The sequence below is a fragment of the Sphaeramia orbicularis genome, chromosome 5 (assembly GCF_902148855.1).
Source record: "Sphaeramia orbicularis chromosome 5, fSphaOr1.1, whole genome shotgun sequence".
Lineage (NCBI taxonomy): Eukaryota > Metazoa > Chordata > Actinopteri > Kurtiformes > Apogonidae > Sphaeramia > Sphaeramia orbicularis.
In genome coordinates this window covers 9,201,669-9,272,719 of record NC_043961.1, presented here as the reverse complement: position 1 = coordinate 9,272,719, position 71,051 = coordinate 9,201,669, and the positions used below count along the sequence as shown (strand labels likewise).

General features: G+C 37.4%; 6 protein-coding genes across 7 annotated transcripts; all 6 read left to right on the top strand.

The window, feature by feature from the left end:
* The first annotated feature begins 2,800 nt into the window (after positions 1 to 2,800).
* LOC115419155 (red-sensitive opsin-like) lies at positions 2,801 to 7,397 on the top strand. The gene is made up of 6 exons (XM_030133802.1): positions 2,801 to 2,972; positions 3,437 to 3,733; positions 4,595 to 4,763; positions 4,849 to 5,014; positions 6,936 to 7,175; positions 7,278 to 7,397. The coding sequence occupies exons 1-6, from the start codon at positions 2,870 to 2,872 to the stop codon at positions 7,374 to 7,376; spliced, it is 1,074 nt and encodes a 357-aa protein (XP_029989662.1). The 5' UTR covers positions 2,801 to 2,869; the 3' UTR covers positions 7,377 to 7,397.
* A 2,066-nt stretch (positions 7,398 to 9,463) lies between these two features.
* Positions 9,464 to 12,744, top strand: LOC115419175 (blue-sensitive opsin-like). The gene is made up of 2 exons (XM_030133827.1): positions 9,464 to 9,713; positions 12,514 to 12,744. The coding sequence occupies exons 1-2, from the start codon at positions 9,534 to 9,536 to the stop codon at positions 12,616 to 12,618; spliced, it is 285 nt and encodes a 94-aa protein (XP_029989687.1). The 5' UTR covers positions 9,464 to 9,533; the 3' UTR covers positions 12,619 to 12,744.
* An 8,737-nt stretch (positions 12,745 to 21,481) lies between these two features.
* Positions 21,482 to 24,823, top strand: LOC115419154 (red-sensitive opsin). The gene is made up of 6 exons (XM_030133801.1): positions 21,482 to 21,646; positions 21,892 to 22,188; positions 23,026 to 23,194; positions 23,280 to 23,445; positions 24,257 to 24,496; positions 24,600 to 24,823. The coding sequence occupies exons 1-6, from the start codon at positions 21,544 to 21,546 to the stop codon at positions 24,696 to 24,698; spliced, it is 1,074 nt and encodes a 357-aa protein (XP_029989661.1). The 5' UTR covers positions 21,482 to 21,543; the 3' UTR covers positions 24,699 to 24,823.
* Positions 24,824 to 27,164: 2,341 nt separating this feature from the next.
* On the top strand, positions 27,165 to 38,192 carry gnl3l (G protein nucleolar 3 like). Its single transcript, XM_030133773.1, has 15 exons — positions 27,165 to 27,247; positions 27,333 to 27,376; positions 28,996 to 29,106; positions 29,193 to 29,309; positions 30,141 to 30,224; positions 30,522 to 30,657; positions 31,070 to 31,173; positions 31,811 to 31,955; positions 32,940 to 33,027; positions 33,102 to 33,279; positions 34,838 to 34,980; positions 35,069 to 35,205; positions 36,399 to 36,565; positions 37,705 to 37,879; positions 38,101 to 38,192. Exons 1-15 carry the CDS (start codon positions 27,235 to 27,237, stop codon positions 38,166 to 38,168), a joined length of 1,710 nt encoding a protein of 569 aa, XP_029989633.1. The 5' UTR covers positions 27,165 to 27,234; the 3' UTR covers positions 38,169 to 38,192.
* Positions 38,193 to 39,883: 1,691 nt separating this feature from the next.
* tfe3b (transcription factor binding to IGHM enhancer 3b) lies at positions 39,884 to 53,037 on the top strand. Of its 2 annotated transcripts, none has more exons than XM_030133782.1 (9): positions 39,884 to 40,052; positions 42,916 to 43,141; positions 44,196 to 44,420; positions 45,211 to 45,306; positions 46,037 to 46,148; positions 46,268 to 46,324; positions 48,001 to 48,076; positions 48,921 to 49,068; positions 50,736 to 53,037. In XM_030133782.1, the coding sequence occupies exons 2-9, from the start codon at positions 42,950 to 42,952 to the stop codon at positions 51,222 to 51,224; spliced, it is 1,395 nt and encodes a 464-aa protein (XP_029989642.1). In that variant the 5' UTR covers positions 39,884 to 40,052; positions 42,916 to 42,949; the 3' UTR covers positions 51,225 to 53,037. The 2 variants fall into 2 exon arrangements, with proteins under 2 accessions (XP_029989642.1, XP_029989643.1); XM_030133783.1 differs by having other exon boundaries at positions 39,884 to 40,057.
* Positions 53,038 to 61,798: 8,761 nt separating this feature from the next.
* On the top strand, positions 61,799 to 69,120 carry cxxc1b (CXXC finger protein 1b). The gene is made up of 14 exons (XM_030133772.1): positions 61,799 to 61,925; positions 63,033 to 63,148; positions 63,240 to 63,340; positions 63,444 to 63,580; positions 64,313 to 64,468; positions 64,557 to 64,703; positions 64,819 to 64,926; positions 65,067 to 65,245; positions 65,771 to 65,978; positions 66,592 to 66,702; positions 66,794 to 66,843; positions 67,567 to 67,663; positions 67,764 to 67,916; positions 68,741 to 69,120. The coding sequence occupies exons 1-14, from the start codon at positions 61,923 to 61,925 to the stop codon at positions 68,885 to 68,887; spliced, it is 1,713 nt and encodes a 570-aa protein (XP_029989632.1). The 5' UTR covers positions 61,799 to 61,922; the 3' UTR covers positions 68,888 to 69,120.
* Positions 69,121 to 71,051: the final 1,931 nt, after the last annotated feature.

The window sequence follows — 71,051 nt, the reverse complement described above, 5'->3', positions numbered from 1 at the left end:
CTCTTAAGACATTTCAGGTTGTATTTACATTTAGAAAGAGAAAAATTTGAGTTGTGAGTATTTATCGGTTATTATGAGATTGAATTAGTCTGAATGTGGAACTTGTACTAAAATGATTGTTAATATCTTAGTGTAATTTTTCCATTTCACAAATTCATCCCAGGGGCCGGACTGGACCCTTTGGTGGGCTGGATTTGGCCCCCGTGCCATATGTTTGACGCCTGTGCTTTACAGGGTTAAACACCACTGACACAGTTACTCAAAGATCACATTTTATCTGTTCCGCAGGAAAATGGGAAAGAAGAAAAAAAACTCGATGCACATTCCTCAACAATACAAACAATTAAAATTCCTTGTTTCTCTCTTATCAAACAGATAAAAAAAGTTGCATCACGTGATGTTCCTGACAGTATGAACCTGATCAGATTATTAAGACACACAATAATAAATGAGGATAGAATAATTAACCGGTGTGAACTGAATAGTGTACACTTACCATAGGTGGACACGTCTCATTTCACACCAGTCTAATTACTGATGCTCCTTAATGATCACATGTTCCTTAAACCATGAGTGTGTGAACCAGGATTTAAACCCTGGTCTTTGTCTTGAAGGTTTCCGTTGCCTGTCAGGGGCAAATCTGAGTTCTGCTAGTAGTGAACTTTGCCAGACATGAATAGTTCAGAACTAGCGGAGCTCCAGACCAACCCTCAAAACATCAGCAATGTCACATGAAAAAACAGCATCAACAAATCAACTTTTTATGTTTGTAATGATATAGAAAATTCAATCATTTTGTTAGATTTATCCAAAGAACTGAAGCTGATTAAACAGAAAAACTACCATTAAAATAAAACTCTGATATTTACACAGACAAATTTGACAAAAGTGTAAAATGAAAGAAAATGTTACACATTTCTTTGGGTCCGTTCTCTTCTTGATGTGAAGTCCTGCTCCCATTTGAAGTTCTCCTCAAATGTACACGTTCCCGATGCAACAAGTGGACATGCCAGAAGAAAAAAAAGACAGAGCCAGGATTAAAATAAACCACTTCACCCACTCGATTAACCTTTTCTTTCTCCTCAAGTGAACTGTTTTTCCGGAGAGATTAAGGTTTTACGGAGCAGTCATACCAGAACTAATTACTGACAGTTAATCAGTTTGGTGGAAGGAGCTGACCTGTCGCAATAATCGTCTTTGGTCCAGAGCGTCCAGAACATGAGAAATGAATTTCACTGGGTCATTCTGGGCTTCAGCACAGGATCATTTTAACACAGTGGTTGTTTTTTTCTTTTTTTGTTTTTTTATCATAACAGTGCTATACAGTACTATTATCAACAAATGACCAAACAGAATCCAAGACTAACCCCAGACTGCATCAAATTAGTGAAAATATGAAGGAAAGGAGGAAAAACAAATGATTCTGTGTGAAGAATTATGTCACCATTTACATGTGAGGTTTGTCAATTTATCAGCCAAGAAAGTCATAGGTCATATACCAATTCACCCCTAGGCCCACCCCCACACCCCTACCCCTTGGCCTTCCCTCTTACCCCTACCCCTTGGCCTACCCCCTTACCCCTCCCTTTTGCCCTCCCACTTACCCCTGCACTTTGGCCCTCCCTCTTACCCCTCCCTTTTGCCCTCCCACTTACCCCTGCACTTTGGCCCTCCCTCTTACCCCTCCCTTTTGCCCTCCCACTTACCCCTGCACCTTGGCCCTCCCTCTTACCCCTCCCTTTTGCCCTCCCACTTACCCCTGCACCTTGGCCCTCCCTCTTACCCCTCCCCCTTGGCCCTCCCCCTTATCCCTCCCCTTTGGCCCTCCCCCTTAATCCAACCCTTTGGCCCTCCCTCTTACCCCTACCCCTTGGTAGAATTAATATAATTTACCTCCTTGGCTTTTGAATATGTCAGTGTTTCTTTCTGTTATTTCATAAATTAATTGGACTTTCTGTGAATTAAAGTTCGTCAGACCTACCCATGATTCTCATCTTTCTCAAAGCCCTTTCTTATAAATCCGGATGACCTGCCCTTTTCAACCAGGACATGTGTTGTAGGATCTAGGCTGGGATAAAAATCCCATTTTCTGAGGTCAACTTTCAATCCGGTGGGATTAAAGACGTATGTCAGGCCAACTGAAACAGTAACATAAGGCCAACTGACACCCTTGTTATAATTGTTACGTCAACGTTCAATTAAGCTGCTTTAAGATGTGCCGGACCTCCTAAGCCCATGTTGATGCCCTTGTACACCTGCCAAAACAACAGTATCATACAAAAATTTAAATGGCGTCACTCTACAGAATTCTCTAGTGTTTATTTTTTAGATAGTATTCTGTAAGAGATGAGTGATAGACAGCAAAAATGTTTATATATAAGATTTTTCTTCAATATCAAAAGAAATGTGCCGTAAAGTGAGTATATTAAAAAAATATATACGTTTCATTTTCAGTGTTGCTTTATAACTTTTTTAATGTTCTGTGCTCAAAGAAATATGAAGTATGAAATATCCAACAGTGAACGACTCATGGAGAGGAATATGAAGGGGAATGAGCCAAATTTTGCATTCCTGGGTCTCGTTTCTACTCCACTTTTAACTAAGCATATGGAAATCCGCTCTCAAACAAGATTATTGTGGCATTTGAGTGTCTTAACCTTATTAGATTGTGCTTTAATCACAGTTGGTGACATATTCACTTCTGCACTCTTCAGTAGCATGACTTCACTATAATTGTGGCCTAATCCTATCAGAGGACTTTGAGGCATGGGTATAAAAGCTAAAAGTTAGAAGTGCAACATGAGACATCCAAGGCAGTTTGGAGTGGACGGAACCTCTGGCTGCTGAAGGGCCTCCTTTAAACATCACAATGGCAGAGGAGTGGGGAAGACAGGTGTACGCAGCCAGACGACACCATGACGATACAACAAGAGGATCTGCATTCACTTACACCAACAGTAACCACACCAAAGGTACAGTATTCTAATTTCATGCAATTTCAAACCAGAAATACATGTTATCTATGTATTTTTTAAAGATAAAATATGTATATGTGAAGTTATTATGTTGGAAGGTTTTAACTGACAGTGCAAAATAATGTAAAAGTCTGTCCTTGAACTGCTTAATACTACAGGGGTGTCGAATCCTGGTCCTCCAGATCTACTATCTTGTATGTTTTCTATGTTTCCCTCTTCCAACACACCTGACAGTCATTATCAGTCTTCTGCAGCGCTTGATGATAGGCTTATCTTATGAATCAGCTGTGTTGGAAGAGGGAAACTTCTAAAACATGCAGGATAGTAGCTCTGGAGAACCAGGATTGGACACCCTTGGCTTAAATGAATCATATTTAACTGTAATTAACTCATATATCCACACAGTTCTTAACTATAGCTATACTAAGTAGAATTTAACCATCTCTTCTTTTTTCCTACAGATCCCTTTGAGGGTCCTAATTACCACATTGCTCCCAGATGGGTTTACAACCTTACAACAGCCTGGATGGTTGTTGTGGTCGTTCTGTCCGTCTTCACCAATGGTCTCGTCTTGGTGGCCACAGCAAAGTTCAAGAAGCTGCGTCACCCTCTGAACTGGATCTTGGTCAATCTTGCCATTGCTGATCTTGGAGAGACAGTTTTTGCCAGCACCATCAGTGTATGCAACCAGTTCTTTGGCTACTTCATCCTTGGACATCCTATGTGTGTCTTTGAGGGATACACGGTCTCAGTCTGTGGTAATTAGTCTAACTTATGTTGTTTTAATATGTTCAAGTGTTGCAATCAGGTTTTTTTTTTTTTTTTTTTTTAATTTTGCATAACAACGAATCAAACATTAGGACAAAGAAACAAATTGTGCAGGTGAGCTCAGAAAACCCAGTGGGACTAATAAAATTAATCTGACCTCATTACAGCATTTGCTTAAAGAAAGACAATAGGAATAAAACAATAACATACAAAGTACAATGAAAATATAAACAAAGAATAAAACAAAAAGAGCATGTGTAAATGTGTGTAAGCGTGGAGGAATATTTAAATTTGTAAAATCAGATCTGTCCTAAGCCGAAACTTAAACTGACTAAAATGAAGTAGACTGAGATGCAAGTTGGATATAACTGTTACATAGCTGAGCCCCCCCCCCCCTCCCCCTGGACCTCATACAGAACTGACCACATCCATGCAACCAATGGGTATGTCTTGTATGAAAGTTCTGTTTGTTTGTTTTCTTTTTTAAATTATTTATTTATTTCAAACATGCAAAGAAACAAAATAAAACAAAACTGGGCAAATTAAGACAAAAACAAAATAACATTTAAATGAACACAATCTATCTTCAAGGACATGCAAGTCTGAATTTTGCATATGGTTGAAAAGGAGTAGGAAGAAGTATAAACTCATTTAATCCAACCCCTATGTACAGCTCTATTTAATTGGATGAAGGCTTTGCAAGGCAAAGAATGTGTAGCAGGTTGAATGAAGATGTAAAGAATTATACAGATAAGGTGTTTATTTAAAGTACAAATTGAGAGGATTGGTTGTGGTTTTATTCACATTATTACAACGTAGTTACTTTTACAATCGTCCCTTTTTTCATCCAGGTATCGCTGCTCTTTGGTCACTGAGTATCATCTCCTGGGAGAGGTGGGTTGTTGTGTGCAAGCCTTTTGGAAATGTCAAGTTCGATGCCAAATGGGCCTTAGGTGGGATCGTGTTCTCCTGGGTGTGGTCAGCGATCTGGTGTGCCCCCCCTATCTTCGGATGGAGCAGGTATCCCACTGTTTTAACTGACATTTGGTAAAAAGGACCTGAGCGTTGAATTAGTCAGTGCACACTAAGCATGTGTTTTGTTCAGGTACTGGCCTCATGGGCTGAAGACATCCTGTGGACCTGATGTATTCAGCGGCAATGAAGACCCTGGAGTCCAGTCTTACATGATCGTTCTCATGGTCACATGTTGCTTCCTTCCTTTGGCCATCATCATCTTGTCCTATATCGCAGTGTGGTGGGCCATTCATTCTGTAAGTCATCTCTACTGCAGGTTTATTACATATGACAGGTTGTTTAGAGTCTGTCTGAATGTGTTTATTACCTCCGCCAAGGAACAATGGATGTTATGTTTTCATTGGGGTTTGTCTGTTTGTCTGTTTGTTTGTTTGTTTGCTTGTTTGTTTGTTGTCTGTTTGTTTGTTTGTCTGTTAGCAAGATAACTCAAAATGTTACGGGCAGATTTGGATGAAATTTTCAGGAAATGTTGATACTGGCACAAGAGACACATTACTAAATTTTGGTGGTGATTAGGGGGGGGTGATCTGCCTTGTTGGAGGTCTGCTCTCTCCAAGTGCTTTTCAAGTTAAACATCTTTTTATTGATTTTATGCAGGCTACAAAACATCAATATGACAGTTGGACAGATTCTCCTAAAATGAAACAAAATGACCGCACCTTCCCCTTTCTGGTACACTTCCTTGGGACTCGTATTTTTGGGGGGCATTTTGTACCTGGGGCGGGGTTACGTCCTGCGTCACTGATGTGTTTGGTGCAGGGTCTTGTGTCGGTGCGGTGTCATGATCCAGTTATCCTCTAACTCTAAGCCATGCCCCCAGGTGAAGCATGTATGGCGAAATACCCTGAAAAATTTATTCATTTATTTATGTATTTTGAACATACAAAGAAACTAAATAAAACAAAGCAAAATAAGACAAAGATAAAATAACATATATATAAATAGAATTTATTTTCAAGTACGTACAAGTCTGAATTTTGCATTTGGTCAAAAAGGAGTAGGAAGAAGTATAAACTGATTTAATCCAACCCCTCAAGTGCTTTTACACCTTTATCACTAACTTAATAAAAGAATCAAACAATATTTTTTTTCTAATTTTATCATTCAACCACAAGTAATACATAATGCAGTAATTGAAAAATACACAACAATATGATCATGGCAGTACAGTCATACAAATAGACTCAACATTTCAACAGTTTTCTTCAATAATTACAGCATATTTATCACTTCAACATTATCCATAAACAAACAGCCCTCATTGTCATTATTAAATACTGGACCTCATAAGAATCAATTCTTTCTATCTTTTTTTTTTTTTTTTTGGTAATTCAAGTTTTTATTGGAGTTTTCACTTGCTCCATGACAATAGTACAATGTTGCTTAATGTTAACAAACAGGGCTTTTATACAGAAATGAAAAGTATCAAAAATGCTACAAAGCGTGGAAGTTCTTAAAAAGAAAAAATAAATAGATAAAATAGATAAATAAATAAACACTAGAGGGAAGTATATCTAGTGTATCTTTTTATAAACGGAATTCTGTTTGATATTTGTTTTATCTCCACACAGTTTTCCTCCACAGATGGTGATACAGAAACTTTTTAACCTAGTGCGTACTTGATGAATCTGTAAATTTAACTTTTCCCTTAAATCATAGCCTCCCTCTCTTTCACAAAACATTTCCTGAATATTGCCAGGCAGTAAGTTATTCTTTGCTTTATGTTATTTAAATAGTTTTGAACTCCAGAAGGTCAATGAGTTTTAAGGTTTTAGACTGTAAAAATAGTGGGTTCGTGTGTTCACAAACAGGAGTCCCACACTTCCCAAAGACAAGAATAAAAAGAACATTGAGACAAACCATACATAGATAGTGTTTAAACAAAAAAGATGCAAATAAATAAAATCAACTACCCTATAAAGTGACCTCCGTATATAATATTATGTTAATTTATCCAATCAGCAGCTCAGTCTGGTGTCAGTGTGATTTGTGTGTCATTAATTAGGACAAAAGATGGGTTCCAAATCTTATTAAACTTTCCCAATTGTCAATGGATCAAAGGCCTAATTTTGCCAAGTTTTAAAAACTGTAAGCCATCCTTTAGTATCCTTTGTGTATGTGTCTGAATCTTATGCTTTCTCTGTATGTTTGTCACAGGTTGCCCTGCAGCAGAAAGAATCAGAGTCGACCCAGAAGGCTGAGAGGGACGTGACCAGAATGGTGGTTGTGATGATCCTGGCGTTCTGTCTCTGCTGGGGACCATACACCATCTTCGCCTGCTTTTCTGCCGCTAACCCTGGATATGCCTTCCATCCACTGGCTGCTGCCCTGCCTGCATACTTTGCCAAGAGTGCCACCATCTACAACCCCATCATCTACGTCTTCATGAACAGACAGGTGAGCATCGTGTGTGTGAGCATTGTTTTCAAATACCAAGACTGATACAAACTCCAATACTTTATACATAACTAATCTTTTTTTTAATTCTTTCCCTGTCAGTTCCGCTCATGCATCATGCAACTCTTTGGCAAAGAAGTAGCAGATGAGTCTGAAGTATCTACGTCAAAGACAGAAGTCTCCTCTGTGGCTCCTGCATAAACCTCTGTTTGATCACATTTGTTTTGCAGAAAAGTTACATCCACTTTGATTTGTAAATTATTGTCATGTATTGTATTCAACAATTTACATTTTTTCTAGTAAATATAGTGTGTGGCAAATGACAAAAGCAAAAAAAAATAAATAAATAAATGTACATAAAGAAAATAAATCATCTTGTCTTTTTTGATGTGGAAATAGAAACCTCAAGTATATCCTACTGACAACACTGACACATTTAATTGAATTACTGCAACTATTTTCCAGATTCTCCAGACTGTCAACAAGAGATACCACATTATGAGAGTTCACACCAGTTAGAATAATCAAAACCTGATTATAGATTATGTTTTTTTAGGAGCAGTGAAAATGTTAGGGAAATTTTTGCTCTGGTGCTGGTGAATAATGAAATAGAGACTTCTGTCGGCCAACAAGATTTTATTTCTTTGCAAAGAAAGGTCAGTTCTGCACATGAGCGGCGATTGTGAAGAAAAGACAAAGAGCTTCTCACAAGATCCACCTTTTATAGAGTGAATCCCATTTGGAAGTGATTCTTCCAGTCTCTTCAAAGGGCCTTTTGATTAAATAAAGAGCCCCAGGTATTAACAAAGAGTCACCTTCTGTTACCTTTCAAGAAAATTAACACACACAGTAGGAGGGTTTGGGTAAAGGTACAGGAAAGTTAGGATGCAGTGGGGGGGTATTTGGGAAAGGATATCTATCTATCTATCTATCTATCTATCTATCTATCTATCTATCTATCTATCTATCTATCTATCTATCTATCTATCTATCTATCTATCTATCTATCTATCTATCTATCTATCTATCTATCTATCTATCTATCTATCTATCTATCTATCTATCTATCTATCTATCTATCTATCTATCTATCTATCTGTCTGTCTGTCTGTCTGTCTGTCTGTCTGTCTGTCTGTCTGTCTGTCTACCAGTAGCGGCTGCTCATCTTTCAGACAGGGGAAGCTCATTGTCGGCTTACATAAAAAAATTGTCAAGTTATTTAAACATAAATTCGGCCCTCCGTTCCTTTTTAAGAAAATGGTCAGTGACTATTATTATTATTATTATTATTATTATTATTATTATTATTATTATTATTATTATTATTATGGTACCAAGTCAGCGTCTTTTACAGGGACTGGACCAGTGTCCTCTCAATGTCCAGCAGAGCTAGGCTGCTTAGATTGCCTTGGCCCATTGTGTTGTGGGTGTAAGACTTCAGCCTTTTTAAACTAGAGATGCTCCTTTCACTCTGACCTAGCCGACAGTATGATTGATTTAACTATCTACAAAACGATATTAAACTCGAACAAGAAATGATTAAATTATGGAACTGAAACAGGAAAACGCTGAAACTATGTTAAATTGAAACAAGGAAGTACAATGAGTGTGTTTTATTTACGGTGCAAGAAATGAACGAGTAATTTCGTACTGGTTTCTCTTTGATTTCACAGCAGAATGTGCGACGGTATTAAACTGAACTGTGTCAGTGAAGGAGCAGATCTGAAAACAGCTGTCAATCAAACGGGATTCAGCCTTTCGACTGATCCTCCAATCAGCACGTGGGATTCTGGCGTCCAGCCCGGCCAAGCTCCGCCCACAGCTCCATTCACCCCCAGAGACTCCCAGCGTCCGGGGGCGGGACAACATCATGGTATTTACCCAATTACCATCTAGTTTTGACGCAATGAAAAAAACAGTCCCATTCAGTCCCATTGAAGCCCAGAGACGCCCGCAGTCTACGGACAAATGCACTGAGCAGAGATAGAATGAGAAAACAGCACAACGGGAATGGATGAGAAGTGAACAACATCTCGTCCGTTGGTTTGTGATAAAGCTGATTCTGAACGAACTCGTCTTTGAGATGAACGTGTTCTAACACATTTGTAGTCAATAAATTGTCAACACAACCGAACATATTTAACCATTTAATTTTCGTAATTTTAGGGGAAGCCAGGCTTCCCTTGCAGTCTATGAGAAATCGCCACTGCTACCTACCTACCTACCTAAACAATGAAATGAGTTTTAATCAGTGAATTCCTCATGTAAATTGCTCTGTTCCATCCTCTCCATCTCCAGGCTGCCAAAGCTCAGGCTGAGTCCGCCTCCACCCAGAAGGCGGAGCGGGAGGTGACCAGGATGGTGGTGGTCATGGTGCTGGGCTTCCTGGTCTGCTGGATGCCCTACGCTTCCTTTGCTCTGTGGGTGGTGAACAACCGTGGGCAGCCGTTTGACCTGAGACTGGCCACCATCCCCTCCTGTCTGTCCAAAGCCTCCACCGTTTATAACCCCGTTATCTACATCCTCCTGAATAAACAGGTGAGTTCAGGGACTACAGAACAGCCCCTCATATTTCAGCTCCTTTCCTCTGGACGGTGGTTCTTAGTCCCAAGTGCAGGACACAGCGTTATAAAACAGCTTTGTTCCTGTTGCCATCACTGAGCTCAATAAGAAATAGTGACATTACACTTTGTTTTACCTATTTAATTATTTATCCTATTTCTTTGCTCTATTTATTATTATTGTGACTTCTAATCTTTAAATTTTATGTTCTTATCCTGGTTTTTATCCCCGAGACTGTGTTTATCTTTTTGAGGTTTTTATTGTGTTTTATTGCATCTAGTTTTTATTTATTTGATCTTATTTATTTATTATCCTTTTACTTATCCATGCTGCTATACTGATGAATGAAGGAACACTGAGCACTTTCTGTCTTGTCTTGACACTCGATCAAGTACCTGCCTAACAGGTTCAATGTGTGTTTTATTGTAATGCCAAATGCAATCACAGTGTCTGCAAAACAAATCTACCCAAAGGTATAAATAAAGTAACCTTAACCTTGAACCTTGAGCCAGGAGAGAAACACAAGTCAGGCAAGGATTTACTGAATAAATAAGACAAAAGACAGTTTTAGCATCATTCATGTCAACTGACCTTGTTCATGAAATGTATTTATTAGAAAAGGAAAGTGGACTGTGTGTGTGTGTCTATGGCATCACACTAACTCTGTACAGAGCAGACTGCTGCAGTTTGTCATTTTTATGTATTTATGATCAATGAACAGACTAGTGAAAACAGTGAGTGAAAACAGTAAGTTGATAGGACCAATATTTTGGGAGATATTAGTCCTTTTGGAATACAATAGCCTTACGATCACGTTGCTATGCCCAGAATCATAGAATCATCATTGAAGTGGGTTACCTAGCAACAGATTAACAATAAGGCTCCACTGCCATGGTGTCAAATGTCCTGTGCAGAAACAGACGTGTCAACTGAGAGGTTATTCAACTGAAAATGAGAATGGAATTGACCAAGAAAGGAAAGAAAGTCAAGAACTGAAGTGGATCAGAGGATCTAGAACCCTGGTTCCTCAAAGGGTCAACGCACTAATTTTAAAATGAAGTGATAAAAGTCAAATTGTATGCAAATATTTGTACATTTCCACCTAATATTCCTGGGTTGTGAAATAATATCTCATAAACAAATATAAAGTTTAGTCCTAGTTTGATTATTAAAGGTTATAAACATGTTTCAATACATTACATTTTACACATATTACATATTTATATCATTTATGCAAATCTTGTGAATTTATGAAATTCATTATTATGGATTAGACTATTTACTTGATAAAGATTAAATTCTAATGAAATTGAACTTCATGTTACACGAGACTTTAATAGATCCATCATTTTGACTGATATTCAACAGTTTTACATCCATATTTCCTGTTGAACTAATTTGTTTATATGAAGTATTTAGGCTGTATTAAACAAATTTGAAATGCACATTTTTATTGATTATTTGCAATCTATTCAATAATATTATGCCACTTAGTTACCATCATTTCCTGAACTAATAAATGAATAAATATTTATTACAGTGTTTTTTGTTTTTTTTTTTTTGCTTTTGTATTTTTTTCCATTGAATCTTTATCAAATGAAGTAGAGTAAACCAACAATGTATACAATAAGAAAATAACATAATAAGTTTGCCAGAGGGAGTGGACTACGATATAATTTATTCACTATTTTATTTATTTATTTATTTATTTCAAACATGCAAAGAAACAAAACAAGACGAAGCAAATTAAGACCAAAAAAAAAAAAATAATAATAATAATGATGATAATAACATTTAAATGACCAGAATCTATCTTCAAATATGTGCAAGTCTGAATTTTGCATGGTGGAAAAGGAGTAGGAAGAAGCATAAACTTAATGTCCAAATCAGAGCAAATACTGATGGTTTTTAGAGCCTTTTTGTTTCCAGATTTATTGCACAGCTTTAAATAAAGTTCAACATCTTTCAAAAAGTAAATAATATTTGGCTTTGTCTTACAGAACTTACGTTTGTGAATGAAAAATTTAGCAAGTAAGAGAAATAAATTAATTCTTAAAACAATGTTGTTGTTTTTTGTTTTTTTTTCTATTTGGGGTATCTGTAAAAACAAAATAATACATTTTGCCATGATATGACAAAGTCTGTGAAAACATGGTGGATATTAAACCTGCTGAAGTCCTTCCACAGGTTCTTGGTGCAGCTCAGTCTGTGGATGGTCCCACAAAATGAACAGTTTATGTTAAAATCTGTTTTGATTTTCAACATGTAGTGGTTAGCAGGGTAATATCTGTGAAGAATTCTGAAGGATACTGCTTTAACCTTGTTGGTAATAAAGGCATTTATGGGGAATCATCCAAATTTTGATCCAATAAATATCAACAAAACTTTTCCAATATGATATTACACACAGGATAGAGACAATATCTTTCTGAAATAATGCTCTTATATTTTTGCTGACGTTTCTATGAGTGCTCAATGAAAAACAAATCTTTCCTTCTGGTGGGGTATTCCAGTGTATGTTGATAGAAACAAACGAGTAGGTCAGAGATAAGAGTTTGATAATGACTGTAGCGCCCTCTGTTGGTTTCCTTTTAAATATGCAAAACAAACCAGAATGAACCTTTATTTACAAAAACAACCTTTTTTGTGTCTTATTGTGAGTATGATTTCATGTGACCTTTTTGCTGTGACCTTTTATTCATTCATGGTGTTACTAATGAAACCGATGATATTCCGTCTGAATTAACCTTTACATTTACTTTCCTTTTCCTCATAGTTCTGTTCATGTCTGAAGAAAATGTTGGGGATGAGCAGCAGCGATGACGATGAGTCTTCAGCAGCTTCATTGGCCACAGAAGTCTCCAAAGTGGGACCGGCTTAAACTGTTTATGGTTCATAAACTCACATATTGTAAATAGCACTGAATGGAAAGAGCGTATAACAAATAGCACTGTAATGTTCTCAGGAAAATATATGATATGTAATGAAAAAAATGTGAAAAAATAAAGAAATACACCAATAATGACAATTTAATTCTGTTTCATGATCTTTTCTGTCATGATCCTTCTACTTCATTCAGTAAGAGGTCAGTGGAGAAACAGAGGAATCCTTATTCAGTGACAATTTTGATGCAAATGCCTGTTTTAGAATTCAAATGTCTTCTGTTAACGGAGGAACATTATATATTAATATACAAAATTTTATGATACGTAAGATATTGCCACAGTGAAACATGACATAAGCTCTGCTGACAGAACCACTCATACAAAGCTGTTAATGATCATTCAATAAACATGTAAAGAAAAAAACCTGTGAGTATCATGTGTTTCATCACCATTGTCTAAAAAGAAATACATGTTGTTTTTTTGTATGTACAATGTAGTTACTTTAATATCCACAAAATATACTAACATATCAAATGTTATAGGGATTAAATTAATAATGATGGTGCTTCCACGGTAACTATGGAGCCTCTGAATGTCCAAATGGGTCATATCTGATGACCATGAAAAGCTGAAGAACTGTATTTTACATCTTTAAGGGTCTTTATGGGTTAAAGGTGGACGTTTGGGTCTTTATGGGTTAAAGGTAGATGTTTGGGTCTTTATGGGTTAAAGGTGGACGTTTGGGTCTTTATGGGTCTTTATGGGTTAAAGGTGGACGTTTGGGTCTTTCTGGGTCTTTAAGGGTTAAAGGTGGACGTTTGGATCTTCATGGGTTAAAGGTGGATGTTTGGGTCTTTAAGGGTTACAGAAGCTTTGCCATACCTCTCACTAGTCCTTAAGTGGACTTCTGGACATCTGTCCAGTGCTGGTCATTCTCCAAAACTGCTCCAGTCTTAAAGCTGTTTAGTGGGTGAAGGAGTCACTGAAGAAACCATGTGTCTCAACGAATGGTAGATACATTAGATCTGCCCTGACAGGTGAACATAAGAGCTTCAGAAATAGAACTATAAAATAAAAGTCACAGTTGAACATTTTTTTGTGCACCTCTTCTTAAACACATTAAATGAAAGATGCTTATTAGTCAATCTATTACCATTGTCCTGGTCACATGATGATCTGTTAATAATGAATAATTAGAGCAGGAATGTCAGACTCATGTTAGTTCAGGGGACACATTCAACCCACTGTGATCTGGAGTAAAATAATAAACACAATAATCCAAATAATAATAAATAATAATCCAAAGTTTTGTCTTTGTTTTAATGTGAAAGCTAAACCTGAACAGTCATGTACATCCTGAAATATTTATTTAAAATATATGTGCAATTTCAATTACGTCACAGATTATTATTAACACAATTTCTCCAAATGTAGAAAAAATCTACTAATGGGCATTATATTGTTAAAATTGCACCTATTTTTTGTAAGAAATTTCAGGTGTTCAGGTTATTCACATTTTATTGTGACAGGATTAGTAAATGTAAATATTTTCATAATGTATTCGTAGGATCAGGTAAAAGTCAGAATAATGTTCTCTATTATGAGTTTAATGATGATGAGGTGATGGGGGGCTTTACCTACGGGGCAATATAATGTCTGTTCCACCCCCCCACCCCACCCATGACAATTATTTTGCAACTGGGCTGGCGGGGGGCAGACGTTATATTGCTCCGTAGGTAAAACTGAAACTGAAATACCAAGAAACAACTGCATTAGACCAAGGAGAAAACTTGTCATTACTTGTAGGTTATTATGCAATGTTTCCTTAATATCACACTGATCTGTATGTGTCCTCTGAACACCTTTGGCTGTCAGTATTTTCAGAGTCATTTGTTGTCTATCTGAAAATCCCCCCATGGTCCAGATTAGACCATTTGGCAGCCGGTTTTGGCCCATGGACCTTATGTTTAACCCATAAAGACCCAGTGCTATTTTTGTGGCAGTTCCCAAGCACATTTTTCTTAAGATTTAACCTTTCATAAGTGATTTATCTCCATTTATGATAATATTATCCTCTGTATTTTGTGTTTTTTCAGCGAATATCATACATTTTGCTATATTTAATTCACTTATCATGTAGATGTTCATGAAACTCAGATTAAAGTTGAGGATTATTATATCAGAAACAGAGAAAACTGAAGAAAAAGTGACTTTTTCAGCAAAGATGTCAATAACTGAACATAAAAACAAGCATTTCCACCCACTGTCATTCATCAAACTCCATGGGTTTTACTGGCGAATTAATGTTGTAGAAGATGACAGTGTTTCTTTGTTAACTACGGACCCTTTGAACGTCCGAATGGGTCATATCTGATGACCATGAAAAGATGACAAACTGCATTTTACACCAATTATTTGCATGTATTGATAGGATTAGTGGATCAACAGTGGTTAAATATTTTAGATCAGTAGATGCTTTTGGTCGATGGTGTGTCTTTGGGTCTTTATGGGTTAACACCCATGGTCTGGAGGCTAGAGAACTTAGCTTGTGACCGAAGGGTTGCCGGCTCGATTCCCCGAACCAGCAGAGAAATTGTTGGCTCATGTACCCTTGAACAAGCCCCCCAGGGCCCTGACATGTCAGCCCAGTGCTTCTACTCTGCAGTGAGTGGCATTCCTGTGGGTTTCAGCCAGTGAAGGGTTAAAGGCAGAGGGTGGGGTTTAGTGTGTAAAATATACTGACTAATAAAGGGCCAAAAGTCTGTCCATTTTTTAGGCAATATTAACCCTATAACGCTGAACGTATCATATTTGATCCATTAGTTTTGAAGCCCTCTACATGATCAGTGTGATAGTTTTTTGTCTTGAAAAGCCTGATGCATATAATTAGATACATGTAATACACAGATAATCCACCAGGGGGAGGGGTTCATTCACCAGAGGCCTTTCCAGTGACACTACAAGACTGTCATTAACCAGGAAGGAGGAAGAACTGGGACCATTTAGAAAAGGAATTAACAATTTGTTAGACATTTTTGTGTTATATTATGTTTTTGTTTATTCAAAAATAATAATATTTGAGCATTGAGACCCGATGGATCAAATATGATACAAAACTTGAAACTCATACATGGAAATTGATATTTGAAAAAAGACCAATAAAGGCTCCGGTTTCAAAGACGTGGAATTTTCTGTCAGTAATTTAATGGTTCAGTCTTTACAGCAGGGGTGTCAAACTCATTTTAGTTCAGGGGCCACATTCAGCTAAATTTGATCTGAAGTGGGCCCGACCAGTAAAATAATAACATAATAATATGTAAATAATATTAACTCCAAACTTTTCTTAATGTTTTACAGTGAAAAAAGTAAAATTACATGATGAAAATGTTTACATCTACAAACTGTCCTTTTAAACAATGTGAATAACATGAACATAGTGAAAAAAAAATTTAACATTATTTAACTTTAGTTTATCATTTCCACATGTAGATTACAACTCACAGATCACAGTGGATTTACAGATACACAAAATAATTAGTAAAAGGTGGAATATTATTAAAATTGCACTTCTCTTAAGACATTTCAGGTTGTATTTACATTTACAAAGAGAAAAATTTGAGTTGTGAGTATTTATCGGTTATTATGAGATTGAATTGGTCTGAATGTGGAACTTGTACTAAAATGATTGTTAATATCTTAGTGTAATTTTTCCATTTCACAAATTCATCCCAGGGGCCGGACTGGACCCTTTGGTGGGCTGGATTTGGCCCCCGTGCCACATGTTTGATACCTGTGCTTTACAGGGTTAAACACCACTGACACAGTTACTCAAACATCACATTTTATCTGTTTCGCAGGAAAATGGGAAAGAAGAAAAAAACTCGATGCACATTCCTCAACAATACAAACAATTAAAATTCCTTGTTTCTCTCTTATCAGACAGATAAAAAAAAGTTGCATCACGTGATGTTCCTGACAGTGTGAACCTGATCAGATTATTAAGACACACAATAATAAATGAGGATAGAATAATTAACCGGTGTGAACTGACTAGTGTACACTTACCATAGGTGGACACGTCTCATTTCACACCAGTCTAATTACTGATGCTCATTAATGGTCACATGTCCCTTAAACCATGAGTGTGTGAACCAGGATTTAAACCCTGGTCTTTGTCTTGAAGGTTTCCGTTGCCTGTCGGGGGCAAATCTGAGTTCTGCTAGTAGTGAACTTTTGCCAAACATGAATAGTTCAGAACTAGCGGAATTCCAGACCAACCCTCGAAACATCACCAATGTCACATGAAAAAACAGCATCAGCAAATCAACTTTTTATGTTTGTAATGATATAGAAAATTCAATCATTTTGTTAGATTTATCCAAAGAACTGAAGCTGATTAAACAGAAAAACTACCATTAAAATAAAACTCTAATATTTACACAGACAAATTTGACAAAAGTGTAAAATGAAAGAAAATGTTACACATTTCTTTGGGTCCGTCCTCTTCTCGATGTGAAGTCCTGCTCCCATTTGAAGTTCTCCTCAAATGTACACGTTCCCGATGCAACAAGTGGACATGCCAGAAGAAAAAAAAGACAGAACCAGGATTAAAATAAACCACTACACCCACTCGATTAACCTTTTCTTTCTCCTCAAGTGAACTGTTTTTCCGGAGAGATTAAGGTTTTATGGAGCAGTCGTGCCAGGACTAATTACTGACAGTTAATCAGTTTGGTGGAAGGAGCTGACCTGTCGCAATAATCGTCTTTGGTCCAGAGCGTCCAGAACATGAGAAATGAATTTCACTGGGTCATTCTGGGCTTCAGCACAGGATCATCATTTTAACACAGTGGTTGTTTTTTTCTTTTTTTGTTTTTTATTATAACAGTGCTATACAGTACTATTATCAACAAATGACCAAACAGAATCCAAGACTAACCCCAGACTGCATCAAATTAGTGAAAATATGAAGGAAAGGAGGAAAAACAAATGATTCTGTGTGAAGAATTATGTCACCATTTACATGTGAGGTTTGTCAATTTATCAGCCAAGAAAGTCATAGGTCCAATACCAATTCACCCCTTGGCCCTCCCCCTTATCCCTCCCCTTTGGCCCTCCCCCTTAATCCTACCCTTTGGCCCTCCCTCTTACCCCTCCCCCTTGGCCCTCCCCCTTACCCTTACCCTACCCCTTGCCGCCCCCCACCCCCACCCCTCCCGTTTGGCCCTCCCCCGTACCCCTATCCCTTGGCCCTCCCTCTTACCCCTACCCCCTGGCCCACCCCCTTACCCGTACCCCTTGGCCCTCCCCCTTTCCGCTATCTCCTTGGCCCTCCCTCTTACCCCTCCCCCTTGGCCCTCCCTCTTACCCCTCCCCCTTGCTCCTCCCCCTTACCCCTACCCCTTGGCCCTCTCTCTTACCCCTCCCCCTTGAAGCTTCCTCTTACCCCTACCCCTTGGCCCTACCCCTTGGCCCTCCCTCTTACCCAAATCCTTTGGCCCTCTCCATTACCCCTCCCCCTTGGCCCTCCCCCTTACCCGTACCCCTTGGCCCTCCCCCTTTCCGCTATCCCCTTGGCCCTCGCTCTTACCCCTCCCCCTTGGCCCTCCCCCTTACCCCTACCCCTTGGCCCTCCCTCTTACCCCTCCCCCTTCCTCCTCCCCCTTACCCCTACCCCCTGGCCCTCTCTCTTACCCCTCCCCCTTGAAGCTTCCTCTTACCCCTACCCCTTGGCCCTACCCCTTGGCCCTTCCTCTTACCCAAATCCTTTGGCCCTCTCCCTTACCCCAACCCCTTGGCCCTCCCCCTTACCCCTATCCCTTGGCCCTTCCCCTTCCCCCTATCCCTTGGCCCCCTTCCCTTTACCCGTAACCCTTGGCCCTCTGTCTTACTCTTCTCTCACCTTTTACTGTAACTGTTTTTTTTTTTTTTTCCCAAAATGAAGTCTTAATGAGAAAATGGAGAAAATGGACTAAAAGGAACTCACCTCTCTCTTTTTGGTCATAGGAACTGACATTTTTGGACAAAAAGAGACGAACCATCTCCAAGGGGTCATGGGAGAGCTAATGCTAAATGTTAGCTTAATGAGCTGATAAAACAGAAAACTTTAGCAAGTATTTCGTAACAAATTAATGTTATGGTCTTGTAATCGATTACCTGTAAATGCAGTGGAAGTGTGTGTTTTATTAAATAATCAGACATTCCAAAAGTCTGTAAATGTCCAGAGGAAAGTCCAAACTTTATGTCATACATGTCAGACATCAACACCTTCTATTTGACATTTTCTATCATATATATGTTAGCCTGTGTAAGTTCTGGAGTGTATGAAGTTATTGTTCACTTTCAAGAACATCCTAGTAAAGCTGTTTGTTTCAAAGACAGCAGTAAATGAGCTTTAATGATTTCAGCAGCTCCAGTCCAGCCTCCTCCATGTCCATCCAGTCATTCCCATAATTATATGATACAAACTGGTATGTGTGGTGTGGTCTGTAAAATAATGTTAAACATACTTGGTAATGTGCATCTTCTTTGAGGATTGAATGCATACTTCCTTGGCTTTTTTACCTCCGCCAGGAGGTATTGTGATCGCTTTGCTTTGTGTGCATGCGTGCGCGCGTGTTTGTTTGTTAGCAAGGTAACTCAAAAAGTTAAGGACGGATTTTCATGAAATTTTCAGGAAATGTTGATACTGGCACAAGGAAGAAGTTATTAAATTTTGGTGGTGATCAGGGATTGGGGGGCGGGGAGGTCCACGGGGGGGCCCCACTGATCGGCCTTGGCGGAGGTCTGCGCTGTCTTTTCTAGAAAAGCACTCGGAGAGCGCAGACCTCCGCCAAGGCCGATCAGTGGGGCCCCCCCGTGGGGCCCCCCCGTGGACCCCCCCACCCCCGATCACCACCAAAATTTAATAATTTCTTCCTTGTGCCAGTATCAACATTTCTTGAAAATTTCATGAAAATCCGTCCATAACTTTTTGAGTTATCTTGCTAACAAACAAAGAAACACAGGGGGGCAGATCTGTCTTGGTGGAGGTCTGTGCTCTCTGAGTGCTTTTCTTGTTTTATTTATCTTCTTTAAATTTATTTTCATTGTGCATCTCTAAAAGTATAATGCAAAAAAAAAGAAAGAAATTCACATTTTATGATACAAGATGTCCTGCGATGAACTGGTGACTTGTCCAGGGTGTACCCCGCCTTCACCCCTATGTAGCTGGGATAGGCTCCAAGCGACCCCTGTGACCCCACTGAGGATAAAGTGGGTTCAGATAATGAATGAATGAATGATACAAGATTTTGTGACACACAAATACCCCCCCCCCCCCCCCCCCCCCCAGTTTTCCAGGCTTCAGTTTGTTTGACTTCCTGATGAAGGCTTTCACGATCTACACATGATCATGCTGTGAAAATAAAGACTTTATTGGTGATCAATTTGTTATTTTCATTCTGCAACTCCAAAAGTACAATACAAAAAAAAGAAAAAAATGGACATTTTATGATGTAACTAAGTAAGTAAGTAATTTTTTGTCCATTTAACAGAACATGATATATACATACATACAGTTTGGATTTCTATGTTAAACATGGGTGAAAAGGCGTAGGCAGAAGCAACAGCTTATTTATGCCCACCCTACTGTATTTACAAGCAGGAAAGTTGCAGAAACAAAACAAGACAACAAGATGGTGCAGTTTTAAACAATAATATAGATAAACAAATAATATAATTAAGCAAAATCTTAGATTCATACTGATAATTGGCATAGTTTATCCTAATATTTTATATTGATTTTCTTTCATATTGATGCAAGATTTTGTGACACACAAAGTATACACCCCCCCCCCCCCGAACCAATGGCAACCCCCATACCAACCCAACCTGGATCTCAAAATATGAAAACCACTGATAAAAAATATATATATGTAAATAGATTAAAATTAATATAATTTACCTCCTTGGCTTTTGAATATGTCAGTGTTTCTTTCTGTCATTTCATAAATTAATTGGACTTTCTGTGAATTAAAGTGCGTCAAACCTATCCATGATTTTCATCTTTCTCAAAGCCCTTTCTTATGAATCCGGATGACCTGCCCTTTTCAACTAGGACATGTGTTGTAGGATCTAGGCTGGGATAAAAATCCCATGTTCTGAGGTCAACTTTCAATCCAGTGGGATTAAAGACATTTGTCGGGCCAACTGAAACAGTAACATAAGGCCAACTGAAACACTTGTTATAATTGTTACGTCAACATTCAATTAAGCTGCTTTAAGATGTGCCTGACCTCCTAAGCCCATGTTGATGCCCTTGTATACCTGCCAAAACAACGGTATCATACACAAATTAAAATGGCGTCACTCTGCAGAATTCTCTAGTGTTTATTTTTTAGATAATATTCTGTAAAAGATGAGTGATAGGCAGCAAAAATGTTTATATATAAGATTTTTCTTCAATATCAAAAGAAAAGTGCTGTAAAGTGAGTATATAAAAAAACAAAATAAGTTTCATTTTCAGTGTTGCTTTATAACTTTTTTAATGTTCTGTGCTCATAGAAATGTGAAGTAAGAAATATCCAACAATGAACGACTCATGGAGAGGAATATGAAGGAGAATGAGCCAAATTTTGCATTCCTGGGTCTCGTTTCTACTCCACTTTTAACTAAGCATATGGAAATCCGCTCTCAAACAAGATTATTGTGGCATTTGAGTGTCTTAACCTTATTAGATTGTGCTTTAATCACAGTTGGTGACATATTCACTTCTGCACTCTTCAGTAGCATGACTTCACTATAATTGTGGCCTAATCCTATCAGAGGACTTTGAGGCACGAGTATAAAAGCTAAAAGTTAGAAGTGCAACACGAGACATCCAAGGCAGTTTGGAGTGGACGGAACCTCTGGCTGCTGAAGGGCCTCCTTTAAACATCACAATGGCAGAGGAGTGGGGAAGACAGGTGTACGCAGCCAGACGACACCATGATGATACAACAAGAGGATCTGCATTCACTTACACCAACAGTAACCACACCAAAGGTACAGTATTCTAATTTCATGCAATTTCAAACCAGAAATACATGTTATCCACGTATTTTTTTAAAGATAAAAAGATGGAAGAGGGAAACATCTAAAACATGCAGGATAGTAGCTCTGGAGAACCAGGATTGGACACCTTTGGCTTAAATTAATCATATTTAACTGTAATTAACTCATATATCCACACAGTTCTTAACTATAGCTATACTAAGTAGAATTTAACCATCTCTTCTTTTTTCCTACAGATCCCTTTGAGGGTCCTAATTACCACATTGCTCCCAGATGGGTTTACAATGTTGCAACAGCCTGGATGTTTGTTGTGGTCGTTCTGTCCGTCTTCACCAACGGTCTCGTCTTGGTGGCCACAGCGAAGTTCAAGAAGCTGCGTCACCCTCTGAACTGGATCTTGGTCAATCTTGCCATTGCTGATCTTGGAGAGACAGTTTTTGCCAGCACCATCAGTGTATGCAACCAGTTCTTTGGCTACTTCATCCTTGGACATCCTATGTGCGTCTTTGAGGGATATACGGTCTCAGTCTGTGGTAATTAGTCTAATTTATATTCTTTTAATATGTTTAAGTGTTGTGATCAGTTTTTGTCTTTTAAATTTTGCACTACAACAAATCAAACATTAAAAAAAACAAAGAAACAAATTGTGCAGGTGAGCTCAGAAAACCCAGTGGAGCTAATAAAATTAATCTGACCTCATTACAGCATTTGCTTAAAGAAAGACAATAGGAATAAAACAATAATATACAAAGTACAATGAAAATATAAACAAAGAATAAAACAAAAAGAGCATGTGTAAATGTGTGTAAGCGTGGAGGAATATTTAAATTTGTAAAATCAGATCTGTCCTAAGCCGAAACTTAAACTGACTAAAATGAAGTAGACTGAGATGCAATTTGAATATAACTGTTATATAGCCCCCCCGACCTCAGACAGAGCTGACCACGTTCATGCAACCAATGGGCATGTCTTGTATGGAAGTTCTGTTTGTTTGTTTGTTTGTTTAATTATTTATTTATTTCAAACATGCCAAGAAACAAAATAAAGCAAAACTAAGCAAAATAAGACAAAAACAAAATAACATTTAAATGAACAGAATCTATCTTCAAGGACATGCAAGTCTGAATTTTGCATATGGTTGAAAAGGAGTAGGAAGAAGTATAAACTCATTTAATCCAACCCCTATGTACAGCTCTATTTAATTGGATGAAGGCTTTGCAAGGCAAAGAATGTGTAGCAGGTTGAATGAAGATGTAAAGAATTATACAGATAAGGTGTTTATTTAAAGTACAAATTGAGAGGATTGGTTGTGGTTTTATTCACATTATTACACCGTAGTTACTTTTACAATCGTCCCTTTTTTCATCCAGGTATCACTGCTCTTTGGTCACTGAGTATCATCTCCTGGGAGAGGTGGGTTGTTGTGTGCAAGCCTTTTGGAAATGTCAAGTTCGATGCCAAATGGGCCTTAGGTGGGATCGTGTTCTCCTGGGTGTGGTCAGCGATCTGGTGTGCCCCCCCTATCTTCGGATGGAGCAGGTATCCCACTGTTTTTACTGACATTTGGTAAAAAGGACCTGAGCGTTGAATTAGTCAGTGCACACTAAGCATGTGTTTTGTTCAGGTACTGGCCTCATGGGCTGAAGACATCCTGTGGACCTGATGTATTCAGCGGCAGCGAAGACCCTGGAGTCCAGTCTTACATGATCGTTCTCATGGTCACATGTTGCTTCCTTCCTTTGGCCATCATCATCTTGTCCTATATCGCAGTGTGGTGGGCCATTCATTCTGTAAGTCATCTCTACTGCAGGTTTATTACATATGACAGGTTGTTTAGAGTCTGTCTGAATGTGTTTATTACCTCCGCCAAGGAACAATGGATGTTATGTTTTCATTGGGGTTTGTTTGTCCGTTTGTTTGTTTGTTTGTTTGTCCATTTGTTTGTCTGTCTGTCTGTCTGTTTGTTTGTTTGTTTGTTTGTTTGTCTGTTAGCAAGATAACTCAAAAAGTTATGGGCAGATTTGGATGATTTTCAGGAAATATTGATACTGGCACAAGAGACAAATTATTAAATTTTGGTGGTGATTCCCTTAAATCATAGCCTCCCTCTCTTTCACAAAACATTTCTTGAATATTGCAAGGCAGTAAATTATTCTTTGATTTATATGTTATTTAAATAGTTTTGAACTCCATAAGGTCAATGAGTTTTAAGGTTTTAGATTGTGAAAATAGTGGGTTCGTGTGTTCACAAACAGGAGTCCCACACTTCCCAAAGACAAAAATAAAAAGAACATTGAGACAACCATACATAGATAGTGTTTAAACAAAAAAAGATGCAAATAAATAAAATAAACTACTCTATAAAGTGACCTCTGTATATAATATTATGTTAATTTATCCAATTAGCAGCTCAGTCTGGTGTCAGTGTGATTTGTGTGTCATTAATTAGGACAAAAGATGGGTTCCAAATCTTATTAAACGTTCCCAATTGTCCACGGATCAACGGCCTAATTTTGTCAAGTTTTAAAAATTGTAAGCCATCCTTTAGTATCCTTTGTGTATGTGTCTGAATCTTATGTTTTCTCTGTATGTTTGTCACAGGTTGCCATGCAGCAGAAAGAATCAGAGTCGACCCAGAAGGCTGAGAGGGACGTGACCAGAATGGTGGTTGTGATGATCCTGGCGTTCTGTCTCTGCTGGGGACCGTACACCGTCTTTGCCTGCTTTGCTGCCGCTAACCCTGGATATGCCTTCCATCCACTGGCTGCTGCTATGCCTGCATACTTTGCCAAGAGTGCCACCATCTACAACCCCATCATCTACGTCTTCATGAACAGACAGGTGAGCATCGTGTGTGTTAGCATTGTTTTCAAATACCAAGACTAATACAAACTCCAATACTTTATACATAACTAATCTTTTTTTTTAATTCTTTCCCTGTCAGTTCCGCTCATGCATCATGCAACTCTTTGGCAAAGAAGTAGCAGATGAGTCTGAAGTATCTACATCAAAGACAGAAGTCTCCTCTGTGGCTCCTGCATAAACCTCTGTTTGATCACATTTGTTTTGCAGAAAAGTTACATCCACTTTGATTTGTAAATTATTGTCATGTATTGTATTCAACAATTTCCTTTTTTTTTTCTAGTGAATATAGTGTCCGGCAAATGACAAAAGCAAAAAAAAAAAAAAAAAAATTAAATTTACATAAAGAAAATAAATCCTCTTGTTTTTTTTGATGTGGAAATAGAAACCTCAAGTATATCCTATTGACAACACTGACACATTTAATTGAATTACTGCAACTATTTTCCAGATTCTCCAGACTGTCAACAAGAGATTCCACATTATGAGAGTTCACACCAGTTAGAATAATCAAAACCTGATTATAGATCATGTTTTTTTTAGGAGCAGTGAAAATGTTAGGGAAATTTTTGCTCTGGTGCTGGTGAATAATGAAATAGAGACTTCTGTCGGCCAACAAGATTTTATTTCTTTGCAAAGAAAGGTCAGTTCTGCACATGAGCAGCGATTGTGAAGAAAAGACAAAGAGCTTCTCACAAGATCCACCTTTTATAGAGTGAATCCCATTTGCAAGTGACTCTTCCAGTCTCTTCAAAGGGCCTTTTGATTAAATGAAGAGCCCCAGGTATTAACAAAGAGTCACCTTCTGTTACCTTTCAAGAAAATTAACACACACAGTAGGAGGGTTTGGGTAAAGGTACAGGAAAGTTAGGATGCAGTGGGGGTGTATTTGGGAAAGGATACGGGAACAGAGAAAGGAATTAGAAAACAGAAGTTAAAATTCCATTACAAGAATACAATGCACACAATGACACAATAGCATCGGATTACAAGTCAGACTTAAGTCTAAATTTTTAGGACATGATATTACTTTATTAACATTCATAAAGAAGAAATAATTATCTATCTATCTATCTATCTATCTATCTATCTATCTATCTATCTATCTATCTATCTATCTATCTATCTATCTATCTATCTATCTATCTATCTATCTATCTATCTATCTATCTATCTATCTATCTATCTATCTATCTATCTATCTATCTATCTATCTATCTATCTATCTGTCTATCTGTCTGTCTGTCTGTCTGTCTACCTACCTACCTACCTACCAGTGATGGGCCAGCAACATTCATAAAGAAGAAATAAAGAATGCATTATCCTGTTAATAACATATTAATTCTTCATTAAAACTAGTATTTATAATATTAAGTATTTTGTGGAACTAAAACCACTTGAAAAGTTAAATATGTTTTGTGGTTTGATACAAAAGTAATGACAGCAATGATGGAAGAAATGGTCAACTCAGTTACTTCAGTAAAAAAATACCAATATGACCCTGAAAGTACTCCACTAGAAGTAAAAGTACTGCATTCTAAAATATATTATGTAAAAAAGCAGAACATATACCAAGTATAGTCATTTTTAGGTGTTTGAATATGAAGAATCCAAGTAGTGATTAACAGTGTGATAAAATGGTTCCTGTCTGTGTTTCACTGGATGTTTTTTTATTCATTTTTACTGCTTCATGTGTATGTTACATTTTGCAGCTGATGATGTTTAAGGCTTAGTTCATTTCTCTGCAGTAATGCTACATATACAATTATCACATATTTGTTGTCAGTGTCATTATCCTGTGAAACCAAAGTGTAAGAGTGGATCTAACCCACATTTGGACAAAGGTGCAGGACTACAGTTCCCAGTAGGGGCCTATTGAGCTCAAGAGGGAGAAATCCAAAATGACAATTAAAAAACATTTTATTCATAGAAAAAAAAACAGTGACAAAAGAATGGAAAATAGGAAGAAACAATACTAGTATGCATTACATTAATCTGATGCAGCTTCAGTGAGGTAATATGAAGTCACTGCATTTAAACCTAATATATGAGAAAAATCAGGTAATTAAATTCCCTTTAATTTAAAAGCTGGAAGAATACGCTGATAAAGAGGTGGCAACAATTAACCATACAAGCACTGACTGATTACTGATTCATTGTTTATTTTGTCAGTTCTGCTCATGAATTCTGCAAGTCTTTGACAATAGATTATCTGATGAATCTAAAGTGTCGTCATCACAGACAGAAGTCTCCTCCATGGCTCCTGCATAAACACCTTGTTTCTATGGGAAAAAATGAACCACCATTTTGGCTTATACAGAGAAAATGGTATGTTTATCTGAGTTTTTCATTTCTTACTTTTGATGAAACTGACAAAGTCAAAATGTATATTATTCAGTCTTTAACTCAGAGTAAAACCATTTTTGCTTTTTGTGAAAAGTAACTTTAGTAAAAACATAAATACAAAAATGTAATTCTATTCATGCGAAATACAGCAACTAAGATTAAAACTCTAAACTTACACAGGTGTGTATAAAATAAATAATAACGATAAGTAAAATATCCTTAATTATTTTATTTTATTTTTTTATTTTTTTTTTACGGCTGTTTATTTTTGGTGTTTTATTTTGAAGTGCACCCGGATGTTGTTGGTGACGTCTGGCTACGCATGCTCGCTTCCTTTCTACTACACGTGAAGTTAGACAGAAATTGAAGTCATGTCTAAAGCCAGTGCGTATTTCTCAACCCTAAGTAAATACATATTTAATTTCTCATGACTGTGAATGATTAAATCTTTTTTTCTTCATTGTTCCAGAACAAAAGCGGGCCAAACGTCTGGGCCTCATGGGCAAGTTAAAGGTGAGTGCTAACAGGCTAATGTTATGCTAACTGTTAGCGGTTGAGCTGTGGTCAGTACCTTCTGTTCTATGTTTTTGGTTTAATTCAGTTTGTCACAGCTCACAAAACTGACATTTATGTCATGTTGTCAAGATCCTTCATTTGTTACTGTTGTGAATAGTTGGTCTTTTTATTAAACTGTTTTAAATTACAGCACTGCAATTTCCCAGTCTGGGATCAATAAAGTCTGTCTAGATGAATTTATAGCCCATTTGATGTCCGATGTTTTCTAAAGATGTGCCAAAAGTACTTTTTTAACTTGTACCAAAGCACGTATGGACTTGTTAAAGTAGAAACAGTGATTCAACTTATTAACTGAAGTAAGAGTATAGGAGTACAGGCTCTGAAATGTACTTAGAATATGAGCAAAACTAGGCCTTTGAAGGACATTTGTACTGGTTGTGTTTGTGCCGGTCTTGTTGAAATACAATACTAACAATGAAATAACTCTAACCTCAAATAAATTAACAAATATAGTGTAAGAATGTGTTAAAGTTCCTGCCCTGTAATTTAGATTAGATTGTCTTTGTGTCAGACTTATTCCATATATATTTATATGAGAAAGCACTCAGATATTAGAACTGTACAAGGACATTGGACCTGGAAACAGTAGGTCATAGGTCACCTATGTTCAGTATTCTTCTGTTCCATGACAAGATACATCCACAGGATAAATGTGATGCAGATATCTGAATGCATTTTTCAGATAATGCAATTATGTCATTGAATGGACAGACAGACGGACAGACAAAATGATGACAATACCCCTTCGTCCAGAAGTTGGAGTAGAGATAAAAAAAAATAAAAAAATTAAACATATTGTATCTTATTGTAAATTATAGATATCATCTTAATCTAATTTGCAAATCTGACATATGACTATCCATACATCATTAACTGTGTGTTTTTGTCTTATTTTGCCTCATTTTCTTCTTGTTACCTATGTTTTTGTGTGAAATACATCGGAGAAATCACAATTTTCTTTTCTATGTTTCGTCGTTTTGCCATTTAGGTATAAATCAGCCTTAATCTTGGGAAGGCATGCAGGAATATGAAATTAGTTGATACAAAATGATTCCTCCCAAATGCTTTAAAACAAAACTAACGAGCCTTTTGTAAATAAATCAGGAGTGGGAGGGGCAGATATTTATCCAACAATGTACTGGTTAAATAATGCACTAAAAACATAAGGCCTGTGCATCAATCTGGGACTATTTTATGCAGGAATGGCTTATTTTATGATCACTGCATATTTTTCAGGCACTATCTGTTTGCATGCATGTGTGTAGAGTATGAATGGCATAATTTATTCTTTAGGATTTATTGTTCTTATACTTTTTTATGGATCCCGTTTTCACCTTGTGCTGTAAAAATTTGTTGTATTTATTTGCAATGACAATAAAAGGAATCTAATCGAATAAAGGAAAAAACAAAAACTCATGCAAAGTACAAATACTTGGAAAGCCTATTTTGCAGTAATTAAGTGTTCATTCTTTGTCACTTTTCATGTGTGGTCTTACATTAACAAAAACATAAAGAATGTAATCTGAAAATGTTTGACTCCATGTTTGTGTGGACAGAGTAAAGATGGACGAATGGGTGAAGCTTTAGGGCGGAAAAAGAACACAGAGCAGTCTTCTGTACAACAAGTCAAAGAGCACAGAAAACCAGAAGAAATCAGGAAACAAAGGGTAAACGCTTGGCCTGGCTCAGATTTGAGGTAACGTAACTCCTATTTTCATGATATAAACTACCCTGTCTGTTAAACTCTATTTAGCTTCAGGACCTCCAAGAAAAGCAGAAGCTCTCCAGAGAACGAGAGATGATGAAGAGGAGGAATTTACTGAACTTCCAGAACGACATCCTACAACGACAGAGGGAGTTTGAGCAGAGAGTAAATATCAGTTTATAAAGTGAAAATTCACCTAAAAAATGCAATCACTGCATACTGAAATATACAGCGTGTCCCGAAAAATGTATACACACTTTAAATAACTGTAAAGTAGGTGTTTATTACAATTAATTTACTTTTCAAAATGTAATAGAATTTACAAACATCATTTTATTGTTTTGTCTGTTCCTCCTGTTCTCAAACTGATGTCCATTCTGGTCCAGACTCTGCTGACAACGCCAACCAATAGAATCACACACATCACCAAACAGTTCCCTTGGTATTTGCGTGCATTCACGTTCAATGGCTGCTCTCAATTCAGCGACTGTTGCAGGTCACATAGCGTAGACTTTGTCTTTTAGGTATCCACATAAAAAACAAAAGTCTAGTGGTGTGAGGTCTGGTGAACTGGACCAACAGGTGGATTGGACGGAGGGGTTTGGTTGAATACCCTCCGCGTTCACCAGACCTCACACCACTAGACTTTTTTTTTATGGGGATACCTAAAAGACAAAGTCTACGCTATGAGACCTGCAACAGTTGCTGAATTGAGAGCAGCCACTGAACGTGAATGCACGCAAATACCAAGGGAACTGTTTGGTGATGTGTGTGATTCCATTGCTTGTCGTTGTCAGCAGAGTCTGGACCAGAACGGACATCAGTTTGAGAACAGGAGGGACAGACAAAACAATAAAATGATGTTTGTAAATTCTATTACATTTTGAAAATTAAATGGATTTTAATAAACACCTACTTTTACAATTATTTAAAGTGTGTATTCATTTTTTGGGGACACCCTGTACATTCTGTAATTTGTATTTATTTGTGTTACAGGAGACGGAGATGCAGAGTTTAGAAAAACATGTTAATTTTGAGAATGAAAATTCCAGAAAAGCCTATTACAGAGAATTTAAGAAGGTATGGTATTTCCCTATTTACCAACGTATTAGTCCATATTTGGAGTCAATGATCAACCTGTGTTTTCTATTTAAAATCACCACAGAAAAATACACAAACTATGATTTTAACTGAGCAAACAACTCATAAATGATTAATCTATTCTCCATTAATCAAATGTAACTTTGCATTTAACATTAATCTGTATTGATTGTTTTTACCTTTGATTCATGACTTCTGAGGTGAATTGTGTAGAATGGAAATGATGTTAAACACAGAGATTTCTCTATTTTTTATTTAATATATATATTCTTAAAGGTTGTTGAAGCCTCGGATGTGATTTTGGAAGTGTTGGATGTACGTGACCCTCTTGGATGCAGATGTCCTCAGGTGGAGCAGGCAGTCATTCAGAGTGGAACTAACAAGAAGATTGTGTTAGTGCTTAATAAAATTGGTAAGTTTAACTAAATGCATATTAAAAACTGACAGATGCAAATTATATTTACTATACCTGTTGTGTTTGTTGTCCCTTCAATGAATGTTTAATCTGTTTTTATAATATTTACAATGTTTTTCTTTGTTTACAGTCTCTAGTTTTTCTGTCAATGCAGTTTTTGGAAACTTGCACACTTTATCTTCATCTACACGCTTTGCATCTTATACTTGACATTGATTAGTTTATAGACTGACATATTCTTATCTTATTTGTAGCTTCTTCTGTCTTCCTGTATTGTTTTTTTTCATCCTTGTTTTAATTGCCATGTTGATTTTGTTTTCGTTTCAAACAGCTGAATCATAGTTAAATATCTGTATTTATTGAATCTAAATAGTGAACAGTTATTTACATGTTTTTTCTGTGGTTACAGATCTGGTGTCCAAGGAGATTGTTGAAAAGTGGATCAAGTATCTTCGTAATGAGTTTCCCACTGTTGCTTTTAAAGCGTCGACTCAGCAGCAGAATAAGAACTTGGTAAAAACTTGAAGGTTCAGTTGAAGACCATGTGGGCTTTTGTACATGCTTGGAGTTTGTGTAGGAATCTGTATTGTGCAGAGAAACAGTTATTTTTAAAGCAACACCTGCCTTCAGCAGGAAGTCAAGGAAGGCTTGGAGCTGAAAAACGTAGAAGTGTTTTTTAAGGTCTAGAAATGACCATGCCATGGTAATAAAGGCATTTTAATGTTTGAAGAGAGGGCCTTGGAGTTTTCATCCAGTTTGTCATCTACTTTATGAATCCCTTTTTCCAAAGAGCACCTCAAAGAAACTCTTTTTTTGGTCCTAGAGGCGTTCCTTCCCATGAATATAGTAGCTAGTGTTGCTTGCTTTTGCCCTTGTAAAAGAGCAGAAGAGAGGCATTGAAAATGTCAGGGGTGAGCATGAGGATTTACAGAAAATCTGATCCACATCCTCTGTATAGAAAACAGTTCTCAGGTGATATGACTGTAGACATCCAACACAGTCGTTGGATTAGGAATGAAGTTGGTTGATGTTGACAAGCAGCAGCACAAAATAGACTTCAATACAAACTTTATGCAACAGCCATTAAAAACCATGTGTACTGTGTAAATGGGCGTTAATGAAATGGCTATGTCTGTCTTGTCCTGTACAGAAACGCAGTAACGTACCAGTTACACAAGCCACTGCTGAACTGCTGAGCACTAGTGCTTGTGTTGGTGCAGATTGTTTAATGAAGCTGCTTGGAAATTACTGCAGAAACCTGGACATAAAGACGGCCATTACTGTTGGTGTTGTAGGTACGTGGCACATGCATCCATCAGCATCATTCTGTGTTTAATGCAGTGTTGGTCAAACTGTGGGGGGGTCCCTAGAGGGGTGTAAAGGCTTTCCAGGGGGGTCATGGGATCAGTCCTGGGTGTTTTTTTGTTCTTCAGGCTAGAACATGTATCAGGTAGAACTAATGTTAATGGCTGGAGCACCCTGGACTCATTTTATCGACGTCCACCAAACCAATGTACTGCCACGGTGATCCGTCACTAGACTAGACAAAGAGTTTAGCTTTGGACAGTGGACAAGGACTGGACTGGAAAAGGCACGTGGATGGACACATTTGTGTTTTGGACCAGTTTGGACAGTTTGGACTTTAATGTTCTCAGATGTCCAATGGAAACAGGTCTTTGACCCACTGGTATTGGTCACATGGTCATCTGTGGAACCAACATGTGTTTGTTGGTCTAAGAAAAGAAACTTTATTGTCAGAGTTGGAGATAATTAGACATTTCCTATTTTTATTTGGACAAATCATGTTTACTGTGCAATAAATCTGTGTCATGATCAGCATGTGCACAGCTGTAAATAGTGTATGTAGCTTTCTTGGTTTGTGTTTATCTTGATTTTGCACTTCTGCTCTTGCGTGCTTTTGTACTTTGCTACTGTAAACCTGGAATTTCCCCTTGTGGGACTAATAAAGGCATGTCTTATCTTAAAATATTGTCTCAGAGCAGTCTGGTTGAGTTTATTTGTATTATTCAATCAAAAATCTAAGTTATTTTTAATTTGAACAAAAAATTATTCATGAAAAAGCAAAAAGTATTGATATAATATTGATGTTTCTGTCAATAACAGTTCCAGTTGTACCACTGTTACAGTATTGTTGGGGTTGAGGGGGGACTGGAGGTTTATGGTCCTCCAAAGGGTGGGTCGACAGAAAAACACAGAACCACTGGTTTAATGGAAGTCTGGCTGTGCATATAAGACATTTTCTCTGTTCTGTTTCGCAGGTTTTCCTAATGTGGGGAAGAGCAGTTTGATCAACAGTTTAAAACGAGCACGAGCATGTAACGTCGGAGCGACTCCCGGTGTCACAAAGTAAGACCAACTTTTTCATCCTGTAGTTCTCTGAAACTCCTTGCTGTCATGCTAATGCATCTGATGGGTTTTAGGTGCCTTCAGGAGGTGCATCTGGACAAACACATTAAACTTTTAGATTGTCCTGGCATTGTCATGGCAACATCAACATCCGATGCAGCAATGATTCTTCGCAACTGTGTGAAGATCGAACAGCTGGTAGATCCACTTCCACCGGTTGAAGCCATCCTCCGACGCTGTAACAAGGCACAGGTATGTCATGTCCTTAGATATATGTTTATATATGTTTTTGGTGACAGATCTGTTAAAGCTGTGCAGCCACGTCTATGGAACAACCTCCCTCTGTTCCTTCGATCCATGGACTCTGTTGAGACTTTTAAAGAACATCTTAAGACACTCTAGTTTAAAGGTGCGGGAGACATTCGTGACCAATTTTTCATCAAATTGGTAAAACCTCAGTCATAGCCTAAGTATCACGAATCTGTAAGTCTTTCTGTGATTACTCACCTGAATCTCTTGCATTACGGTGAACAGTTTCGAATTACCATCCACCATAAACAAATCCATGTGTTTACATTCAGAGCCGGGAGGTAACTCAGGCCTCTTCAGAATTTTTTGTCGCGACATGCATTGTGGGAAACAAAGCTTCGTGCTGCCGCTGCAGGCGGCTGCGCGAACCTCCTTGCAGCGGCAGCGCAGGGACAGAGTCCAGTGAAACATATTCAAGGGTCACCCTTTGACACTGAGCCTTAGATGGAACTTTATCCATTATCCATTTAAGCCTTAGGGGTCTGAGCCTATTTTGGCCATTTTTCAGTACTTTTAATTTTGCCTTTATATACTATATAAAGAAATGTTTTCTATACCCATGTTTGGTATCTTTTTTATCAGCACAACTTCACCGATCTCATCTCTATTATTTTTTCACTTTAACCTACTATATCAACACAAAAGGACAAAAAACACACAAAAATATAAAATCCAATTTGAAAAATGTATATAATTTATTGCATAAATAACACAAAGATGGTTTACGAACCTTTTCAAAGACTTTAAAAGTGAATATTGGTTCCAGATATTAGGTATATAAAATCAAAATTGTAATAAATTAAAACTATACACAAATATTTGACATAAAATCATATCTTTACACATGCGTTTTCTCACCCCCAGTCCTCCCGGTTTCCTCATCCGGTTCAGGTAGGGGTCATCCTTACCCTTACCTGTAATGCTAATGCAGTCTGTGGATTAGAATCCACAGATTCAGACAGTTTTTTCCATTTTGAAAAGGGACAAAAAATGACGTAGATATGGGTAGAAATATAACGCCCGCTCACCTCATTTTTATACTTTATTTCATGTTTGTTTGCTCTGGTTTCAAACCATCATATCTCTGGTTGTATTTGCTCTATCAACATCAAATAACAAGTGGGAGAGTGTTTCAGGTCCGCACTTTCAAATGCAATATTCCCCAGTATTCTACGTGACCGACTTCTGACGCTACGACGTGTTGAATATGTTATGTGATTGAGTGATGGGGCTGTGACCTTTGACCCCTAAAGGTTAAAGAAGAATACACTTTCTACCACAGAAAGCAAGTGTTTGGTGAAGTTTTCTTTTAAATTTGTCAGTGATGGACAAATCAGATATGCCAAATAACAAATATAAGGGGTTGTTGTTTCCATTAGTAGATAGAATCTTATTAATTTCTTGCCCTATGACCTGCCAGAACTGCTGTATTTTCCTGCGTATGTCATGTCTGTTCATAATTTGCTTAGAGCCATGATGTGAGTTGTTCCTGTGTGTGCAGATCATGGAGCACTACGGGGTTCCAGATTTTCAAACAGCTCAGGAGTTCTTGGCGCTGCTTGCACGACGCCAAGGCAAACTCAGGAAAGGGGGACTGCCTGACACAGACAAAGCAGCCAAGGGCGTATTAATGGACTGGACCGGGTGGGTGAACGGCAGCAGGAAGCTACAAGAATGATGCTCAAGCACGTGTCTATGAACGGTGTTAACTTGGACATTTCATGTTCTTCAGGGGAAGGATCAGCTACTTCACGCATCCTCCGGAGACACACACCCTTCCCACACATGTCAGCGCACAGATTGTCATGGAGATGGGTAAAGCTTTTGACTGGGAAGAACTGGAAAAAGGAAATCAGGAGGTTCTAGCAGGTAAAAAAAAAAAAAAAAAGAAGAGTAATTTCACACAGTTCAGAAGAAACTTAGTCCCCCCCCCCATCTTTTTTTTTTTTTTTTTTTTTTTTTTAGCTCTGTCTTCATCTCTGGAGTAGTTTATTTACAAAGAATATATTACCACTTTATGTCACTGTTGCTGCTGCTCATGCTTTACCACTTTAACTGTTATTGCATACTGTCTAATTTTGTACATATTAAGAATTTCTTTTGTTATTTCTTCTTTTTTTTCATGTTTTTGTAGTAGTATTATTCTACCCTACTTGCTGTTTATATATTCTATTTTAGATTTTATTCTTTATCTTCTTATGCTACAAACCTGGGTAACTTCATTTCGTTCAATCATATTCCCATTGATTGAATGGTAATAAAACTGAGTCTGATATGAATTATAGTATATATTCACTAAGCTTTGACTTTAACCATTTCAAAACTGATGAACCCCTCAAGACATATTTTGCACTGTATGATAATTATGTCTTAAGTATGGTGGGATCAGTAAAGTCTTTTTTTCTAATTTCAAAAGGAAAATAATGTTGAATTTTAAGTTAAAAAAGATTTCTTCACCAACAGTTTGATTAGCAACTGTAACCTCATTTTTCTGAGGATTCTGCCAAAGGGATCAATAAAGTTCTGTCTAATCTAATTATTTACATATTCACAGAATGTTTCTCTGTAACTGATGATGATGTAAATATGTAAATAATATTTAATTCAAATTCTTTATTTATATAAATATTTACATAAAAAAAATTTTTTTTAAATTTTTCCTTCTATATTTTTCATTTTCACTCATGGTTTTTCAACCTGTCTTTTTCCCTCTGTGATTTTTTATTGTTTGTTGCTGCTGTCAACTGAATTTCCTCATGGTGGGATAAAGTCTTATCGTATTGTATCCCATCTTATCTTAATTGCAACTGTTTACAGTTTCATTAATTTTATGCTTTACTGACAGTGCTTTATTTTAATTAAAGTACTGTTGAACTTTACTTCTTCTTCCATTCCCTAACACATACTATCTGGTTTGTCTCCAACTGTAGTACTTTTCATTGCCGACATAAAGCAGGAATTGTTGGATGTCCTAAAATCCAAAGGTTATTTCTTGACACAAAAATTGTTTTAACTGATTCTTTAAAACCAAAAATTCTGGAAGAGCATTTTCTGTTCTTCAGAGTCATCCTGTGCTGATGTCCAAATGGGATTCTGCATGGAAACCTCTGGAATGACACAAGGCGGTCAGGGTGAAGCACCGTCTGAGCTGGAAATGGAGGGAGGGTCAGTGGCCGAGTCAGAGTTCCAAGAGGACACTGAATCTATGCAGGATGACCAGGATCCAGAGGTGTGACATCATACTTCATTTACATGTTTACTGAATCAGATAAGGGCCAGATCCAGCCAAAGTGAACATCAGTGTCAAAAATTAAAGTTTCACCTATCATTTCTCAATAGGCTCATTTATTTAGCTGAAAAACTCTATTTTATGGAACAGTTTACATTTCAGTATCACTTGTAGAAAAAAAGGTGTAAAGATATTATCAATATAAATTGAAAGTTAAAAAGGACTCAAATAGGTAAATGCACTATTAACTTTAATAATAATGTTGTTCCAAAATTTTATTTCTGTCAGTTGTATCACATTTCATGTGAAAGTACTTACTGAGACCTATTCATACATGTATTAAATATGGAGATCAGTTACTTCAGGGTGTCTGCAGGTCATTAAAAAGCATTAAAAGTCATTTCATTGATTTTGTGAAAATTAAGGCCTTAAAAAATAATAATAATAATAATAATGGATTGGATTTATATAGCGCCTTTCTAGACACCCAAAGCGCTTTACATTATTGACCCATTAAATGTCATTAAAAAGCATTAAATTTGATGTCCAGAGGCATTAAAAAATTAAATATACTTGATGAAAAAAACATTGTTATTCACGATTTATTTTGGTTATATAAACATTTAATAATTTTGATCAGAAGTGTAGTGCGATGATTGACAGGTGGAACCCATTAATTGACTATTCTTTATGACCGATACATAAAGTCCCAACACTGGATGCTTGGAATGCAACGTGCTGTGAGTGTGTTCATGCTGTGGTGAAAGAGCAGAGGGAATATTAGCAAATGTGGGAAAAATGGGAAAATGCCAGTTTTAGCAGAAGTGATTGGAGGAGGAAGTAGTCAGACCTGGTTAAAGCCTGTGGACGGTAAACGAACATAAAACTATATATAAAACTGCATCTGCAGTTGGACATGGGCATTAAATGTGTTTAAAGTGGCTTTAAAAAGGGCATTAAATTATATTTGCTGATACCTGCAGAAACCCTGTATTTAGTTTAAACACAGACACTATTGAACAGGACATGGGTCCCTGTGGCACTGCTGGATCTGGACCAGAACTGAATTTCATAATATCTGTATTTATTGTTATCATTATATATAATATCTGTATTTACGTATATATTGTTTACATTAGTTTGGGCCAATGACAGTGGAGATAAAGTCTCAGAAGTCAAAGGCTGACTTACCGGCAAGTGAAGCAGTGTCCAGGGCTCCAGATTTGAAGGATATCTTGAATGTGGATCCTCTGCAGCAGGGCCATGCACTCGTCGCTGCAAACAAGAAGAGGAAAAAGCAACAGAAAAGAGCTGGTTTGTACAGTCAACTCCTGTTTAAATCAGCTGTTTTTTATGTCATCTGGTTCTAGACACAGTATATGGTCCTTTATTTCCTTTAAAGAAATTAACAAAAGCACATGTTGAAGTTGTTGGAATAGAGGCTAGAAATTAAGAAAACCCTAAAAGAAGTTTGTAAAAGGTCTTATCCTGTTGTGCAAGTCACTAAAACTGTTTTCTTTTCATTTTCTCTGCAGACAAAATCGCCACTAAGCTTTCAGACTCCCTGACAGCTGCAATGGACTTCTCTCTTTCAGATTTCTAATCTAATTAAAAATATATTAATTCATTCATTGTGTGTGTTATGTCTGTCTTGATTGAAGCATACCTAGGATTTTTGACTCACAAAACACATTGCAACACGACTTGGTATGTTTCTTTTCATCAATACGAATTTTTTTATATTACACTGCAGAGTTTTAATCTACACGCCCATAAACACTGTCAAATGAACCACATGTAAAATACACTTAATACTATGTGATCCAACAGACCTAGACTTGGTTTTATGTGTAGTCGTCATCTACCCAAAAATAAACCTGTGTTTTGAAGGCCTTTATAAAAATTTAGTGTTTGAGGTGATCAATGCTCCTTCTGCAGCAGTAGTGATGAAACCTTAGAACAGTAGTGCCCAGCCCTGGTCCTCCAGAGCCACTATTCTGCATGTTTTAGATGGATCCCTCTTCCAACACACCTGATTCAAATGATCAGCCTATCATCAAGCTCTGCAGAAGACTGATAACAACCGTCAGGTGTGCTGGAAGAGGGAAGCATCTAAAACATGTATGATAGATCTGGAGGACCAGGATTGGACATCCCTGCTCGAGACTGTTCAATTTGGCTGAAAAAGCAGAGGTGAAAGAAATCTTCTGTTCTTAAGTGGATCAATAGGACACTGTGAGAATACTCCAGTACTAATAAAGGCTCAGTATTCTAGTCAACATTCAGTCCTCATCTGTGTTTCATTTTTATATTTCATGTTTATTGATTAATTTTACTGCTGTATTGATGTGTATGTTTATTTTTACTGCACTAAACTGGTAAGGCTGGGCTCAACTCAACACTATTATATCCTGCTGGAAGTTCAACCTATAAGAATCCACTGTTTTCTAGCTGAAGGTTGAATGTAGCTGAAGGTTGACCACCTACTGGTTTGGTTCAAACCCTGGATCTAGTCATTGGGAGGCAACAGCATTAACCACTGAACCAACATGCCACCTTTGGGCTTAAAAATCTCCAACATTACTAGTCACACAGCTAAAAGCTTAACTTAACCTTGGTACTCCCTTTTGGAGCGGCTCCCCAGGACCAGGGTTAGCCACCCCTGCCTTAGAACGTTTATTTTTCCTATGTCCTGCATCATACTGTTTTTGGTCAGACATTTAAAAAAAAATGGATTTCACTAAAAAAGAATGATGTTCCATGTTTTGAACTATATAATTGTATTTTTCATGTGGATAATTGGCCTAATCTGTTTCAGATATCAACATAATTTTATTATTGGGTAAGTATCATATCCACTGTGCGAAATGGAGAAATAACAAACCCTCCTTTTCTGGATTTATCAACGAATTTGCCTTGTCCCTAAAAAAAAAAAAAAAAAAAAAAAAAAAAAAAAAAAAAAAAAAAACTGCAATGAAAATAAGACAGAACATTGCTTGTTTTTATTATTTTAATTCAAAGTCCTCTCTGCCGTATCTCTGCGCCTTATGTTCATTTAAAATTCCTAATTATTTGCCTTGTATTTTTAAATTTTGCTCTTGCCTTTCTTTATATATCCGCACGACTTTTATATTAATTTATTTTTTATACTTATTTTCATTTGTATTACTATAATACTATCCTCGTTGACAGTTTGTATTTTCATTGGTTCACTATAAATAAATAAATAAATAAATAAATAAATAAATACATACATAAATAAATAAATGAATAAATAAATAAGGTAACCCATCAGCTGTCCACAACTTCCGGGTCAAATCCGTGTGATGACCTCAGCCCGTCGGCCTGAGGTAAACAACACTGCCTGGCGTCGGGGCTAGCGACAGCTGAACAGGCTAATTATTGATCGAGTTTGGAAAATGACGAAGAAAATGGAGGACTAAGGGCATTTATGGCTGTGATTACGTGAAACACATTTATTGCCACAGTACGGTTTGTTTACACTCTTATTTCGTCTGTTAGCTAGGTAGCATTAGCTTGTTTGGTAACTAATGGCTTCAAAGCTAGGTAGTTTACTTAGCTAAACTACAACTTCCTATTTTTACTGACGCATTATTTTGGTAAGAACAACTGAGACGACGCTGCTTTTGAGAACTTATTCAAGGCTTTTCTCGTTGGCTGTTTGGTGGATAAGTGTAAGCCAGTTGTGAAATGGTGTAAATGTTATAATTGAGTGGAATATTCACGATGTGCGTGGTGATGTGGGCCCGCTAGCATCACCGAGCTGTCAACTGAACTCAAACAAACGACGCACGGTTAGCTAGCGCTCATCACAAATGCATTAGAAAGAGATGAAAGGTTAAGGATAAGAAAGCCAGTCATTGCATAGACATGTCTGAAGAAGCTCTTAAAGGATTAAAAATATTTATTACCACCAAGTAAGTGGGACAGGCATAAGTTAGTTTAGTGTACACATAGGTGAGGATGATGGCAGGTACCGTAGTGAGCATGGATGCAGGTGATTGTTGGGGCTTTAAGTGTTAGTTGCATAACATCTATTTACAGAGGTCTTCATAAGCCCCCAGTCACTGTTACACCAGAGGTTAGGGCGAGTTTTGTAAGTGGCAGATGGTTCATACAGTCATAACATTAACCCTCCTGTTATCCTCACATATCGCTAACACATTTTACCCTTAAAGATAGGGGGGATATATGCCTCCAGAAAAGGATTTACATAAAAATGTTGACCAAGTTTTAGTGTCAGGCACTTTGTTCATTATTATTATTATTATTATTATTATTATTATTATTATTATTATTATTATTATCAATGTTGTACTTGAGGTGATAATTGTAGAGGGGGGGCATGTGTAGTTGGACAGACTTGGATATGATGAACTCCAAGTTTACACGGACTTCCTCATGTTGGCAGGTGTTCATTAATTAGTCCAGCTGTTTCCCACATGTTCACAACAGCAGAAGGATCACAGTTCTGGTGGGAATAGTTGTTTTCCACACATCCCTGATATGGATTGACTCAAAAGTATCACCTCTGCACCTGCAGGTGTAAAGATGTTAGGACACATACACACTGACCATTTTTACACAGATAAGACAGCTGGGACTCAAACTGACCCCAGAGGAACACCAGTGCATGTAATTGAATTGATTTAAATTTAATCGAAAAATCTTTAATGTCCCCAAAGGGCAATTTGATTTGCAATTGAAGTGTACATATCTCACATATCTCCAAAACAATCAATCTCACATGGTAGAATAAATACAATAAATACAGTAAATAAATAAATAAGTCATCATAGTTAATGGTGCATTGTTCCCAACAGGCCTGTCTATGTAATATGTGTTCAGTACATTGAACAAATGTCATCATGATACTTTTATGCTTCATCGGTTTTCCCCATCAAATTAGGAAAAGTCATGAAATATGAAGCAAATAAAAATCAACTATTATTTTTGGAATGATAAATATTGAATGGGGTCAAACTGATCCCAAGGATAATACGAGGGTTAATATTAGAGGTGGCTGTTGTGTCTAATTCAACAAGAAAGCTGGGATGCTGTCCATTGAAATAAGAGGGCTGTTAGGGTTTCATTTGATATTATTTTCTTGTAATTGAAGGGTAAAGCACAGGGGTTAGTGAGATTATTATTGCTGTTAGTGGCAGATGACGCATACCAATGGGCATACCAGCTTTACAAGCACTTTGATGTTTTCTATGAAAGGTAATGTCAGTAAATGGAATCCACAAACTAAGTTTCATAGAGGAAACCTTGTCCAGAGTGAATTCAGATGATTCACTGTACCCATATGTTTTGTATGGAGTCAGCAACTTTGAACTTTTATGTCTCGCAAAGTTTTGAGAACATGTCTAATTTCCTCAATTTGTGCAGGAATTAACTAAGTGTACTAAAGGTTATTAGGACAAGATGACCATCCCATTGTATTATAGAAGGGTGTATATTGAGGGTTTCCACATTTAGTGATCAAGTAATGTTTGCTTAGCAGGTCACAACATGTTCAAGGTTTTAGCCATATCCTCCTGAGACCCAGCAATGCATTTTGGTCCTCTGTAAGGGACAAAAGTTTAATAGTTTTACTAAAAAAAAAATGCTGTCCTTTGCAAAGAACATTCCATTAAAAAATAAAAATATTAAAAATGTATCTGAAAAAACTGTTGCATTATGCAGTTTCCAATCAAGATGACTGTTTAATGTTAAAAAAAGGTAAAATTTTCACTTTCCTGGGTCTCAGGAGGATATGCAAAGATTAAAACAACTGTATTGTGATCATGATGGTTGTATAATAAGCCTTTAAATTCCTCTAAAGCACATGAAATAGAAACTAACTGTGGAGGTAAAATCTGTACGTTTCTGTCGGTAAATCTGTACGTTTTCATTAGTTCTTGAATATGAATGCAGATAGTGTTTGGCAGTATAACATGATCTACTTTAAGGAACCAAGTGCTGTTTTTATGTGAACTATGGTGTGTTTTGTTTTTTTTTTTTCCCTTTTTCAACTTCGTTTTTTTATTGAACACCGCCACAGAAAAATGCATGTCCCAGTTGTTACATTTGTTTTTGTTTTTTTTACATTCTGCTAGATCATAAAACAAAGACAACAATGTCAATGTAGAAGAAACAATTTTCCATCTTTAGTCCCTACATAAAACACCATAGTTTACATCTGGGCAAGGAACTGTGATAATTAGCCTCAGTTATAATTTTGCATATTGGCACATATTGTGTTTGTTTATATGCACTGTCCGTTAAACTTCAACATGACTTAACTATGAGGCTAGTCTGATTTTTTTATTTTTTATTTTTTTCAGCTCCACCGCTAGATCCGAATCTCTCTCCGCAGCCATGTCATCGCGTGTGCTGCTACGGCAGCAGCTGATGCGAGAGCAAGCCCAGGAGCAGGAGCGACGGGAGGCCCAGCAGCAGGCCTCTGCGTCTCAGCTCCGACCGAATGACTCCACTCCAGCCATCTCTGTCACACTGCCCCCAAACGCTGCTCGCCCACCCCCTGCACAGGTGCCTGTGGAAGTGCTAAAAGTAAGAGCATCTGTTCTGCACATTTGTTCCATCCATGCATGTTTATCATTCTGTACAGAACATAGAGTATTAGGGTCCAGTCCAGTGGTTCCATGTTTGGTGTTCAGTGAGCTCTACTTTTGTACATATATGACCTATATTAATTTGTGTTACATATTTCAATAGGTATTTGTATTTAAATATAGTAAGGATGATGACTGCATAAAATAAAATGTTTGACCATAAATATTTTAAAATGTGCTCGATGACACGGTTTCATCAAACTGTCACTGATTTTGACAAAGTTTACACCAAAGTGCTGAACATGTGGTTCCATAGGAAATTCACTTACACTTGCCTCTGATGTGTTTATTAACATATGAAGCTACACTGTTGTCAAAATGTAGGAAAATATACCAAACTGTAAGAAAAACTCTCTTTAAACATTAAAATGCCTTCATTACCATGGCATGGTCATATCTAGACCTAAAAAACACTTCTACGCGTTTCGGCTTCATCAGGATGTCAGTTTGACTTGAAGCCGAAAGTTGCCGAAGTTGAAGCTGAAACACGTAGAAGTGTTTTTTAGGTCTAGGTATGACCATGCCATGGCAAAAAAGGCATTTTAATGTTTAAAGAGAGTGCCTTGGAGTTTTTCTTCCAGTTTGGTATCTACTTTATGAATCCCTTTTTGCAAATTGCACCTCGAACAAACTCTTTTTTTGGTCCTAGAAGCATTCCTTCCCATGAATTTTTGTAGGAAAATATATTGGAAATGTTTGGACTTATTGACACAGATTTAAAATGACACTGTTTCAATTCTTGATCGTTTTATGACATAAGGATCAATGTGTCTAGAAAACAACTCCCATATTTTTAATACAAGCATTTATTAAACATCACAGTCATAAACTAACACGAGTGCATACAGAATAGGATCAGAGAAACTTAGATTTGTACCCCTGGGCCTGTTTCTGGCCGAAGGGGTAGATTTCAGGGGTATCGTAATCGTTTTGTTGTCATAAATGTGCGTGTTCCCTTAACCTGACCCGTTAACTTCTCTTTATACAATTAGGTGCAGACCCACTTGGAAAACCCCACCAAGTACCACATCCAGCAGGCTCAGAGGCAGCAGGTGAAGCAGTACCTCTCCACCACTCTGGGAAATAAGGCGGTTACTCAGACCCTGGGCGTGTCCCCCGTGCCACAGTCCAGTTCTGCCCCTGAAGTTGCCCCCACTGCCAGCAGCGCCCCCAACAGTCCTATGGCTCTGCTTAACATCGGATCCAACAAAGAGGAAGTACGGGAAAGTCCTGATTTTAAATCAGAGGTGTCAGTGTGTGGGTTTGTTTTACTGGAACTGCAGATTATGTAACGTCGTCAAGCTTTGCCTTTCTTCAGCATAGAGTGCATTTTTTGGAGAAGTTACATTTCTAGCATTTTGCTCACTTCGTATTTAATTACTTTGCATTTGCTCGGCTGTGATTCAGCCAGAAGTCCCACTGTGACGATGCATGCCTTTTGTCATCACAGTCTTGCCGGCCTGGTGTCACAATATGATGTTAAATACTGCACCACTAGTTTAACCATGCTGGCCCTTCTCCTGCACACTTTTCTGCCTTTTGAAATCAGAGGTTTTCTGTCAGTTTCAGTGAGCAGGACTGTGGTATTCAACCCCTATAGAGTATGTTTCAGTATTCAACGTTTCAAAGTGCAAAGTATACATGCATGTGATTCGATAGATAGATAGATAGATAGATAGATAGATAGATAGATAGATAGATAGATAGATAGATAGATAGATAGATAGATAGATAGATAGAGCACTTTTATTGTCATTCAGTAAAATTAAATTCGAGATGCACTGCAGAATGAAATTTTGATGCAGGGTCAACACTAAAAAAAAAACAAAAACACCTGCAATAAAGTAAGTTATAAAATATACTGATGAGGTAGTCCTAAATAAATAACTCTAAAAACCAAGAGAATAATAAATATACTGTATACTAAACACACATTCACTTTCAAACATTCACCTCCAAGGGCTTTAATTACTCTCTTTTACCCCTTCCCTCCTTTGTTTGATCTAGATTGATGATGTGATTGACGACATCATTAGTCTTGAATCCAGTTTTAATGATGACATCATTACATTGATTGACTCGGGTCTTCAGCTGCCCAGCACGGTAAGATGAGCTTTATTAATTTGACCACTAGCACTTCCTTTTAAGTTTAGGTTCCTCTTTTTGGTACATTGTACAATGACAAAACTTTTATGCTCAAGCAGCTCAAGCCTACTTTTTTTTTTTTTTCTTTGAATGGGCCGTCTCTTTTATGTGTGAAATTCAGTGTTGTCGTAGGAGTAAATATATACTTTTGGCACTCGGCTACTATTCGTCACAAAAGTGCTGCCTGGGCGGGGCAAGCGATCAGAGGACAGCAGATCAGCAGCAGTGAAACAAAGTGTGCTGCTAAAAAGTATTTTGTGCAGCTGCCAGGTTAACAACTGACTCATCAGGTAGACAGAGGGCTGGTCATATTTTTGTCGCAAACTCAAGAAAATGACACTTATGGTGATGTTGCTGGAGGAAAAGAAAAAGAAGCACAGTGAGGTAAATGTATTTTTGTATTTTCATTTTGTTGTTCAGCCCTGTGTATTAAAATGACTGGGCCATAGAAAACTGATGTGTTTTATCCTTAAAAAGGGAATATTTGTTTTAAAATATAATTGCAATGCTTGACTTTAGTTGTTGTCTGTGTCTGTTGGAACAGAATCCAGCATTGCTTCTGTTTTGAACTTGAGGAAATGTTTGCTCTAAAATCTCATGCTGGAATGGGGAAGATTTTTTGTTTTGCAGTTCAGAAAAACAATGACGTCTACTCAAAGCTTGTCCTTAATGTTGTGTTTTCTTGTAGCTCCCAGGTAATTTGTTGGATGTTTACCACAGCCCTGGAATGGCAGCACCAACTCTCACGGTCAGCAACTCCTGCCCTGCTGACCTTCCAAAAATTAAAAGGGAAATTACAGGTACTATTATAACACTACTGCATTTTATTTTACATGTTTGCTTCATTTTTCACCAGAAATATTTGTAGAGATGGATATCATGTTGAGTCATGGTGTGAACTGCTGAATTTGCCTTTCAGATGCAGATGCCAAAGCACTATTAAAAGAAAGGCAGAAGAAGGACAACCATAACCTCAGTAAGTTGAGCTTTTTCTAAGTCTCACTCTAAGTTTTTTCTGAATGTGCAATGCAGGTCCTAGCATTGTACCATTTATTTTATTTATTTAATCTCAGTATATGTTAACGTAAAGGTTTGATTTGCTTAATAGTTGAGAGAAAAACAGGAAACAGAGGTGATGAAAATATTATATTCAGAAAACAGTAAAACTTCAAGAATAATTGAAGGAATTACAACAGGAAACAGGGTTTTCCCTCTGTTTGCAGAATTTTTAGGTGTGATTGTGGCTTTTTATGTGTCATTCAACTAAAAACATTTCATTTTTTTGCATTGTTTTGGACTTGCGTTATTGCAATATTTGGAAAATGAATGCAAAACAGATCCGCTTGATCATGAAACCAGGGTTTTCCTCAGATTTCTGCACACTGTGGGTTGGAGGTTGGAGTTTGTATCGTATAATACTTGTAATTGATATTTTCATGGTCAAGGTTAGTGTAATCTTTATTTTTGTGACCCATAATAACTGCAGTTAAATCGTAACAGAGGAGTTTGAACTGCAGTTAATGTAAAGGGATTAAACTCCAACTTTACATGATTATAAAATGTAGTTGACAGCTATCAGCGTAATATTCCCACTTTCATTTGCTTTAGGTGTTGCAAAAAACACTTGTCTTAATGGAAGCTAAATATTTTTCCTTGACATATTTTCAGAAAATAAGACACTCATTCATGTGATTTGATTTGAATTCTTTATTTTGAACATGTAGACAGTGAAATCAAAACAAAACCAACCAGCAAAATATCAGTAATGATACATAAAAGGTTGATAAGTAAGTAAACAAAAGAGACAAATAAAATAAATAAAATTAAACATGCTTGAAAAGGAGTAGGAAGAAGTAAAAACTTATATACTTCAACCCCCAATCTCTATTCCTTATGATCTCTATATAAATAGCAATTATTATTTTATATGAATATCAATATAATAATAATAATAATAATAACAACAACAATAATAGTAATGACAACAATATAACACATCCTTATTCCTTTATATACAAATATAATAATACGTATTTACAAATTATCATACCAGTATAAGCAATCTCGGATATTAAAATAAACTAAAAAAAAACAACACCAAAAACATATAATATAAATACATAAATCTTAACTGCTTCGTTGACGTGAATTTGGTATCTTTTCTTTCCAGAGTGGAAGAGCAATGTCAGCAGTGTGTTTGTTTGTACAGTTTAGATGCTGTGAAAAAATGCAGATAAACAACGGTGATTAATAGCAATAGAAAACAGAATATTTGTGTCATTAAATAACCATTCGGAATAATTAAAACAATTAAAATGTAATACAGTATAATGCGAGTCTGTGACTATTATCTGAGTTCCTTATTTTTTATTTATTTATTATTAGTATTGTTAATTATCATCTTTTTTTATGGTTCAACACGGTGGGAATGTTCAGTGTGAGTTTGGGTATAAAAAAAAAAAAAAGATTGTACTATGCTTTTGTGGATGACTCAATATGTAATAAAAAAGCTTAGAACAAAAAAAAAAAAAAAAAAAAGGAATACGGTATATCTGTAACTTTCTACACTTTTGACTTCTCGTGTCCATTTGTACCAAATTAAATGTTTCACTCTGGTGTCATTTCCTTAACATTCTCACTTTTTTTTTGCAGTTGAAAGACGACGGAGATTCAACATCAATGACCGAATAAAGGAGCTTGGTACTCTGATACCCAAGTCCAGTGATCCGTAAGAGCAACTACCTGTCTTTTTTTAATTATTAGGCTGTTAGTATTGATCCAGTACCATTTAACAAACTAGAAATTAGAATATTTGTATGTTGTTTATTTTATTTTATTGGTTTATTTAATAGGGACCATGCACATTTGTGAACATTGCTGTATAAAAAATACACCCATATAAATATACCAGAATTAGTAAAAATAACTACTTTTCATCTGCAGTCCGTAGGCAGGTGACAGAAACAAGACATAAAACAGCCAACATTAATACATCACTTGTTCGTTATAAATTAAAAAAAAAAAAAATACAAATAATGATGACATAGGCATCATCAAAACAAACAAACAAACAAAAAACAAATAGACATAGTATGATCACAGGGGCATTACCTGATACATTCACCTCTATACTTACATCCAATTAAACACAGACAGTGTATGGGTGATGAAATGTATGTTAATTGGGGCGGCTGTGGCTCAGTTGGTAGAGCGGGTCGTCCAGTGACCAAAGGGTCAGCGGTTCGAATCCTGGCTCCAACTGTCCACATGTCAAAGTGTCCTTGGGCAAGACGCTGAACCCTAAATTGCTCCCAGTAGGGCCAGGCAGTGCCCTGCATGACAGCAGTCGCCCAGTGGTGTGTGTGTGAATGGGTGAATGTGAGGAATTGTAAAGCGCTTTGGGCACCATGAAGGTGAAGAAAATGCACCATATAAGTTCAGTCAGTCAGTCCATTTAATTGAAAATGAGTGCATCTGTGGTTTTCTAGGAGCCACTGTTTTAGGTGAGTTTTAAACATTACATTCCTGCAATTTTATTTGTAAGAGGTGTGTTGTTTTCTTCTGTGCTTTAGTGAGATGCGTTGGAATAAAGGCACCATCCTAAAGGCCTCTGTGGACTACATCAGGAAGCTGCAGAAGGAGCAGCAGAGAGCCAAGGATGTGGAGATGCGTCAGAAGAAGTTGGAACAAGCAAACCACAGTCTAATGTTACGCATTCAGGTTGGTCCATGTTGGTCCGCTGTGGTTAACAGTGACTTCCAGTTAATTTAGAAGAAGTTACAGATTTGTCTCATGATTGAACAGGATAACAGACAGTACCACTCTCAGGGTTTTTGTCCCCACTGTTTTTCTCCTTATGATTTGTATGTTTTTGGGGTTTTTTTGACACATAATTCCTCTTTCATACATGGGGCAATTTAAACCATTCAAACACCAAACTGTTACTGTTTTCACTTCTGCCTTTTTATATGGAGCATTATTTTGTCCCATTGAAACCGAATGGACAGAGTTACAGCGGTGACGTCTCTGAAGCTTTTATACAATTCAGTTTACACTTGTACAACCCAAAAACAGGAATGTGGGCACTGCAAGGTGCAAGGTTAAGTTAAGTTTTTAGCTGTGTGACTAGTAATGTTGGAGATTTTTAAGCCCAAAGGTGGCATGTTAGTTCAGTGGTTAATGCTGTCGCCTCCCAATGACTAGATCCAGGGTTTGAACCAAACCAGTAGGCGGTCAACCTTCAACCTTCAGCTACATTCAACCTTCAGCTAGAAAATAATGGATTCTTATAGGTTGAACTACCAGCAGGATATAATGGTGTTGAAATGAGCCCAGCCTTAACAGTTTAGTGCAGTAAAAATAAACATACACATCAATACAGCAGTAAAATGAATCCATAAACATTAAATATAAAAATGAAACACAGACAAGGACTGAATGTTGACTAGAATACTGAGCCTTTATTAGTACTGGAGTATTCTCACAGTGTCCTATTGATCCACTTAAGAACAGGATATTTCTTTCACCTCTGCTTTTTCAGCCAAGTTGAACAGTCTCGAGCAGGGGTGTCCAACCAATCCTGGTCCTCCAGATCTACTGTCCTACATGTTTTAGATGTTTCCCTCTTCCAATCCACCTGACTGTCATTATCAGTCTTTTGCAGAGCTTGATGATAGGCTGATCATTTTAATCAGGTGTGTTAGAAGAGGGATCCATCTAAAACATGCAGGATAGTGGCTCTGGAGGACCAGGACTGGACACCCCTGGTCTATAGCCCCTTTTCCACAGCACTTCAGTTACAGGAATATTTCTACTTAATAACAACGTCTGAGTAAATAAAATGGTGGATCATTTGATCCCACCTTTATCACATCTCTGGAACTCCTCTGGAGGTAGGAACAGAGCCCTGAGAAAGGTGGGATCAGGATTCAGGAACGCTAGGGAAAAGGAACACCTCTGGTTCCGCAACCAAGGTGTGACATTTTGATGACGGCGCCTGAGAGACAGCGGGTGCAACTGGAGACACTGGTGCCACAGAATCCATACCAGTGTCTCCATATGTGCACTGTGTCCCCGCCCCTTTGTTTGGTGAATGCAGGTCCGCTGTGTAAAAGTCCAGCTTGTCTCACCTCTGTTCCTCCTTTGGCTGCGGAAATCAGTCAGTGGTGGAAAAACCATCTGGCCTTTTTCCGGATCTCTGTGTAAAAGTGGGAAGTGTTTGACAATATTTCAATCCAAAGAATGTGCACTTTAGTGCCATTAGTCCTTTCAGCTTTCACCTTGAATTAAAGCCAAATGTTCCATGGTGAATGAATGAAGGGTGGAAAATGTACTGTGAAATCCTTCCAGGACGTGTTATTTGAAAGTGTATGTGCTGCTCATTTCAGGAACTGGAAATGCAGGCCCGGATCCACGGTCTCAACACCAACTCCAGTATTTCTCCCGGTCTGACCTCCGACCCCTCGATGCTCCAGCAGCAGCAGCAGTCGGTCCCACAGAGCGGCCAGGCCCTGCCTCCTACAGCTGCAGGAGGAAGAGGAGGAGGAGGAGGCCCTGCCCAGAACCTCCTGAGTCTAGGTGTGACAGCCATTGGACAGACTCTGCCCACCTCCTTCCTGTCCCCACCTTCATCAGACTCTCCCGCTGGAGTCACCATCAGTAGCCCCCTGGACCTGGGCAGCCTGAGCTTTGCAGAGCTGGACGACGCCTCCGCCTCAGCACTCTACCCGGACGTGGGCTTGGGAGACATTTTAATGGACGAGGGGTGCACCCTGTCCCCGGAGCGGGTGGGCGAGCCCCTGTTTTCCCCTTTGTCTCCAGGTGCCTCTAAAACCAGCAGTCGCAGGAGCAGCCTTGACATGGACGAGGACTTGTGATGAGCAGTGCTGTCTGTCAGGGGGACTGTCTGTAGGGACGAGAATGCAGTCTGTCTTCAAATAACATGAGTCTATTTATAGAACTGTAGAATAATCTAGAAGAGCCTCAGTAGCTAACATTAAGAGTCAGAGTCACATAAATGTTGCATCCTGTTTTTTTGCCATACAGACTGAACTGTTCCGGTTCGGATCAGACCAGATCAGCACGTCTGGGTTTATACATGCAATCGTATTCAAATGGAATATTGTATCATAGGGGCATGGATTTAGAATTAAGAAAATAATGCAATCTTAATAGATTTTAAGATTATTTCAGAGATTTAAGAGGGATATAAAGTTTGCTTGAATTTGTTATGTAGGCAAGAAAGCTGTGAGGTTTCTTTTTTACGACGACAATGGCATAACAAACTGAATAATAAGAGATGCCAAGACACAGTGTATGTGGAATTATTTGTGTTTTTTTCAACTAACTGGAATCAGGGTTTGTTAATAGCCTTTGCATGCTCATCCGTGTTGGGTTGTTTCACCAGCAGCTACAGAAGGGATCTTTGTAAAGTGAATTGGCACATTGTGAAATATTTACTGCATATTGTACATAAGAATGTTTTATTTTGAGCAATTCTATTGCACCTTATTTTATGGCAGTCTATGCATTTTATGAAAAGCTTTTGTCTGTTTTTATTACTATTCCACACAGTCGACAGCTAATGCCCAGGTTGCATGTATTTGTAATGAACCTTAAGAGCAGTGGAGATTCACTTGCTGCTGCAGCTAGTTAGCCAAAGCAGGACTTCTTCTGGAGTAGCTACAGATTACAAATCAGCGTTTTATTTTTGAGTATGTTCACAGAATCAATGGAAATGCAAGCATTAGAAATGCAGAACAATTGAATCCTTTTACAGTAGTACTGTAGTTCCTTACATATTTTTTGATACCTGAATAATACTTTGATAAGAGGTTTCTCCGACTAATATCTGTGTCGTCAGTGATCATTTGTCTCCATTAACCTTTGTGATCACAGTGTTTTTACTGGTTAGCATGCTTTACCGACAATGTGGCTTTTTTTCTGTTGTTTCATTTCTTCTTTTTTTTTTGATGATATATACAGAATAATACTGCATTATTGCTCATTCTAGTATGAATTCTGAGGGTGAATTTTAACTTCTTTTTTTTTTTAAACAACCACTAGCCTCACCTCTGTAACAATAAGGTGCAACTGTTTGTTGTGTGCAATTATTAACCTATAAAATAGCCACAAAGTCAACAAAAGGCTTTTAATTTGTCAGATGCTTAACACAGCCTCATGTAGAGTTAATTAATGAATGTGTGTTCGAAAAAGTACCTGCATTTGTGTGTAGATTTTTTTAAAACACTGATGTACTGTATTTTTTTTTCTCACATCTTGTCAGTTATTGATGCGCTTGAATTTGAACTGTTTCAGCGTATTTAACTGTTCTTTGAGCCAAGGTAACATGAAAACAATCACAGCAGCCCCAAACATCTGTATTTTAGATTTGACATTTGACATGGAGGAACATTTTCAGAGTCCTGTTCATTCATGGCACTTGTGCAGCTACTTGTGTTGTTCCTTCTGTTTTAGAACGTCCCCATGCCCCCACCCCACCCCATCCCCCCACAGCCGTCTCTGCTCAAACTCAGTATCCTCTCAATATTTACCACATCTTACCTTGACATATATTCAAGTGCTAACGAGGACTGTTAACCATAGCTGTTCGACAGGTAACATTTGTGTCTTGTCCCTCAGAGTTGGCTTTGAAAGGATTTTAACAAATAAATGATGACTATTGGTTCTGGAGGTGGTGGTTGTTTATTCTCGGTCGGTGTTAGTGGTAAAGCATCTGAGATATTTCCATGGCCAGGTCCAGACACTCGGTGGCCTGGAGGCAGATGTCGCAGACGGGGCAGTCACACATGATGCAGCGTGCGCCCAGACCCCCGCAGATGTGGCAGTGGTGGGTGACGTCCAGGAGGGGCTGCAGGGTGGAGGGTTCGCAGCCGCACAGCCACGAGCACAGAGAGGCGGAGCAAAGGTGAAGGCCTCTGACGGCAGCAAGGAAACAGTCCAGAGGGTGACAGAAGAGACAGGCCAGGAGGACGGCAGCACACAGGTCTGAGGAGGACACAAGAGTCCAAATAATGTCCAAATGAAGAAGAACAGGGGTTTAGTCTGGTATTCTGGTTTTAGGGCTCATTATTTATTCTTTAATTCTATGTTTATATAAAGACTATAATCACAGGAAATAACACATCTAACAGGACGAGGTACTAGTGTCTGTCCACTTTTAAGACAAAACTGTTCCATCAAATTAATGTTACGCTCATACATTATATCAATGGTTCCAATCTCTTTTTACTCCTGATCCCTTTTTAACTTCACACATTTCTGTTGACCCCAGACATTCAAAACAGACATTTTTTTGCTCAAATTAATTTGTTTTTGATCCTGTAATAGTTTTCTATCCTATGTTTCAAATGCAGGCTAATTTTAGAGGACATTTAGTCTATATAATGTATATTATTCGGGACAGAGGCAGTAAAGCCAGGTGTAGATTACTGCACAAAGTGAGAATTTGATTTTCCTTGGTCAGGATACGTACAGTCAGTCCAGCTTGGATTTACAAGGCTGACAATTAACACTGAACAAACAAGAACTCAAACTATGAATTATGAAAGAGCTGCAGCATCTGAAACCGACCACAATGAACATTTGACAGATAAACAGAACCGCAGTGCTTCAGTTTCACACTCACAGTTTGTCTGGCATGGATTGGGATTGTCTCTGTCAAAAGAGATTTTTATTTGTAGGTTTTTTGTTTTTGTTTTGTTTTTTTTATCAGTTACTATAAATTTGAGGTGACTCCACCCAAGGTCAAAAAACACTGCCTTATACAGTAGTGGAAAAAAGTTTTCAGACACCCTTAAATTGGACTTAATCTCAAATACTATCATGAAAAACATTTGCAGAAAATGGTTTTTAGTTTCAAGAGGTTTGGCTGCATCAGACAAACAAATGCAAATGATTTGTTTTGGTTTATTGTAAATCAGAAAACTAAATTCTTAGCAGTTTCAACATGTCGTATCCTGGATGTGTTCCATTCTGTTGCTGAAACATCCAGTTTTGACCTCGATGGAACTGAACATGTGCAGAAGGGAGTGTGTGGGTTTGGAGAATGGAACCATACTTGGCAGAGTTCAGTGGTTCTTAATGCAGTCATTCACAAAAGCATGGGCTCTAATGCCTTTTACTACCACTTCTATCAGATAGAGCAGGGGTGTCAAACTCATTTTGGTTCAGAGGCCATATTCAGCCCAATTTGATCTCAAGTGGGCCAGACCAGTAAAATAATGACTTAATAACCTATAAATAATGACAAATCCAAGTATTTCTTTTTGTTTTAGTACCCCCCCCCCCCCCCCAGTTAAATTATGAAAATATTTACATTTTACAAAAACGATGTGAATAACCTGAAAAAACTGAAATTTCATTTGAAACATTATTGCAGTTTAAACAATATTATGCCTCGACTTATTATTTATACATGTACATTTACACACAGTGTTCCATAAACATTTGGTAACAGGCAGAATATTGTTAAAATTTTGGAATTTGGAACTAAAATTTGAATAATTTCTACAATATTACATCTCTTATTATTAACACAACTAAAGATCACAATGGATCTATAAATGCACAAAACATTTAGTAACAGGCAGAATATTATTAAAATTGCACATTTCGGGTTGTTCATCTTTGTTATTATTATGCATTTATTTGCATTTTATTGTGAAAGAATAGTTTTGTAAATGTAAATATGTTCACAGTGTAATGTTATTTTTTCCACATAATTTTTCACAAAGAAAATTTGTAGCTGTCATTATTTATGGGTTTATTGTGTTGTTATTTTTACTTGAGATCCCATTGGTCTGTATGTGGAACCTGAACCAAAATGATTTGGACAACCTTGACTGTTCAGGTTAATTTTTGCACTTTCATCCCGCGGGCCGGAATGGAACCTTTGGCGGGCCAGATTTGGCCCCCGGGCCACATGTTTTACTCCTGTGAGACAGAGAGTACATTTGTTATCTAGCTCAGTAGGTAAAGCTTTGGACACAGACCCAACACAGATGATCAGGGTTCAATTCCTGATCAAAGCAGTAGTGTTTAACTGGGGGGGGGGGGGCACTGAGGGCACTCGTAGATAAATTGCTGAATAAAAAGCCATTGTCCTACTCTAGTACTTGATCGGAGCAGCTTTAGCTTTGAATATAGCATCACTTTGATAACCACATGCAACGTCACATCATTTATTTCTGGAATTTCTGATTCATAACATTACTGAACCCAGACCTGAACCAACTGAACCGACCCCAGATCAGAACCCTGCCCCCACAGGTTTGTACTGTTGGCACTAGGCATGATGGGTAATCAGCTCATACATGTCTCTGTTCACCCTGATGATCTTTCTGGACCAGGGTCAGTGTGGACTCATCAGACCATGTGACCTTTTCCCACTGAAACAGTCCAGTGGTTCTGTGTCTATCAAACTGATGGTTGTTTAAGAATGAGAAGCTCCTGCATCAGTTAAAGGTTTAAAAGAAAGTGCAGCTCAAATCACTGCAGGAATTCTCCAACAAAGAAACGGGAACTGTTTGTTTAGCTAACCCATAAAGACCCAAACATTCAAAGTCTTCTACTGATCTAAACTGTTTAATACCTGTTGATCCACTAATCCTATCAATCCATGTCAATAATTGGTGTAAAATACAGTTCTTCGTCTTTTCATGGTCATCAGATATGACCCATTTGTACACTCAGAGGCTACGTAGTTACCGTGGAAACACCGTCATCTTCTACAACATTGATTCACCAGTAAAACCCATGGAGTTGGATCAATGACAGCGGATGGAGACACTGGGTTTATGTTTAATAAGTAAATTTTAAAAAATTACAAAATAATAAATAATTTGGAAAAAATAAGTAAAAAGTTAACTAAAATGAAACAAACAAACAAAAAAAAAAAAATTAAGCAACAAAATGAAAAAAAAAAAAACAGCCAAATTAGCCAATTAAATGAACAAAAATGAAACATAAATCAACAAAATAATAAGCAACATGTAGAAAACAAACCACAAAAAATAAAATATGCAATAAAAACAAAATAACATGTAAAACGAATAAAAATGAACAAAATAATAGGTGTGTCCATAGTTACTGTGGAAACACCATCATCTTCTACAACATTGATTCACCAGTAAAACCCATGGAGTTGGATCAATGACAGTGGATGGACACACTGGGTTTATGTTCAGTTAATGATATCTCGGCTGAAAAAGTCACTATTTTCTCAAGTTTCCTCTGTTTCTGATATAATAACCCTCCACTTTAATCCTAGCTTTTATGACCATCTACATGATCAATAAATTAAATATAACAAAATGCATGATTTACACTGAAATGATGCAAAACACAAAAGATAATAATGCAATAAATGGTGATAAATCACTTCAGAAAGGGTAAATTTAGAGGAAAAAATCATATGGGAACTGCCACAAAAGTAGCCCTGGGTCTTTATGGGTTAATTTTCACCCAGTTGCAGTCATTTCAGACTGATCGAAAAAAGTTTCCACAGTAAAATCCACAGTGTTTGCTATTTGTACCTTCTTCGTCAGCTTGCGTAGTCGTTTTGAGGCTTTGTTCACTTCGACTCATTGATGTAAATGACTGACTGACTTCATGGACGGTGCACATTTGAGTGGAAGGCGACAACAGTGTGTGAAGAGGTTGAGGATGGATGTGTTCCACAGACACTGATGTGGTCCGTCCAGCGTTTGGATGAACAGGGACAACTGCAACAGAAACAAGTATAAGTACACAGAAAAACAAGCAAAAGTACACAGAGGAAGCAAGTATAAGTACACAGAGAAACAAGTATAAGTACACAAAGAAACAAGTAAAAGTACACAGAGGAAGCAAGTATAAGTACACAGAAAAACAAGTAAAAGTACACAAAGAAACAAGTAAAAGTACACAGAGGAAGCAAGTATAAGTACACAGAAAAACAAGTAAAAGTACACAGAGAAACAAGTATAAGTACACAAAGAAACAAGTAAAAGTACACAGAGAAACAAGTAAAAGTACACAGAGGAAGCAAGTATAAGTACACAGAGGAAGAAGTATAAGTACACAGAGGAAGAAGTATAAGTACACAGAGTATACAGATACTTCACTACCTGCTGTTTTAAATGTGTTCACAGAGGTGTCAGCGGAGGATACCTCAGTGTCCTCAGTCGACAACTGCTCAGAACAAATAGTGACTTCAGTCAAAGATCCTGAAACACAAGGAGAATAAACTGAACAAAACTATAGAAACAACAGTTTTTTTAACCCTTAAAGACCCAGCACTACCTTTGGGTCAGTTCCCAAGTGAAATTTTCTTTACATTTAACTTTTCTTAAGTGATTTATCTCCATTTATGATAATATTATCCTCTGTATTATGGATTTTATCAGTGTAAATCATGTATTTTCCTGTATTTAATTCACTGATCATGTAGATGTTCATAAAAGCTCAGATTAAAGTTGATGGTTATTATACAACAACAGATCAAACTGAATAAACAGTGTCTTTTTCAGTCCAGTCTGTCATTAACTGAACATAAACCGTGTGTCCATCCACTGTCATTGATCCAACTCCATGGGTTTTACTGGTGAATCAATGTTGTAGAAGATGATGGTGTTTCCATGGTAACTACAGAGCCTCTGAACGTCCAAGTGGGTCATATCTGATGACCATGAAAAGATGATAGCACTGGGTCTTTATGGGTTAAAACAGTATTATAAAAATAATAGAAAGCTTACAATAGAATACAGTTTTACAACATTTAAAACTATAATTCAGTGATTATTAGGTTTTGGACTTTGTAGGGACCTGCAGGAACCATGTAAGAACATTTAACACTGACTTTCAAACACTATTGTCAAATAAAATAACATGAAACAGACGTCATTATCACTTCCCCAAATGTGACATGACTGCACAAACATACTATTTCTCACTCCTTTTTGAATATGACTTATTCTTTTTTTTTTCTTTTTTTGTGTGTATTATGTTTTTGCTTCCTTGAATTTTCATTTCTATATGATGTTGTGCAAAGAAGTCAATTTAGTAGCAATCAGGAAGCTTGTACCATTTCCATATTCGAAATAAATCAATAATTATATATATATATATATATATATATATATATAAATATATATATATATATATATATATACAGGGTGGGGAAGCAAAATTTACAATGAACATTTAGTTGTTTTTTCTCAGCAGGCACTACGTCAATTGTTTTGAAACCAAACATATATTGATGTCATAATCATACCTAACACTATTATCCATACCTTTTCAGAAACTTTTGCCCATATGAGTAATCAGGAAAGCAAACGTCAAAGAGTGTGTGATTTGCTGAATGCACTCGTCACACCAAAGGAGATTTCAAAAATCGTTGGAGCGTCCATGAAGACTGTTTATAATGTAAAGAAGAGAATGACTATGAGCAAAACTATTATGAGAAAGTCTGGAAGATACTATTAAAGAAGAATGGGAGAAGTTGTCACCCGAATATTTGAGGAACACTTGCGCAAGTTTCAGGAAGCGTGTGAAGGCAGTTATTGAGAAAGAAGGAGGACACATAGAATAAAAACATTTTCTATTATGTCAGTTTTCTTGTGGCAAATAAATTCTCATGACTTTCAATAAACTAATTGGTCATACACTGTCTTTCAATCCCTGCCTCAAAATATTGTAAATTTTGCTTCCCCACCCTGTATATATATATATATATATATATATATATATATATATATATATATATATATATATATAATTCCTTGTGTTTTCCTAAACTTTGGGTCATTTTTTATTTATTTATTTATTTGCACATACAGTATAAAATAAGACAAATACATGTAAATATCTCTCTTGACAGAGAGAAGGGTAGGAAAGTGTGCAGGTGAGGTCGGAAACCCAAAAGGCTTACAGAATGACCCCACCTTTGACTTAATTGTACTTTAAACAAAATACAAGAATGTCATTTAATACCTTCCATGAAGCATAGGGATAAATAAAAATGACATAGAAGAAAAGAAATGATGGTTATGTATCTATAAATATCATTTCTTTCAATAACATAAAGAGTAAAACAAAATGCATAATAATGACAATGCAATAATACTTGTTGTAATAGAAACACTAAATACATAGATAAATAAATAAATAGATAATGAATAAATCTGACTCGATCCTGTGCCTTTTGTAGGTTTGTTCATGACTCTGGAACTCTGACACTAAAACTCTGTGTTTGTGTGAACGTACCTGTTTGTGCTGCGTCACTCTCATTCATCAGAAGTGGGTCATGAAGCTTTGATTTGTCAGCGCTCTTATTTTCAACATTTATTTTGGTTAAATTCAGCTTGGCCTCCATCATGCACATGTATTATCAGCATCTAATTTAGAAAACAGTTGACACGATCATGACAAAACAAACTGAAATAATGCACTAATTAACCTGAGTGCAAAAATATTGGTCAGTTATTAAGTGAAGTCGACTTTGACACATGTTCAAATGAATCATCATCATTGACTGAAGAAACCGCAGTCGTGTCGTGTCAGAGTGGCTGTGGTTTCAAAGCTGTAAGTGATGAGTAGACATTTAGGGAGAGGAGTGAATCTATTATTTATCTCCACTTTAGAAGCATTTATAGTATGAACACTCACACATACTGTACCACCACAGCTCTGTAATGAATGAGAGGTTTTACTATTTGTATAATTAACGTCTGTGTGAAATGACGACACACAGATGAAAACATGCAGAAAAGTCCAACTCCATTCGAAGGATCATACAATAACCAGACACAGGGAAGAGAGGGAATACAAAATAGTATTATCAGTCAAACTAATATCAAAATGACAGTCAGTGTAGTTTTCTCTATTAAATATATTTGAATTAAATCAAATATTCAATAGGATTAAAAAAAATAGAGCCATATCTTACATTTTATGAGTTACTTCAGAGAACTGATAAAACTTGCAGAAGTTCCTTCTACATATTGTCATTTGTGAAAAACAAAATAAATCATGCTTACATGTCATGGTGTGTTTTGAAGGTAGGTGCTCCGACAGGAAGGTTTAATCACAGAAAGTAGATGGATCCTCCTTCAGTGACCTGGGTTTGCAGTAATGGAGCAATAACTGCATCAGAAAAGCTCTCTCCTCCTATCTGCAGGATGTCTCCTAATGTGTGTGTGTGTGTGTGTGTGTGTGTGTGTGTGTGTGTGTGTGTGTGTGTGTGTGTGTGTGTGTGTGTACTAGCGTGCATGTGTGTAGGGGTGTGTGTGGAAAACAACTGGATATTTCTATTATTTATAAACACAAGAGTTTTTCTTTTTATCTTACCTTTTACTATTATTAGTAGTAGTAGTATTATTGTTGTTGTATAATATCTAATCCATAGTTGCTTGCATCAATCAATCAATCAAATTGTATTCATATAGCGCCAAATCATAATAAAAGTTATCTGATGACACTTAACATATAGAGCTGGAATAAACCAGACTCCAACAGAATCCAACAGGAGTAAACACTTGGAGACAGAGGAATTTGAACTGACTTTTTATTTTCAGGCCCAGGAACAGCTTTGTAACAAACTTTAAAACACAACTAGGGGGCGATAACACTGAAATCTATTTTACTTTGCCACCACAGAAGAAGAACTCTGACCAATGACTAATGAGAGTGGTGAGACTAAAGAAAATCTAACGAAAGAGAAGATTCCTATGTGAAGACAGACCGGAGGCAGTCCTGTTGGAATGGAGTCCCACGGAGGGAGCAGTTCGGTAAACGTTTATTTCATAACTTTAAGGCAACTTTATGGTGATCTTATGAATGTTATGCATAAACTAGACAATTATGAAGCCGTTTAGTTGGATATAAACCAAAATATTCCGTTTTTCCTTCGAAGACGTGCAATTTATGTATTTTTGTTTCATTTGAACTTCATGTAGAATTTACAGTAAACAAGAACAAAATACTTAAATAAAATAAGTGTTGGAAATAAAAAAAAACAAACAAACAAACAAACCCAGCAGCCATGTATAAACATGAACACGGACACACAATCAGAGAGAAGTCTAAAAAGTTATTCGTTTTGATCATTCTGAGTCAAGTGCATAGTTTTAGGTGTTGCGACAGTCGGGGTCCGTTTACAACAGCTCTGCAGACTTTCACGTTTACATTTATTTTAATCTTATTTAACATTTTTATAAGAAAAAAGTTTTTAAAATGGCCAAAATCAGTATGGATATCACTAATCTCCACCGCAACAGCTGAGAAAGCTACTCGGGTCTTCTATCTCATTTTTCGGACACCGTTGGTTTAAGTCGAAGAGCTGATCCTATTGGCTAAAAATGGTACATGTGATCAAAAGGCAGCTGACGACTCGTTTCGCTTCTGTCAATGGTAACAGGGCAGAGTTTAGAATCTTTCCCGTTAGTTAGAGCATCTTGGTGTTATATCCGTAGTTGTTTAGCTTAGCTTAGCGGTAGCTGACGGGTCCGAAGGTTTACCGCGTCGTTGAATCTTTGTTGTCTTTTATTTACAAAGCATCCAGATTTCAGATAATGGTAAGTACCCGGTATTTCAAGACGGATTTGGAAATTGGTTGATGTAGTTTTGTGAAGTGAAAAGTGACCAACTACCGAGCACGTCTTTCTGAAAACTGTTCCAACTTAACCATGAGCTTAAACTAGTTCAGATGTGAGTCCTGTTTTTGAAAATACAGAATAAATCAAACCAAAAAGACCTAATATCACCTATTTACTGCCGTGTTTCACAGAAACGCTGATGAATTAGCAAGCAATAATCGAAAATATCACTTTTACTGATGTAAACAAATCTCCGGCTAATAAGCTAACCTGTCTTCTGTAGGTGCTAGCTTAATGCTGTGTACAGCCCACTTTAAAGAAGTGCATCATGAAATTATGATGTGATCTTCAAATGTAAAAGTAAATGCTATGACATATAGAACCATGCACAATGGATTATGTTTGGATAATATTAAGTGTACATTGAGTTAACATTGTGCATTTACACTTGGTTCTACATGGTCCATAGTGTCTTTAATATTAAATTATAATTTCTGGATCATTACCAGTCAGAGCATTTGGTTGATGTATTTTGGAACATTTATCAATTCTAACGAAATATTGAGAAAAGCAACCTGGAGTAAACACACTAATAAATTAATAAGTCAGTGTGCATTTTAAGTTATTGGTAAAGTATTAAAACTTTTTTCTTTTCATTCCAGACGAGATCATTAATAATCTGCACTTGAAATTTGTATTCTTCTCCCTGGTTTCCCTTAAATAAAGTCTAAGAGTTGTAACTGAAAATAACATGTAGAACTATCAACATTACATAAACATGTTCTATCTACAGGGAAAGCATGACTATTTCGACTGATTATGAAGGAGTGTTCCTATTATTTGAAGAGTCTTACCAAACAGATGTTGCAGGAAAATAGATCAAATTTATTAGAATTTTATTTGGGATAATAAACAACCTTTAAAATATGTAAATAATAAAGAACATATAAAACTAACAAATAAAAGTATAAATATGGTATGAGAAACTTAAAAACAATAGAAGCAAGTTATCATCCAGGACAGGTCTCCGTCAGATGGAGATAAATGAATCTGTATTTGATGATTGATTTTAACTGTGTTTTTCAGGACAGCGAAATGTCCGACATGGAACATGCGCCTGGTCCAGAGACCAGCAGTATGGAGGGGGAGAACGCCCCGCTGTACTGTATCTGCAGGAAACCAGACATTAACTGCTTCATGATGCAAGTTTTCATCCATCATTACTGCTGTTGCACTCCTTCAATTACTGTGGATGCAGTCGCACTCATACTTTTGTGTCTTGTGTTTTAACAGCGGCTGTGATAACTGCAATGAGTGGTTCCACGGACACTGCATTAACATCACAGAGAAAATGGCCAAGGCAATCCGGGAGTGGTACTGCATGAGATGCAGAGGTGGTTCGATAGGATCTTCTGAATAAAGTGTTTGATAAGGCAGTGCCACGCCTAAAATATTATTTATGTAATGAAACAATATGCTTTTATTTTCTGTCACCAGATAAAAATCCCTTGTTGGAAATAAAGTATAGATCGAAGAAAAGCCGTGACAAAGATGTTGAATCTGACAAGAATGAAAAACAGTACAGCACCCCGAGTACTCCAGACTATAAGAGTGAAAGGAGAAGGGGATCAAAAGTAAGTGCTTGTACCTTGACTTGTAACTTAAAGGGTTCATATTTGTCTAGACTCACTTTTCTTAGTCTGGGGTTCATTTCTTTGTGTATTTGGATCCTAATAGTTCATACAGTTTGAATTTGAACCCACCAGCTGCTGCAAAACTATCTTTATATTCATTTGGGCAAAAACCCAGTGGATTTCTACAACCTGTTTGAATTCCTTCTTAATTAGTTCTGTCTCCACATTTGCACATATAAGGTCCAGACTTCAGAGCAACATTTCTCCAGTATTTCTCCATAATTGTCAGCAGCAGTGGTTGTAGTCCATACTGAAAATATGTCCAAACTTGGAGCCCATTACCTAAAATGTTCAGTAGCTGGTTGAACGGGACAGAGCAGCACAGCCAACAACCTGGAGGGGGCAGGGCCTGAAGTGGCTTATATGCATTTAAAGGGCCAGCGCTCCAAACCACCTTTCTGGTGTTGTTACTCAGAAACAGGGTTGAAGATGGACCTGTGGAGTTGAATTAATGAAGAATTCAGACCCAAGCAGAGCATTCACAGTTTATGGAGACCACAGGGAAATGTGGGAAAAGGAAGAATAGCATTTAAAAAAGACAAATGACCCCTTTTAAATGTCACATCAGCATGGATTCCTTTTCATGTTTTAAAATTCTATGAGTGTTTTTGATTTTTCTGCACCGCTGAGTGGACGTGGTTTTCCTCAAAGCACATTGTTTAACCCCTTCAGGTGAAGCGCTCAGTTCGTATGTGTGGTGAATGTGAACCTTGCAGAAGGACGGAGGACTGTGCCCAGTGTGACTTCTGCAAAGACATGAAGAAGTTTGGGGGCCCCAACAAAATCAGACAAAAGTGCAGGTTTCGTCAGTGTGAGGTTCGGGCCAGGGTAAGACACTCCATCACTGCTCACCTCATATGGAACTTAGATTATTGTGTAAATGTTCCATATTGACAGTGTTCCTCTTGACTGACAGAAAATGTTGCGTGTGAAAGAGGAGGAGTTTTCATTGCGAGAAAGAAGAGAGAATTCTTACTACAGACGGAGACATTATTCTGAGGACTACGACAGTGAGGCGGAGCTTTACCAACAGTACAAATCAGCTGGACTCGATGACAACATGGTAGCAGAAAACACTGGGGTTAAATTTGGATCAACTTGATTCTTAATGTGCAGCTGGAACTACAACATTAAATTAAATGTGTTGTGCAGTATTTCATAGTTTTCTTCTCATCCAGGCTTGGGGCAGTGATGATGACGACGAACCGCCTTTTAGTCCTGTCACACGGAAGAAAGCTGTAAAAGTGAAGCACGTCAAGAGACGAGAAAAGAAATTTGACAAGAAAGTAAGATTTCAGTTTTTTTGTATGAAGTTTTGACAAATGTTACTTCAGTAAAAGGAACTAACACATATGACAATATATGACATAATATATGACATATGTCTTTTGTTCTATCGCTTCTCTTCTCTCTGAAATGTTTGTAGAAAGAATCGCGCCGCCACAAACAGAAGCAGAAACACAAGGACAAAAGCAGACACAGTGAGAAGGGGGATCTGCGGGACCACGGGGGCCAGCGTCAGTGTCTGGGGCCCAGTTGTGTGGAGGCGGCCCGACCCAGCTCCAAATACTGCTCTGAGGACTGTGGCATGAAGTTAGCAGCAAAGTAAGAGCCGTTCCACCGATGGAGTACTGCATCTGTCAATATATCAGCTGTCAGGAACACTGTCGGTTCAGAGTAGGGGTGCACGTAAAATATCATATTAGGATTTTTTTTTTTCAATTTTATATGACATTTTGAACATCTTAGACAGACAGGGTGATGGCATGAGGTACAAAAATATTCAAACATTGTATTATTTCAATATTTACTACATTGACAATCACTGGGTAACATTTTCAGAGCCTTATAAATAAAGTTTTTACAGTTACCAGTACTTAGTCTTAGTCTTTAATATTTTAATTTAATACTACTACTATCACATAGAAAAGAAAAGCATTGATAATCACACACTAGAATACAAGTCCTGATAATTCTAGTGCTTCTTCCTTCCACAGTTAAAGTACTCTTGCTCCTCCTAGTGTTAGAAGCTTTACATGAACATGATACTAATGGTGTCTCTTAGTGTTTTCTATTATTGTGTCCAAGTTTTCAGTCCTTCCTCTAATCTGTGCGCGTGTTGATTCACAGTCGGATCTATGAGATTCTGCCTCAGCGTATCCAGCAGTGGCAGCAGAGTCCCTGCATCGCAGAAGAACACGGTAAAAAGCAGCTGGAGCGAATCCGTCGGGAGCAGCAAAACGCCCGGCTGCGTCTCACCGACATGGAGCGACGCTTCCATGAACTAGAGGGAATCATCGCCAAGGCCAAGCAGCAGGCGGTTCAGCAGGACGAAGAGGTAGGTCTACAGCAGCCTGCACACGCCTCTGAAGGACCGACCGAGCCTGAATCTGTTACTGTCATGATGTCATACACTGCATGGACAAAAAAGAAAAGACACAGTGGCAATGTTTGACTGCATCACCTTTGGTTTTGATTGCAACATTTACTGGATTTAACTGGGCAGAGAGTTCAGATCCTTCCATGGGTTAGTACTGCAGTGTCCTCTCATGTCTTTAACCTCAGACGGATTGGACAATGACAGGATCCGGATCATCAGGCTTGTGTCAGAATGGTTCAGGCCAGGGATAATCAGACTTCACAAGGATTCTCCTCCATAAAGTCTAGACTCTAGTGGTGGATCTGATGCAGTGGTCTGATTCTATATCATCAATAATCAAAAACTAATGCAACTATAGATGGAACAAATATGATCAACCTTATTGTGACACAACAGAAGCATTTTTTGGAAAAACAGATAAGACAGTGAACATCTCCTGGAATCAGAACCAAAGAGGGCGGAGTCACATATATCATGTGTGGCCTGGGGGTGTGGTTTACTGCTGTTTTCATTTGTGTTTGTAGCTGATAGTTCCAGGTTTGTGCTTAAAGTGCTTTGGCTGTGTTTTCAGGTGAATGAAGGCGACAGTGAGGACACAGACCTGCAGATCTTCTGTGTTTCTTGCAGTCATCCTATTAACCCCAAAGTCGCTCTGAGACACATGGAACGATGTTATGCAAAGGTCAGTATCAGCACGTAGAATAGAACGAGTGTTTGTTTCTTCTTATACTGAAACATGACATTTGAAACTGTTCTTTATGATTATGTTACAGTATGAAAGTCAGACGTCCTTCGGCTCCATGTACCCCACAAGAATCGAAGGGTAAGAAAACTAAAAAAAGTAGGGATGCACGATAATAGTTTTTTAAAACCGATACTGATAACTTCGTGCTTCTGGTAACCGATACCAAACCCCAATAGTTCTCATTGTTCCAGTTATTTTCTTCTTGTTTCCAGTCAGTGTTAAACTCTGTTAACAGTGCAATAAAGGCTTCTACAGAACCTAAAGCTTATGTCTGCTTCAAATGGACAATAGTTTTTAGTTCTATTTATGTCAGAGACAGAATGTGGTGATGATCAGCCGCTGTTTTCACACATTCAGCTCTGTTCAGCCTTTTCTTTATAATGTGTCCCTATGGAGAGGACAAGGCTGAACTTGGGCAACAGCCATTAAACTGGGGTTGGGATTTTAGTAGAGGTGAAAGTGGGCGTGGCTACAGATGTCCACATGTACTTTGGTGATGATTGATCACTGTTCTGGGGCATTAAGCTACGATCAGCTGTTTGGACATTCAGCGTTTTCGAATCTTCTTCTTGTTCTTCTGTTTCTTCTTCTTATGAAATGCACAAAATCTAAGCAATTTAGATATGTTATTATGGGCTGTATTTATCGGTGGAAACTGTAATTATCGGAATTGTCTAAATGACGTCTTTTTTTTTTCCTCCAATGTCGGACCGATAATTATTGTGCATCCCTAAAAAAAACTTCATGCTCATGGCAGTTTTTCCTCTTTGTGTATCTTCACTAATGTTGTATTTTCCACAGAGCCACTAGACTCTTCTGTGACGTGTACAATCCTCAGAGTAAGACTTACTGCAAGAGGCTTCAGGTTTTGTGTCCAGAACATTCCAGAGATCCCAAGGTCAGTCCAACCGGTGCAGCTCCTCTGGATGATTTTGATGAAGCTACGACATAAAGTAGGTTTTTTCAGTTCAGTTTTTTTTACCTCTTCATTTGTCCAGATTCCAGTTGACGAGGTGTGTGGATGTCCTCTGGTGAAGAACGTGTTCGAGCTCACAGGGGATTACTGCAGAGTCTCCAAAAGAAAATGTAACAAACATTACAACTGGGAAAAGCTTCGGAGAGCTGAGGTGGACCTGGAGCGGGTCAGGGTGGTGAGTTGAACGTCAACAACTAGATCATATAAACAGGGTTGGTATGGGGGCTGGAAAATGCTTGAATTTCAATGTTGTATTTTCAAGGTCTGGAAAGTGCATGAATTCTAACTCTGATTTTATGTATTTATTCATTTTTAATATTAACTCTGTCAGGTTAGATGTGCAGCCAAAGCTACTTACAGAGGTGATACATTTAGAAAAATAAAACTTTGTCATAAAGTAAATTCCAGGTGTTCTCAGGTCGACCCCAGTTACAATTTTGTAGAATAGAATAGACTTTATTTGCATTTTCACAGATACATCACTGTATAGGTACATTGGAATTTTTGTGCGTTTCCCTGAGAAGAAAAAAGACATGAACAAAACCAGAGAGAAAATATAAACACAGCCAAAACACATAAAAACCGTTATTGCAGACAAACACAAATACACACTTGTAAAATTGTAAAACAGAGTATCTGAATCTTCTCTTTGAATCTTTGTCTCTTTGGTTCCAGTGTGTCTGAAGAATGCTAAGTGGCTTCTTTTTTTTGGATAAACCCTTTTGTTCTCCTTTAATTTGTAAACTTTTTGTTATTATGAATCATAATTTTAGACATTTATACATAATATAATGTACATCATTGTCATGAGTATATGTATTCATGCAGATATGGATTTGACCGCAGTGATAAGGTGAAAAGAACTCTTAAACGGGATTGAATTTGACCTTGAAAAATGTGTTCGAACCCTGGATAAAAGACACTCCTCTGTTTTTGGTCATTTTCGTACTTTTTACGTATGAACTTGTGTTTGCATTTTTTTTTTTTTTTTTCACGCAGTGGTACAAGTTGGATGAGCTCTTCGAACAAGAGCGGAACGTACGGACCGCCATGACCAACCGAGCCGGGCTCCTCGCTCTGATGTTGCACCAAACGATTCAGCACGACCCCGTGACAACGGACCTCCGCAGCAATAAGGACCGGTAGTCTGCCTCTGTGTAGGCCACTGTCAAAACAAAAGACTGATCCATGAGACGGTGCAGAGGGTAACTGGACTAATGCACACAGATTTTCCAATTTGATAATATTTTTAAAAAACTCTTTTTATGATAATCAGCTTTGTGTGGTAAATGGAGCTATATTTTCCTCTGTTAATTGAACTACTGACTAAAACTGCTGTATTTGACATGATCATTTGAAATAAACAGCTCAACCCTGAATGATTAATCTGCTTTTCAGTATGTTTACATGCACGGACAATGTATTAGTTTAGCACCATACATACACAAGGCAACTCAGAGTGGTTTACAAAGGCATAAAATCACATGAAATAACATTAAAATCATACACTAATACTAAGACAATAGCAGAATAAAACATTAAACAAAAGGAAAGTGCAGAAAAGATTAAAAAGAAAAAAGAATAAACAAGAATAAGAAGCAGTCTTAATTAAAGTTTAAAGATTTAATGTTAAATCAGTCAAAACAGTTAAAGTAGTGAGTTCCAGTGTAGGTATTAGAACTGAATAAAATAAAGTGGAGCTGTAAACAGATGAGTGCATGGACACTAATATTTCACTATTACGCTGAATATGACAGTCTTATGATTTTAATTCAGGTCATGGAAACAGAAGATTCTATTTGCTACAAATAGTCCAAATAAGGCATGTGGAATATCCTGATTTAATTTTGGTTTTATTGGATTCTTTGGACATTTGTACATGTGTCAGATGGAACAGAGAAAAACACTGTCTGGTCAAGATGGATGATGTTTAGAGAAAAGTCCTCATTTTTTGCGAATGAGACCAGACATATTTTTAAACATGATGAAAGTTGACATCCACAGGCTGTTGGATGTGCATAAATATTCTAATGCAGACTTTTTTTAAGAGAACGTGGAAAGGAATTAAACACAGACCATAATGGAGCTAGTTTTCAGTTGTGCATTAACAAGAATTTTAATTTTTTAAATTTGTTATGCAAACAGCTTAGTAATATATATTTATTTATTTCAGGAAAATGGTAAAAGCAGAAATACTTTGTGTGTAAATGCTTGTTTGCTTAAAACACAAAGATAACAGTACACCACAGTAGTTAAATACACCCTGAACACACACACACACACACACAGACAAACAACCCATTACATGTGTATGGATCAAACTCATGCAGGCACTGGAAGAACATCCAAACTTCACACAGAAAGGCAGAGTCTTTAGGGAAGTAAATTTGGTATTTCATTGAACCTGAAGGGAATGAATGTATCCTGATGATAGAGATTTACCTGATTTGAGATTGAATGCATTGATTTCCTGATGTTTTATACCAGGTTTCATTGAACACATGTCAGATATGTCTAATTGTTTGTGCTGCTTCTTGTCATAAGGTCAGGTGTCACATTAAACAGTAACTTGAAGCTTTAGAACCCATTTACTTCAGTTTTTCTGTCTCTTTTAAGGCTTTGCATGTATTTTCTGTATTTTCTTGTATCTGAAGAAAAGAGAATGAGAAATAAATCTGTATGTGTGCTCATTTAAACCCTGCAAAACAGACTTTTGCACAGTACTGTCTGTGTAATTCTGTCTTCTTGTTCATCTGTTGTTGTTTGTGTGTTATTTAGAAAACTGGGTTTTTATTTAACCATTAATTTATGGTTCCTTTATTAAATTTGAAAAGCAAACATGTAATGTGTCTCTAGCCATATTTTTTTACAGAGATGAAAGTAGTTTTAACTACTTCGTCACAATGATTCAATCAATATTTGCAAAGCTCTCCAAGACTTTGTAGAAGTAAAACATCCATATGAGGTTCAGAGTTGGGATTAAAGATTCTCAACAGCACAGGGCCAAAAAAAAGGGGGGGGATGCACAAAATAAGACAAAGTTATATTTACGGTTATTTAATAATTTCTAAGGTGTAGTATGTATAAACCTAGTTTCAAGATTTTTTAAGGACATGCATGCTCTATTTTCATTTAGAAACAGCAGCCTGTCTGTGGTTCCCTTTATTTGACATTCTCTGATGGACCGTGAAAGCAGCCAAAGACGACACTAGAGGGTTAAGATAAGTCACTTCCTCCCACTTATCCTCAGTCTAAACTGTTGATTTATTCTGGACTGCTTGGACGATATATGTTTATCTTACATTTGTCT

Bases quoted from the DNA above. Each gene is read 5' to 3' on its own strand.
- LOC115419155 (XM_030133802.1), top strand. From the start codon at position 2,870: ATGGCAGAGGAGTGGGGAAGACAGGTGTACGCAGCCAGACGACACCAT. The intron at 5,015-6,935 runs GTAAGTCATCTC...TGTTTGTCACAG, and splicing joins TGTGGTGGGCCATTCATTCT to GTTGCCCTGCAGCAGAAAGA. The intron at 7,176-7,277 runs GTGAGCATCGTG...TTTCCCTGTCAG, and splicing joins ACGTCTTCATGAACAGACAG to TTCCGCTCATGCATCATGCA.
- tfe3b (XM_030133782.1), top strand. From the start codon at position 42,950: ATGTCATCGCGTGTGCTGCTACGGCAGCAGCTGATGCGAGAGCAAGCC. The intron at 45,307-46,036 runs GTAAGATGAGCT...GTTTTCTTGTAG, and splicing joins GTCTTCAGCTGCCCAGCACG to CTCCCAGGTAATTTGTTGGA. The intron at 46,149-46,267 runs GTACTATTATAA...TTTGCCTTTCAG, and splicing joins AATTAAAAGGGAAATTACAG to ATGCAGATGCCAAAGCACTA.
- LOC115419175 (XM_030133827.1), top strand. From the start codon at position 9,534: ATGGTGGTGGTCATGGTGCTGGGCTTCCTGGTCTGCTGGATGCCCTAC. The intron at 9,714-12,513 runs GTGAGTTCAGGG...TTTTCCTCATAG, and splicing joins ACATCCTCCTGAATAAACAG to TTCTGTTCATGTCTGAAGAA.
- cxxc1b (XM_030133772.1), top strand. The intron at 63,149-63,239 runs GCAAGTTTTCAT...GTGTTTTAACAG, and splicing joins GACATTAACTGCTTCATGAT to CGGCTGTGATAACTGCAATG. The intron at 64,704-64,818 runs GTAGCAGAAAAC...CTTCTCATCCAG, and splicing joins CTGGACTCGATGACAACATG to GCTTGGGGCAGTGATGATGA.
- gnl3l (XM_030133773.1), top strand. The intron at 30,225-30,521 runs GTATGGTATTTC...ATATTCTTAAAG, and splicing joins ATTACAGAGAATTTAAGAAG to GTTGTTGAAGCCTCGGATGT. The intron at 37,880-38,100 runs GTTTGTACAGTC...TTTTCTCTGCAG, and splicing joins AAAGCAACAGAAAAGAGCTG to ACAAAATCGCCACTAAGCTT.
- LOC115419154 (XM_030133801.1), top strand. From the start codon at position 21,544: ATGGCAGAGGAGTGGGGAAGACAGGTGTACGCAGCCAGACGACACCAT. The intron at 22,189-23,025 runs GTAATTAGTCTA...TTTTTCATCCAG, and splicing joins ATATACGGTCTCAGTCTGTG to GTATCACTGCTCTTTGGTCA. The intron at 23,195-23,279 runs GTATCCCACTGT...TGTTTTGTTCAG, and splicing joins CCTATCTTCGGATGGAGCAG to GTACTGGCCTCATGGGCTGA.